Genomic DNA, 72089 nt, shown 5'->3' with positions numbered 1-72089 from the left:
ACCAAACTACAACTGTGCATGTAGAAAATAGAACTCCTTATGGCATGAAAGTGCTATTGATTTCTTTGTATGAGTAGGTCCAATGCTAGAAAGAAAATGAGATCTACTGTATTTAAAATCGGCTGAAATTTTAAAATTCCGGCTAGATTTTGAGCTCGATTTTGAGCTCGCCTTGAAGAAAACCGAGAAATTTATGAAAGTTTTAGTGTAAAAGTTGTGACTAAAAACCAAAAGAAACTCATGTTTTCCCTTCGATAGGCAAGATGTATTTTGCCAGTTCCTGAGTAGGTCTACTGGCAAGGGTTAGGTAAGTAGACATCGCATAGGCGGGGGCAAAGGGCAGACGCTATTGCGGGCTGGAGAAGGAGGCAACATGCATGGTAGTGGAAGTGGGTGAAGAGTAGAGTGAGGATCACGCAGAGAGGGTTAGGGTTTTCTCGATGCAAGGAGTGAGTGAGAGAGAGAGAGGGTGGAGAGAGAGAGAGAGAGAGAGAGAGAGAGAGAGAGAGAGAGAGAGAGAGAGAGAGAGAGAGAGAGAGAGAGAGAGAGAGAGAGAGAGAGATGTGGTTCTCTCTCATTTGTTCGGGCAAATAGTTTGAGGGTGCAAGGCTTCATTCGAATGTCGTCCAAAGAAAATTTCATGCAAGTCTTGGCATGTCTGCACACACATTGGAATGGGTCCTGCCAGATCTAGGGATCAACCAAGCTATCAACAGCGTGGAGGTCGTGCAAAATTAGATGAAAACATCCCTTACCCTTCTTCTAATGTGTAGGTGTTCAACCTCAAGACTAGTACGAGAGCCATATGTAAAAAATAGTAATGGCTTTTTCTACCTCGCCCCACATTTGCAGATAAAGCATATATGCAAAAAATGGTAATGGCTTGCACTACCTCTCCCCACTCCTGTAGATAATACTCTTCCTACGTGTGTTTCACCCTCGCACCTCTCCTGTGAATAGTAGTCCACCCCTCTTGTGGGTGCATTTAGGCTTCGTCCCCTCCCGTGGATAGTACCTCGCAGAGAGAGAGAGAGAGAGAGAGAGAGAGAGAGAGAGAGAGAGAGAGAGAGAGAGAGAGAGAGAGAGAGAGAGAGAGAGAGAGAGAGAGAGAGAGAGAGCAAGCGAAACCTTATGCAAGACCAAAGGTACACTTTAGATTTGAAATTCAAATTTCAAAATCTAAATGTCTCTTGGGCATTCACCTAACCATAAGTAAACGGAAAATTATCAGAATATCCCTCTAATTTGTGGAAAGTCCTAAACTACCCCTCAAAATCCAAAAATTTCCGATCTACCCCTCATATTTGACCAAAAGTTATCAAAATACCCTTCAATTTCTCCAAAACTCACCTCTTAAGAAAGAGTAAACATTAGTACAATCTCCTCTATAAAGAAACAACTAGAATTTGTTAAATCAAGAAACCCAAGAATCCCCCAAAAAGAACAAAATAGGTGCTCAAGGTTCCACATGTAAACTTGCTTGTAAAGATATCTAGTTGTCACTTCCTATCTACTCAACAAGTATTGATGAAATATTTTATTTTCAGATTATGCGATCCTTCCATAGATTATGATGTGACCGTTATTGACAACATGATAGATGTTTACAAAATTTCTCTTGATGTGATGAGAAATGGTAAATACATGTGAGAAGAAAGATTGACTATGTGTGGTGTGGGTTGTGAATGTTTAAAATACATGTGTTTGATCATATGCAAGATCTTGGATTTTCTACATTCAGCCAATGTTGATGGGCAAAAGAACAATGAAGTGGCCTCTCTTTTGTTTGTGGATTTTCCAACAAATTTTCAAGTTGAAATGTTTTTGGAGAACGAGGAATGCATTTTTCAAAACCTCAATGGGCACCTCTAGTCTATGATAGTTTTGGAACTTTAAATAAATTAACAATGCGTAATATGCAGGTCTCTCCATGGAATCAATTCTCTCAAAAATTGAGTAAGAGAGTGGCTACAATAGCTTCTAAGTATGTGGCAGACAATGGGTGGTACATCACCTTAAGCTCCATTGATCAATTTGGCATTGTGTCAGGCCATGCCATTGAGATAGGATTCAAAATTATGTACACCATCTTTATTTTGATCCCCGATGGCTATGTGAGAAAGACCATTGAGATTCAGAGAGTTAGTAAAGTTAGGTTGAAAAGCATGCTTGTAGTTTTCTTCAATTAGATCACATTCTAACTGTAGTTGGTAGGAGGAAACACTATTGCTAGGATTGTTTTATCATAAGGGTCAATGTTCTATCTATGATCAACGAGATGAGAGAGCGTGGACAACAGCTCTTTCGATGCCAAGTCTGAAATATTGGTGGAGAGTGCTAACGGCGGAGAGTTTCATTGTAGGATGTGCTCTTAGAGGTGCTGCCGAGCATAGCCTTGATTTTTTTCGGTAATAAGATATGCTTCCTACTATGTCTTGTTAGACTATGTTAAGTAAAGTAAAAATGCGCATGTTTCTTTTCTTTTTTCAATTGGCTCGTGCAGACATTTACCGCGGAACACACCTACATTGTCGATATCTTTTCTGGATGTGGTGGCTTGGGCTATGTTTGTGCTGAGTTGTTTAGACATTGCCTCTGCATAGATAGTGATCCACGGGTCTTTTAGCAACATATTTCACGCTTCAAGACTCCATGTGTAAGTGCTATTCCAGTAGTTGATGCAGATAGCGACGAGGAGAGCAACAATATGAGCCCAGATCACATTGCCCTTGATTGGATATCTACATTGGTATTGTCTATGTTGTTTATGGGACCGCGTATGACTATGGTGTTTGGGTGCCACTGCTTTGGTTTGATTAAAGACATGTTGTTGGTGTTGACTGTCTTTATCAATGCAATCATGATTTCATGTTTATTATGATAGAAAGAAGTTAGGTGAGAGCTTTGGATTTACAAAAATAATATACCAACACACATTTTTTTGTGTATGTAATTTCTTCTTCCCGTGAGCATTGGGCTGCTGCACGGAAGCAAGTATGGAATGGAGAATTTTTTTGTTTGCATTTTTACACTGTTATGCTACCAAAATTCTGATAGCTTGTCAATATAATCATGCTTTTTGGTGTTGATTATGTTTGGAAACGTATTCATGGTTTCAAGTATACAAGCTAAACAAAAGTTAGGCAAGCTTTGGATTGGTGTGCACAATCTTTATTGGAAGCTGAGCCAATCTCATCAATACCCTCTTCATTTATTTCAAGAACGTGCTCTAAAGTAAACAAGAATATGTTTCTCTCACAAACATAGTCTAAATAATATGAGCACTTTAACAGTTTTATACTTTTTATAATTGCCAAAAAATGACCTTTATATAAGTTTCCTTTGTCGCATGGGTAGGTGCATCAAATGTAATCTAGCCACAAACCATGATCTCTCGTCCATAGCGGATACATACACTCCTCAGAAGAGAGGTCCCTCCAACTTTCAACAACAACTGGCAATTTCTCCAACGAATTTTAATCGTAAAGTTGAATTAGCCCTCTACATAAATTGCATTTAACTTTCTTTGAGCTCATTTACCCAGTGACTCATTTATTAACAAATTCAAGTACAAAATAGAATATCACACTACAAGAAAAAAAGGTGCCTTCGACGCAGATTTCGACGCTAGACGTCGAAAAGTGAGTTGAAATATTCATCCCTGTGAAACCATCGAAATACGCATCGATATCTGTGTCGAAAGGCATTGTTTTTAATGCATATTTCGAAGTCCCTATCGACACGTATTTGGATGACCATATCAGAAAAAAAAAATATTGGGCAGAGAACAGGCAACCTGGCCTATGCACAGTGAAAAGATGGACACAGCCATAGCCAGACTGCCTGTCCTCTTCCCAAGAAAGCGAGCAACACCAAAATCAACCGTGCTGCTGCAAAAATTTCGGCAGAGTTCCCTTCGTTTTAACATACACTTTAAAAAAAAAACCATATGTATATGCCTCCTACATGATATCCATGTAGGATCTCACATGAGATTTAATGTAAATGAAAGAAATGAAACGAACTTTGTGCAAAACAATAACCAAATTAAAACCATAACCATAACGAACGTCATATATAACGAACTTTGTGCAAAACCATAACCAAATTAAAACCATAACCATAACCATATTGATCAAAACCATAATGATAACCATAACCATAAATAAAACAATAACCATAACCATAACCATAACCATAACCATAACCATAACCATAACCATAACCATAACCATAACCATAACCATAACCATAACCATAAAGTTAAACATAACCATAAACAAAACAATAACCATAACCATGTCTATACAAGAACAATAACCATAACCATGTCTATACAAAAAAGAGACACAGAGATGTGTTTGTGTCTCACAAAACATATATAGAAATCCACTGATGACTCCGCATCACAACCCTCACATAAAAGGACAAGTCATAAAATTAGTATTGATATTACTTCACATATATTTAATTAATGAAATCAACTCACACATATTAACGTCTCATCTCAATCCATCGGCGAGACTCTAAGGCCTCCGAGTCTATAGGCTCTCCTGTCGGCAGCAAGATCATTCAATACTTCATAAATGCCTCTCCGGTATCCATCTGTCTCCTCCTGGCGTGTCGGGGCTCGATACCTTGCAAGATTCTGCGTTTATACAAAAACCAAAGTAATTAAGAATACATGATTCATCATGTTTTTAAAAAAATGCCATAGCTAGGATTGGATTGGAAACTCACAAACTCATAGCGAAAGATGTCGAAGCCTCCACTGCCAAGATGAGATGTGCCCCTGGTCATCTGTCGTACCTCCGCGGCCTGATGCTAGTGTCTGAACTGCGTGTCCTCTATCTGCTCATCCTCCCTGATCTACTGCCATGTCTCGTGTGAGATGCCCGAAGGCTTCGGCGAGCCGGTCCTGAAAGCCCGACAAGCTGCTTCTCGACGATGTTTCACGGTGTCCCGTGAAACACCCTTGATCCACCTCCTTGAAAGCTCCTCTAAACCCAGAGTAGGCTGATACTCTCTCATGATGGTCTCCACCATATAATTGATTTTGGTGCGATCCTGATCAGGCCAAGGCGTCATAATGCTGGTCAAAAACTGCAGCTCCGCGAGTTGGCGAACCCGCTGTCTCATCTCAGTCCCGACTCTATCCATGTCAACAGAACCATCTGTCCGTATAGTATAGACCTTGGAGACACTAGGATCGTGTGCCCCCCAAGGTGTTCGAGGTGTCCTAAGAGGTATGTTGAGAGGTGTACCTAGGTAGGACGGGGGTCGTGAGCGAGGAGGGGCCGAAGCATATGTGGACCCTCCTCCACAACAACCACCACCTCCACCTTATGATCGTCGAGATCGACGAGTGCGCCTGTGTTGCGGAGATGATGACATGACCGCCTCTGCCATACCCTTAGGTCTCGAAGCGGCTGTGATGGGAGACCTCGAAGGCGTCGTACCCATAGCGTCCCCCCCTCCCCCCCCCCCCCCATCGGTGTCCCTCCCATAGGCATCGGTCCCTCGGGTGTGAAGCCGGGAGGCGTGGTACCCGTGCCTCTGGCTACCCAATACTGAGACGCATCTGCCATCTGACTGGGCGTTATCCGTGTGACGAAGCCCATAAATGCATCCGCACTCATAGAAGCGGGATCTGGATACTGGTCTGCCATAGTAAAGTCCTGCACAAAGAAAGTCAAAGAAAGCCTCAGAACGCCTTTATTTAAATTAATAAAGAGCTTAATTTTAAATCAACGTCTTCACACAAACACTTACAGGCCTTGACTAGTGAGGCATCATCAATAAGATTTTGCACCGTATCATCGTCTATCTCTACCTGCAGACATAACTCTGCCCCAACTCGTTCTGGCAGATTGTCTTCATCCATTGCATCTTCATCTACAAGTGTCATATCTGCCTCGTCTGCGTCATCCCTCGTATATCTGTCAGCTTTCTCTGCCATACCTTCGTCCATCTCATCTAATGTCACAGTAGTATCTGCGTCGTCTGGGCGACTTTCCTCCAGGAGTTCTTGCCCTTCAAATACTTGTTTATGGAGCAACTTGAACCACAAACCACCACTGTCGCTCTCGAGGGCTCGCTACAATGACCACTTGCTCGCAATGTTCGGGGAGAGCAAACGTGTCGCTTGCATCTGTCCAAACCTTTGTAGAATCTATCTACACAAGCTTGTTTCCATCTCTGCGTACCACTTCATTGGGACCAGAAGTAATCACCTTGAACCACTTCACATCCAACAAAAACATCTCAAACCGTCTGAAGCTGACTTTCACAATAATCCAGGTTGCTACTAAGTGCTCTCATTCATGTCTCTGGCACTAGCCTTGCTCTTTTGCATGAAACTAACCATTACCCCACTGTCAAACGTGTTTCTTCTGCTGTCAAATTGTTGTGTTCTAAAATGCTTTCCATGCGACCACATTGCCATGTATGTATGATACCTCCAATCACATCCAATAGCCAGCTCTTCCTCTTCTAGAGATATGGGTTCTCTGATTTGTCTTGCTACTCTCACTGTCTTGTCCAACCATGCCGTTGTAGGGAATTCAGGTAGAAGAGCGAAACAGTCTGGCAAGGGTAAGCCTCTAGTCGTTAGGCTTTGCCTAAAATCGTGTTGCTCCCTATTGCGTCTCTCTTTCTCTTCTTCGTACCTTTCAAGACATTTTTGCATCGGCTCTGAATTTAGTATACAGAACTTCATGATCTTTTCGCCCATGGCGTCATTCATTTTTTTTGGCACCCCTTGCCCCTGCAGCTCCTCTCCCACCAATCTTGCATCCTCCTCATTGCTCCATAGTCGAGGCATTTCTGGGTTAGAAAAGGATAGAAATTCGGTCGTCAAGATAAGAGACTCTTGCACTAGCCATCCTTCTTCCATGCTCCCCTCTAGACGTGCTTTTTGGCGAACAAAACCCTTAAGTGTTTTCATGAACCACTATCCAACGGTTGTGGACTGTACCTGCCACTGCAACCTCATCTACTACATGGACGAGCAAGGGCATTTGGATAGTTAGGCAGCTTGTGGGTAGATACTTCTCAATCATGCAAACTGCCTCAATGGAGTTAGCCCTTGAGACTGCAATGGATTCCTCTCGTATCTCCTTGGAAGAGATCCACCGCCCTAGCTCTGAAATCTTGTATATGCAGGACTGCACTTCCTCCATTAAACACCTCTTGATTGCAATTACAAGAATAAATTGCAAGAACTTATGCCAGTCATGCAATTTCAGTCCTGACAGTTGATCGTCACGGGTGAATGCTGTCTTGCGACATCGCATGCATCTTGTTGGCGTCTTGAAATCTGAAATCACCCTTTTGACTTGTCGTTCCTTGCTTTTTAGCAATACCCATGGCGCTCTTGGAAGCTTTGTTTGGCCCACTGCTTTGGTGAAAGGCCACATCTTTGGCATCTTTCCAACTGACTGCAAATCATCTCATGAAGCTTGATTGTCTTTCATTCCCATGATTGTCTTCCAGAGGAGCTCTCCCACATTCTTGAATATATGCATTGGGTCCAACAAATGGTTAATTAGTAGATCACCCCAGTACGACAACGTATGGAGAATGGACAAACGTTTCATTCCTGGAACGAGTTGCCCCTCATGTTGCTCCCATCGGTGACGCCACTCTTGTACATGCATAGGACGACATTCGACGCAACCAAGCTGACCTTCGCGCAAGTGATGGCCATCTGGAAGATAGCGATGGTGGCCTTGATAGACTGTCTTTCGAAGCGAGGCAGAATAGCGCACATCCAAAGACAGCCCACAAATTGGATACGCATTGTTTCCCAAAGTTGTAAGCCCTGCATATATTAAAGCATGATTCAGTACTACACAGAGTGCTTGCGAATAGCGAGAATTTTATAAATCAAGAATCATTACCAGAAGCTTCACCGTATCCTGGCCAATCATGCATAGTCCACATAAGAAGTCCATGGATCCTTGCATGTTGTTGTCCTGCTGGTTTACCGCATCTGCTATGTCGATCCCATGCCATAACTCCTGGAGTTTGTAAACTAGTGGTGCTAGATAAACATCCATGTTTTTGGATTTGAACTTACCAGGTACAATCAAGCCTAATATCAAATGACCCTTCTTGATGGCAAGCCATGGTGGGAGGTTGTAATTGACAAGGCACACAGGCCAAGTGCTCCATGACGAGCTTCTTAAGCCAAATGGATTGACTCCATCCATTGCCATGCCCAAACGCAAATTGCGTGGTTGCCTCCAAGCCATTGAATCAGCGGGCATCCTAAATGTTGCGTTAGTGGATCTATTTGTAGAATGCCACTGCATCAACTTTGCAATGGAACCACAACGAAACATGCTTTTTATCCTCGGAATAATAGGGAAGTGCCACAATACTTTAGCTGGCACTGACTTGCCAACCGCATCTTGTTTGTAGCGCATTTCTCCGCACTTAGGACATGACAGACAATCTGCGAATTCATTGAAAGAATGCAATCATTTGGATATGCATGAATCTTGTTGTAGTCCAAGCCAACTGAGGTCAATAGTCGCTTTGCGTTGATAGCCGTTTTTCGGCTCTCCGTAATTGCCATAGTGAGTTAACCCACCCTACCAAAATCATCCAAACACTGTGGCTATCCCTACCATTTCACTGTATATAGATGTGTGTGAGTTAGGGGACTTTTCCCATATCTTCTTAAAAACCCTTAATTAGCTAGTCACTGGGCTAGTTGAGCCAAAAAAATAAAAAATTGAAGTATATTATGGCCCATTTGTGTGTAAATATTTCATTGTATATAGGGCCTAAATAAAAGGATTTTTCATAATTATTTTGGTATTTATTTAAATATTTCTACCTATGGTGTGTTATTTATGCTATATACATTGACTCACCATTAACATATTTTTTCTTACCATTTTTCATACTCTTTATTCCATATAAAAATAATTTCATGCAAGCTTCTCTTATTTTTGGTGTAACTCCATCCCAACAAAAATCCAAAAAAATTAGTTTTATTTATGTGTATATTTTTTCACTATTGTGATTTTTCCTTTCTACATCTATTCTCTTTTACTCTCATAAATTAGAACACCAAAAATATTCATCTTTTTATGGTAGACTTATAATGAGAGAGATTTATTTTGACCCCTTTATATTTTTTCCACCTATATTATTTATATTTGACATGTACATATTTTTTTAGACCCCTAAATATTTGATTTTCTTAGTTGTACTATTCACTTATATCATGATCTCAACAATATCTTCAATTATAGACCTACCAAATAAGGTCAAGGGTATGTGGCATGCATGCATGCATCATGGGGAGCTCACTCTTGGAGGTATTCAAAAGAATCATCCAAAGAAGGACCTCACAAGGACCTTGTGCAATGGAAAAAACAGTCGGTTTTGCTGAATTTTAAAAGATCACATGCTCCCCGAATTTGAAAAGGTGATACAAATAAAAGTTGTAGCTCGTGAGCTGAACTTTCACCTCAAAGTTTTTCATATTTTTTTGAGCTACTAGCTGTGAGCTATGATTTTATTGGTGGACCCCAGTTTGCCCATGCTATGCAGCCACACTCCCTCTTCCACTTTATCATTTTCCTCTTTCACACACACTCCTCCCTCTCCTTCCCACTCCCAAACCTGCAACTCCCATGTCCTAATTCACCCTCTTCACCATTGCCACATCTCTCACATCTCCATAGCCTTCATCCTCCATTTCTACACCCTATGTGTCCCCCTTTCTCTCTACATATATGTCCATATTACCATACTCTCTTCAACTTTGTAAAGAACTTCAAAAAATGAGCAAAAAGCCAAGGATAACCTTTGCAAATGAAGGCTTTTATCATGAATTTTCCAAGGTTTGAAGATAACATAGCTTCATCGACACGTGCTACTTCGCCATGCTGACCGCTTCTTCTACCGGTGCTGTAAAGAGGTGAATGTCAACTTCTCCAAGCTTCAACCTTGCTTTACAAGCTCATCCCTTCTCTAACTTTTCTCATCATATATCTCACCATTTGGTGAATGATTTTGTAAATATTTTTTAGTGATAATTACTAACTACTAACCACTAACCTTATTGTAAAATGCACCCTCTACTAGAGTAGGCACTCCCAAATTATTCACTCAATCCTCTCTCCTATCATCCTCAATAATTCTCTTCCCTTGAGCCCACATCCATGTGACTCAAAGGACAAGAGAGACCCACCCTCATTAAAAATAAAAATAAAAATAAAAAATGCATAATCTTTTATTCCTTCAAATAAACTTGATTAGGCCTAATCCTAATCGGGGCTTCTAAAACCTATAAATAGAGCCCTTCTCTCCCTTGTAAATCATCACATGATCACACTACACCACACCATTCTCAACACATAACACACCACTCTTCAAGCCTAGTTGTGTAGAGTGTGTGCATCGTGAGTGCTCTATTCCATCATTACACATAGGTGCATGGAGAATCTTGAAGTTAGTTATGCCATCTGGAGGAGTGGAGTGTATGCCGTACTCTTCACCACACTTGTAGCCTACTCTTGTGCATAAATAAGATTTTTAGTTTTGGGTGCAATTGTATGCTGCAACTACGACTCTTCTCTCCAAATTGACTTGATAAGTTGGCTCATTAGGTGGTTGAAGGTATATTGTCCTTGAAGTTTGTTGTGCCATTTCATGCTTGGTGGTTTGAGGGCTTGTTGAATTGTTTGCCTAAAAGGTCAATTGTAAGAGGGTGCTCGGTGAGAGGGCTCCCGTGACCCTAAGACAATTTGTGTATTGGCAATAAGGTCAAGTTTTGTGTTGTCTCTGTATTTCTTATCAAGCTTTGTGTGCATCTAGTCTTTAAGGCTAAGACTGAGTTGCTCAAGTTGATTTGTGCTCTTTACCTCTCTCTGGCGTGGTGAATGTTTGTGTTTGGTGTGTGTTGGTATCTTGCGTTCCCCTCTCTTTGTGCGTTTGAGTACAAGGAGATATCACGTGCGTCCTAATTCGCATTTACAACTAGGTGGTGCCCCTTTTCTTGTTTGGTTTCTGGTTGTGGGTTGTTGTTGTCTCTGATTGTGTTTGCCCCAGCCCCAATTGAGCAGCACAGGAGCCTCGAAGGGTGTTTAGAGGCCGCTCTTCTTGTTGCCCGCCCCGGACCGCCCCAAATTGGTGCCCCCACGGAGGACGGCTGCTGTATTTTTGTGAAGGCTCAACCTTTAGCATAATCAAGTAGCTTGCATGAATGACGAGAATTTGTATGATCCCTTCATTCTCATTGCAAGGGAAAAGGTACACATAATTGTTAGTACTAAGTTGCAATTTCAACGTGTAATTCGTAGAATTTTAGGTCCTCTTAGGTTGGCAGAGATAAACGCATCAGTAAATCCTTTTATTTTGCCTTTTATTAGGTACGACCTTAGTTTGGACGTCTATATTTTTGTTTTGTTTTAAGAATTAGGTCATGCATAGACCATGGATAATGGCCCAAGAATAGAGGTTTTCCCCTTTCATTTCACTCCACACATTAGAATAAACATTGAAATTAGTAGAAAAATCCATTTTCAACAACGTATGGTGTTCATGTTTGGTACCCAAAGAGTAGGAGAAATTCTCGCATCACCAAACCCTGTCATCCTGCCTCTTATTGATTATCATAGGTCATTTGATGTGAATATTTTTATTTTGTTGTAGAATAGATTGCAATTTAGAAAACATTATTGTGTAAATTTTTTAAGAAAGAAAAACAAAAACGTGTTGTCACTTTGAAACCGATTCAATGGAGGCCCAACGCCAAATGTCCGGATATCCTCTTTTCTTTGGAGAGCCTGGAGAGGATGCAGAATTATTTTTAGCAAATTTCAAGATGTCTTGTCGTATCAAGAGGATAGTAACTAATCAAGAACGCGTAGAGATGTTTGAAGTGTTACTTAGGAAAGATGCTAGCACTTGGTTTGACTCGTTGCCTGAGGAAGTTAAAGGGAATTACACGAAAGTTGTGAATCATTTCAAGAGATACTTCTTTGATCCCCAAAACACTCATAAACTATGGCAAGACATTGTTTCTCATAAGCAAAAAGACTTAGATGACTACTACTTGTACAAGCAAGAGTTTATACGTCTTTGGGCTCTATGGATACGAAATGTTGCTAACCCTGGTGATGGTGCAGAGTTCCTAAAGAAGGAGAGGTTCATAGCCGGACTCTTTCCTGACCTTAAGATAAAAGTTGAGGCGGGTGCACCTGCTACCTTTAATGCACCTGAAACTAGGGCTGCTGAGAAATATAGAAAACTCAAGTGCCTAAGGGGGGAGGTTTCAATAGAAGGTCTTAGACCCAAAGGAAAGTCACAAGCATCGACATCTAGGGAGATTCCTGAGGTAACGGCGGAAGTGATTGAGAAGTTAAATGAATCTTTAAGCAGCATGTCAATTCACCTTGCACAAGCTGTAGGTCCAAAAGGACAAGCAAAGAAGTCTGAAGAGCGAGATCCACGACCTAGGAGAGTCTTACAATTTTGGAATTGCGGAGAGTCTGGACATGGGATGTATAATTGTCCTTGGCCCCGTGGGGAGCTAGGGAGACCTAACTTGAATTACCCAGTGATGAATGCAGGTGAAGGAACTGGTCAACAACCAAGGCTTCTACAAAGGCCAAATGGAGCAAGACCACCTCCACAAGCAGTGGAAGGAGTTCCACCTTACCAGACCCAAATGTGCATGTGGTAGAGGTGACAAACTCAAATGAGGTTGACATGGAAGCAAATGGCATTAAGCGTGGCCGAGGAAAAGGTAAAGAGAAAGAAGGTGTCACATCACAGAGTGACCATGGACGAGGCAAAAGGCAAAGGAGACCAAGGAAGCTAAGAGGACTCGACGTCGTATCAATCTCCAAGACTTCCCTCTTGGACATGGTATGGCTCCATACAACCTATTGGAAGACATGAGAGGTAAGGTCCTGATATCTCATGGCCTCAGTTTCTTGCATTATGCCCACAAGTTAGGAGGGATTTAACGAAGGCAGTTAGCACTAGGAGAAAGATAAAAGAGAGTGTTCCTGTTGTAAAAATTGCACATGCTGAAATGAATGAGGATATCATACCTGTGCTAGATTGTTACATCAAAGGAAGATTGGTTAGGAAAGGTCTAGTGGATGGGGGTGCACAAATTTTCATCATGACAGAAGGACTCATGCAAAGACTAGGCATGCACATCCATGAGACACCTGAAATTAAAGTCAAAATGGCAAACAATAGCAAGGCTAGGTGCGTAGGCATTTCTAAAAATGTCTCCGTGGAGGCCTTTGGCATTAAGAAGGCAGTGGATTTCTATGTGGCATGTCTACCAAAGGAAATGGTTACCCATTTATCCTAGGGAGACCATGGCTAATGAAAATGCGAGCTTTGCAGGATTGGGAGAGTGGAAAGCTAATTTGCAGGAATGACAATCATAAGAAGGTTTTCTTTGACATGAAGGAGCAACGCCAAGAGGAGCTCCATGAAGAATCATCTCAAAGTGAGACGGAGGAAGGCTGGACCGATAGCACTTCAGAAGGAGAAAGTAGCGGCAACATTACTGAAGAGGAGTCTTCCATCAAAGTCATGGGGGTAAGGTTTAATCCAAACAACCAAGAGAACTCTTGCCCAGGTTTGGAAGAGGTAGGTTCCCAAGAGAACCAAAATGTGCAAGATGAAGGAATGTTAGAAGGTATGTTGTCTACAACACTTACAAAGGACGAAAGAGAGGAGTTCAAATGTGTGCTAAGGAAATTTCCTAGGCTTTTTGCTAAAGACTACACCGATGTGCGTGAAATAGATGTTGTTCAACACAAAATTGAGTTGAAGCCAAAGGCCACACCTAAGGCATTAGAAGCTACGAAGGCTAGGAGTCATCAAGGAGCAGGCTTTACTCAAGGAGGTAAGAAAGCTTCTAGCAGCAGGTTTCATTTATCCAGTGGAGAATTCAGAGTGGGTCTCTCCCGTTGTTGTCACTCCTAAGAAAAATGGAAAGTGGAGGGTGTGTGTGGATTACCGTCCACTCAATGAGGCAACAAAAAGAGATCACTTTCCCCTCCCATTTGAGGATGAGATACTAAATGAGGTAGCTGGTCATGAGAAGTACACTGTGTGTGATGGATACTCGGGTTACTTTCAAATAGGTATCGCATTGGAAGATCAGTTGAAAACAACCTTCATCACTCCTTGGGGTTGTTATGCTTTTAGAGTCATGCCATTTGGACTGAAAAATGCTCCTGCAACTTTCCAACGCTTCATGAACATGGTGTTTCAAGCATTCTTTGGAAAGTCAATCAGGGTGTTCATTGATGATTTTTGCATTTATAGCTCAAAATCATTGCATCTACAAAAGGTAGAAGAAGGTTTAAAGAAGCTCTACGACATGGAAGGTCAACTCAACCCCGACAAGTGTCACATAGGTGAGGATGAAGTGATCTTGCTTGGTCACAAGGTTTCCTATAAAGGCATTGAGGTGGATCCTTCAAAGGCAAAGGCTCTTATTGAGCTCCCATCACCCAAGAATCTCAAAGAGGTAATCTCATTCATTCAAAAGGTGAAGTATATGTCACGCTTCATTCACTTGGCTTCGGAGTTGCTTCACCCTTTGAAAAAGTTGACACAACAAGTAGAATTTGCATGGTCTTATGAGCTTGAAGAGTACTTTTGTAACATTAAAGTCATTTTGTCACAGCTACCAACACTCATGCCTCCTTGTTGGGAGTACACATTCTTTGTTAGCTCTAGTGTTGGGAAAGAAACAATCGGTGCGGTTTTGCTACAACAAGATCCCCACAATACCAGAATGCGACCCATCTACTTTGCTAGTAGGGTCATGAATGCTTTGGAGAGAAGCTACACGGAGGCAGAACTCATGATGCTTTCTCTCATGTTTGCAGTGAGAAAGTTTAGATCCTACTTGCTACCAAAACCTTTTGTAATTCTCACTGCAGAAAATTTGTTTCCTTGGGTGTCATCTCAGATGAATCTTAGTACTAGGATCTCAAAGTGGATTATGGAATTGCAAGAGTTTCAATAATCTTTCAAGGTAGAAGATAGTGTGCGTGCACAATTGGCAGGGATCCTTACTTATAGGGTACATGAGAAGGAGATTAAGGTGCCTGAAGTAAAGACCCTACCATTGCCACCACCTAAAAGTATTCCTAATGCTTTTACCTTGTTCTTTGATGGAGCTTTTCGACGAGTCACAGGAAAAGCAGGAGGAGGGATAGTATTGCTCAACCCAAGTGGAGAGGTGGTCATGAAAGAGAAGGTCAATCTACTAGGTTCAACTAGCAACAATGAAGCAGAATACGACACACTACTTCATGGTTTAAAGATATGCATTTGCCAAGGTATACAACGTCTCATGGTAAAGGGAGATGCATTGCTCATTGTGAAGCAAATTTTAGGCATTTGGGCATGCAAGAATGAAAGCTTAAGGACAAAAGTTGATGCCATTCGTAGGATGTTTAATCAGTTTGAAGAAGTGCAACTATATCATATTCCTAAGAAACAAAATGAAGATGCCGATTTACTTGCACAACAAGCAGTTACATGTGTTGAGAAAAAAGTGCAGGTCATCATGGTGGGAGCAACTGTCAAGCAACCGAGATACCAGGGATTGGAGTCATTGACTCCCATTATTAGCTACATTTTGGAGGGTGAGTTTCCACAAGACTTCACGAAGGCTCAGAAGAGGAGACTCATGAAAAATGCAAGCGCGTATCTCTTTCTAGAAGGATCCCTCTATCAAAGAGGAAAGGATCAAGTGTGCAGAAGAGTACCAACTATCAAGGAAATTCCAGCCATTCTAAAAGGTTTGCATGAAGAGGCATGTGGTGGTCATTTTACCCAAGAGTTAACTGTGAAAAAGATTTTGCTTGCCGGATATGTTTGGCCAAGCTTGCACATTGATGTTCAACATTGGTGTAAAAGCTGTCACAATTGTCAGATTAATGGAAACAAGCGTTTGTTACATGGTCCACGTCGGTTAGTCCTTGCAAATGGTCCATTTGAAAAATGGGGCATTGATGCTATGGGTCCATTGCCTAGGACTAAAAATGGGAAATCGTATATCTTGGTGGCCATAGACTACATGACGAGATGGGTAGAAGCTCAAAGTGTGGCAAGAGTAAATGAGAGGACAGTGAGCAAATTTGTCTACACTAACATTTGTTGTAGATTTGGCAAACCTTTGGAGATTGTTTCTGATAATGGTCCAGGGTTTAGAAAGGGCTTGCTCACAGAAGTCTGTGAAGAACTTCACATTCTACATCGTCATAGTACACCCTACTATCCCCAATCAAATGGTTTGGTAGAAAAAGCTAATTGTGTCATTGCAGGCATCATTAGAAAGATGGTGAAAAACAAGACAAAGTTATTGGATGACTTCTTGGATGGTGCCTTGTGGGCGTATCGAACCACATATAGGGAAGCCATGGAGTTTACACCATTTCACTTGGTCTATGGTCAAGAAGCTTTGCAACCAATTGAGCTAAACATCCCAACAATACGGCTTCATGGCAGAGGTGCACAAAATGATCAAGAAGCATGGATGGATCGACTTCTTACCTTAGCTGAGATTGAGTCGAAAAGAGAAGCAGCATACGAGTGCTACAAGAGGAAATCCACACAGACGAAGGAAAAGCTTGACAAGAAACTAAAGGACAAAGGCATCAATGAAGGAGATCTTGTGCTAAGGTATGACAATCGACTCGATAATCGTTTTGATGCCAAATTTGAAACTAGATGGCAGGGGCCATACATAGTCAAAAAGGCTTTCAACTCAAGTTATTATCAGCTTACGGACTTGAATGGGAAAGAGCACTCCAGGAAGGTAAACGGGTATCGCTTGAAGCCTTATTTGAGTCGCCTTCTACCAAAGGATCTACCAAATATCTATCAAAAGGTAGCTATCTTATGTAGGTATTGTTGCGTGAAGCATGAGTGTAACTCAAACCAAAATTCTGAGGGGCCAAACAATGAAGACCTCGTCAAGGACTCTGAAGCACTCTCTTTGGAAAAGATGCTCTATGATGGTACATGAATATATCATCATCCTAGGGGAGGGCTAATGATAGCCGTTTTTCGGCTATCTGTAATTACCATAGTGAGTTAACCCACCCTACCAAAATCATCCAAACATTGTGGCTATCCCTACCATTTCACTGTATATAGGTGTGTGTGAGTTAGGGGACTTTTCCCATATCTTCTTAAAAACCCTTAATTAGCTAGTCACTGGGCTAGTTGAGCCAAAAAAATAAAAAATATAAAAAAATATAGGTATATTATGGCCCATTTGTGTGTAAATATTTCATTGTATATAGGGCCTAAATAAAAGGATTTTTCATAATTATTTTGGTATTTATTTAAATATTTCTACCTATGGTGTGTTATTTATGCTATGTACATTGACTCACCATTAACATATTTTTTCTTACCATTTTGCATACTCTTTATTCCATATAAAAATAATTTCATGCAAGCTTCTCTTATTTTTGGTGTAACTCCATCCCAACAAAAATAAAAAAAAACTAGTTTTATTTATGTGTATATTTTTTCACTATTGTGATTTTTCCTTCCTACATCTATTCTCTTTTACTCTCATAAATTAGAACACCAAAAATATTCATCTTTTTATGGTAGACTTATAATGAGAGAGATTTATTTTGACCGCTTTATATTTTTTCCACCTATATTATTTATATTTGACATGTACATATTTTTTAGACCCCTAAATATTTGATTTTCTTAGTTGTACTATTCACTTATATCATGATCTTAACAATATCTTCAATTATAGACCTACCAAATAAGGTCAAGGGTATGTGGCATGCATGCATGCACCATGGGGAGCTCACTCTTGGAGGTATTCAAAAGAATCATCCAAAGAAGGATCTCACAAGGACCTTGTGCAGTGGAAAAAACAGTCGGTTTTGCTGAATTTTTAAAGATCACATGCTCCCCGAATTTGGAAAGGTGATACAAACAAACGTTGTAGATCGTGAGCTGAAATTTCACCTCAAATTTTTTCATATTTTTTTGAGCTACTAGCTGTGAGCTATGATTTTATTGGTGGACCCCAGTTTGCCCATGCTATGCAGCCACACTCTCTCTTCCACTTTATCATTTTCCTCTTTCACACACACTCCTCCCTCTCCTTCCCACTCCCAAACCTGCAACTCCCATGTACTAATTCACCCTCTTCACCATTGCCACATCTCTCACACCTCCATTTCTACACCCTATTTGTCTCCCTTTCTCTCTACATATATGTCCATATTACCATACTCTCTTCAGCTTTGTAAAGAACTTCAAAAAATCAGCAAAAAGCCGAGGATAACCTCTGAAAATGAAGGATTTTATCATGAATTTTCCAAGGTTTGAAGATAACATAGCTTCATCGACACGTGCTACTTCGCCATACTGACCACTTCTTCTACCGATGCTGTAAAGAGGTGAATGTCAGCTTCTCCTCGCTTCAACCTTGCTTTACAAGCTCATCCCTGCTCTAACTTTTCTCATCATATATCTCACCATTTGGTGAATGATTTTGTAAATATTTTTTAGTGATAATTACTAACTACTAACCACTAACCTTATTGTAAAATGCACCCTCTACTAGAGTAGGCACTCCCAAATTATTCACTCAATCCTCTCTCCTATCATCCTCAATAATTCTCTTTCCTTGAGCCCACATCCATGTGACTCAAAGGACAAGAGAGACCCACCCTCATTAAAAATAAAAATAAAAAATGCATAATCTTTTATTCCTTCAAATAAACTTGATTAGGCCTAATCCTAATCGGGGCTTCTAAAACCTATAAATAGAGCCCTTCTCTCCCTTGTAAATCATCACATGATCACACTACACCACACCGTTCTCAACACATAACACACCACTCTTCAAGCCTAGTTGTGTAGAGTGTGTGCATCGTGAGTGCTCTATTCCATCATTACACATAGGTGCATGGAGAAGCTTGAAGTTAGTTATGCCATCTGGAGGAGTGGAGTGTATGCCATACTCTTCACCACACTTGTAGCCTACTCTTGTGCATAAATAAGATTTTTAGTTTTGGGTGCAATTGTATGCTGCAACTACGACTCTTCTCTCCAAATTGACTTGATAAGTTGGCTCATTAGGTGGTTGAAGGTATATTGTCCTTGAAGTTTGTTGTGCCATTTCATGCTTGGTGGTTTGAGGGCTTGTTGAATTGTTTGCCTAAAAGGTCAATTGTAAGAGGGTGCTCGGTGAGAGGGCTCCCGTGACCCTAAGACAATTTGTGTATTGGCAACAAGGTCAAGTTTTGTGTTGTCTCTGTATTTCTTATCAAGCTTTGTGTGCATCTAGTCTTTAAGGCTAAGACTGAGTTGCTCAAGTTGATTTGTGCTCTTTACCTCTCTCTGGCGTGGTGAATGTTTGTGTTTGGTGTGTGTTGGTATCTTGTGTTCCCCTCTCTTTGTTCGTTTGAGTACAAGGAGATGTCACGTGCGTCCTAATTCGCATTTACAACTAGGTGGTGCCCCTTTTCTTGTTTTGTTTCTGGCTGTGGGTTGTTGTTGTCTCTGATTGTGCTTGCCCCAACCCCAATTGAGCAGCACGGGAGCCTCGAAGGGTGTTTAGAGGACGCTCTTCTTGTTGCCCGCCCCGGACCGCCTCAGCGTCTGACCTGGAGAGGGGCATTTCATTGCGAGTCGGGAGAAGTTGCTCTAGCAACAACCTGTTTAATCCACATTAAATGAGAAGCTCCCCGAGCACGTCAACGTTGCAATCGAAAAATCTCTTTTGTAAGTTACGTACCTAAACAAAGCAGTGATGCTTGCATCTAACCACCCGTACATTGACTGCAGATTCAAAAACGACAGAAAAGTACGAAGCATAGATATTTTGGCGCCTTCCTAGATTGGTTGACGTGCCAACTTTCACAACATGTCTTCAGGAGATAGGTGCACGGCTTTCGGTGCTGCTTTGTTAGCGTTCTCCTCGCTTGTCTGGAAGAAGGCATCCAACATCTTTTCCATGCCATCGTCTTCTATGTGTAAGCCCTTTTCTGCTTCCATCCTTGACTCTATATTGGTCTCACCTTCACGCATAATCCTCTCTCTCTCTCTCTCTCTCTCTCTCTCTCTCTCTCTCTCTCTCTCTCTCTCTCTCTCTCTCTCTCTCTCTCTCTCTCTCTCTCAGATGTAGTGTTATGTCACGAAAATCAATGCCCGTTCTGTAGGAGTCGTATCGTAGATTCTGTACGATTTCTCTAGAAAACTCTCCATACTTGTGCACATGCTCATTACATATCCTACGCTTGCACAGGATTTGATACTTGCAGAGTGTGCACGAGCATGCAATCGTTTCCTCCATGTTAGTTGATGACATTGCCATCTACAATGATTATGAATATTGTTCTAATATATATACTCCTCACAATGTAAACTACCTCGCATTCTCTAGCCTTGCCTGATCTTCGCACACCTTGGTCCAGAGGTGTACGGAGATCAGGACCATCGGGTCAAAATCTCGTCTTTATTGGTCAAATCCTATATAGGTAGACACATACGTGCTCTCCCATTAGGGGAATTTTGAGGTCATTTTTGTGCCTTTTAGGGTGTAGAGAGAGAGTGGTCGCAACCAATGGTTGAAGAGCTTTCGTTACGGAACCTCTATTTTTGAAAACTCACAAAAAAGCAAATATTCTATCTTTATCGCAACTTTGAGCTGGTAAATAGCAATGTAAACAAGTAAAAGTGCAAAGGCATTCAATAGCTGTCGCTTTTAGAAAGACGTACTTCTCATATTATATTGTTTTCATTTTGCACGTCGTCATCATAAAACAACGTTTGGATTCTATCTCATGATCTTTTCCAGATTTGAACCGTTTTTTGCACATTCTGCTTATTCTTCTCTTGAACTCAGGCTAAACTTCTCTGCTCATTTCTTTTTTCACCATGGAATCTTCATCACGATCAAAACGACCAAGAACTTCCATTGAAGCCATTGCCACTTACAACACGACTGATCAAAATGGAGAATGGATTCCAATAACTATACACAAAGGAACGTGGATACTGATGCAACAGAACAAGAGAATAAAGTCTTCCACCAAAAACTCTTTCTTGGCGGATGGAAGGGTATTGTTAAAGATTTCAGCTTTGGCGACAACAAAAAATCAATCAAAGAGGTGTTGGTGCAGCATGTGTACATGCATAAAGATCTGCATATTGACTTAGAGAGTTCTGCTTTGCCATTACATAGACCAAACTGTAAGTCTCTTAACTTAAATCCTTATTTGTAATGCATGTTGTATAAGGTTATTTGTTGTACAGATTTGTATCCTTCAAACATTATGGAATGGCAGCCAGTAGAATGTGTTATAAATATTCTGGATGTGTGTCATGGATCAATTGGTGAAGAAATATACAAGGGAAGGACTAAGGGTTCACTGGCAGAGAATGGAATATTCTTCTTTGACCATTATTATGTTCCACCTAGAAGGACTGGAGAACTTGGAGCCACAACCAAGCTAGACTTGCCTGATTTCAAAAGTGGAGAATGGTCACTCCCTAGCTCAAATACAAGTGAGGGTTACAGGTGCAAACTATTTTGTGAGATTCAAAAGTGTTTGAAAGCAAACATAGCAAGCAAACAGAGTAGAATTTCTATATTCATGCCCATTACAGTTTTTGTAGACTTCTTCTCTAATGCTGAAGTCAGAAAATCTAGAACAATGTTTTCAGTGAAGACTTTAGACTCAGCAAATGTACTTGAATTTGTGGATGAGGGTTGGAACACCAAAATAGTGAATGGAATCACTTGTAATGGGCAAGCTGGCTCAATTGCTTGCAAATACATGATAGGGACACAAAACTTCATTATGTCATTTTATTATAGAAGATGGCACTATGTTGGTGGTCAGCTAACTCCACTTGATCAAGACATGGAGGACTTCATTGACAGCCCAATAGAAGACATTGATATATGGGTAAACAATGAGCATCTATCAATTGTAAAGATAAGAGGCATGTGTAGCTTACATCAATTGAGATTGGACCTGCAAAATGATGAAATTGAACTGCCCACAACATTCTGCTTTCCCTAAAAGTCTCTTGTTCTCTTATTGGTTCTTTATTTAACTTGGACTGTTTTTGTAGGTATCAAAAAGTAATGAAAAGAGGCTACAGTGCAAGGACATCTTGGATGGCATTGTACATTTGGTGCCTTAAACATCCTTCAAGGCAATTTTGTAACACATGACCTGCAAGGATCTTATTTTGTATCACATGACCTGCAAGGATCTTGTTTTGTATCACATGACCTGCAAGGATCTTATTGAAATAAAGATCTAAAAGGATCTTTATTTTGTTATTGAAATGCAACTTTTCCAAACATCAATGATTTTACTTCAATGATTTGATTTTGTAACAGAGTCTTAAAACAAGGTGATCAAAATGTATTCAATTTCAAATATTTGCAATTACATAGAATAGACAATTGGATACAAGTGGGCTATAGAATAGACAATTGGATATAAGTGGGCTATAGAATAGACAATTGGATACAAGTGGGAAGCTTGATACAAGTGGGCTACAATTAGAGTGGGCTACAAAAAGCTAGAATAGTTTTCCGCCAGGAGTTTTCCTGTCCCTAGGGGACTTCCTTAATGGGGTTGGTGCTTTTGCAGTGGGCTCTTTTGTCCTGGGAGATTTTCTTGTGGGCTCTTTGGCAGGAGGGCTTGAGGGCTACTTCCTCTTTCTCTTATCATCCATCTCTTCACTTGCATTTTCCTGCTCACCACTCTCTTCTTCCTCTTCACTTCCCTTTTCCTCTTCTAGTTTTTCTTTCCCCTTTGCCTTTTCTAGCTTTGCTTTCCCCTTCTCTTCAACATCATCATCTTTAAATACCTCTTGCAGTTGTCCATTTGCTTCAGTCATATACTTGATAATCTTTGCTCTTGTCAACCATACATGGTTCTCACTATAGCACTCTCTGTTGATCTATACAAGGCAATAGAAAGCAAGTTTTAGGAACAATAAAATGAGAAAAAATACAGCTGGCAAATATGAAATATGCTATACTTCTATATTCTGATTGTCATTGCAGTATATGAAGTCCAAGAGGAGCTTGGCATTTGTCACTACCCTCCACCCACATGAATGGCTTTCAGGCTGGATTGGAACCTGCAACTCATTACATGTATTTATGGGAAAAAATATTTGAGGATACTCCATTGAAGTGAACAAAGCATAAAGAATTCCAACCTTCACAACTGAAAATTGGATTTCACTCAGCATATTTGGTATGGGTGGACAATTCTCCAGTGTCTCTATAAATCTTGTAGCAGCACTATCCAAAATTCTTTATTAAAAGTATGTGCTTGAGGTTCTGCTTGTGGTTTACAAAATGTGTCTGCTACTATACTTACAATTTTGCTTGACCATGTACTCCAGCAAGAGAATTGACAAAGTAGTATTTTCTTTTCACAATATCAATTGCAATTAAACTCCAATGTGAGCTATAAAAACAAGCCTCAATTAGCCTTCTAACATGAATTAGTAAATTCTCTTCACAAGGTGTAGGTAGGAAACTTACCTCTCATGATAAGGAATCAAGAAAATTTCACAGATTTCCAAGTCCACATGAGCCAACCACTTTGTGAGCTCTCTAATATTTGTCTCTGTCTTGAGAAAGTGGGAGATAGAAGGGTCTAAAAACTCCACCTTTTGTTGAAGGTCTGGCTCATATGTATGCATCATTAACCTGGTACAAGATATTGTTATATAAAGAGTTCTTGCTATAAACAAAAATACAGAGGAAAACAAAAACAACCTGAGGCATGTGATAAGGAGTGGAGAATTCATCTCCTTGGTCCAGTCCTTGAGAATTTCCAAGGTCTCAGAGTCAAGTGAATTGTAATCCTCCCTAGGATCCTCCTCACTGAATAGAGCGACAACAAAACTAGTAGGATTGACACTCCTCAAGAGGGGCACTAGCTGAGGTTCCAACAGGTCAAGCTCCTTTCTCTGTGCAATTTCCTTGTCTTCCTTTGCTCTGTTTTTCCTTTCCTTTTCCTCTTCTTCAGTAATATCAACTACTCCTACTTCAGGCTCGTTGGGCTTCCTCCATGGAGGAATGTTGAGAATATTAAAGGCCTTAATATCATGCATAGGGACAGCCAACATTCTTGAAAACCTGTATCTCAGCCTCTTGAGAGTGATCATGTCTTTGTACATCAAAGTAACCCTATGGGCATGAGCTGCACAGATATAGGCATCTTGGAAAAGCTCAATCATAAAGTCCTCAGAAGCCTCCTGGATACATGCCAATGCAGTTCTAGTCCACCTCATGTCAATCTTGTACTCCTCTGCAACTTGTCTGCATAGTCTTTGGAAGGGCAGTTTGGGAATTGCAAGATTGATGGCCTTTATGGCCCTCCTTATCTCTCTTAGACATTTGACCCCCTGCTTGAACTTTCTCTTTGTAAGGAGAGGCTTAAGCTGCAGTGGCATGGAAGCTTTCCTCTGATGTGTAGTTTTTCTTTTGCTTGGTTGAGGGTCAGGTGTGCTTGGTTTAAGGTCCTTCCTCTGAGATGTGCTCTTCTTTGGTTTGGAAGTACCAGCTGAAGCTTTGCTAGGCTGAACTTCTTCTTCATCTTTGGATAGAGGCTTATCAACCTTCCTTGCAGTCTTCTTGGTCCTTGCCATCTTCAAAAGGGATAGGAATGATTGTTACACAACAAACATTAGTAAAAAAAGTAAACGATGTATATTTAATTTTTATCATTACTTTATCAAAGTAAACTCCTCCTTTTCGACATAGTGGCACACATTTCCATACATAGTGGAACACATTGCGGTGACATCCCGTACGCGAAATCACAAAGGGACCAATGTCCTCACACTTTCGATGATCGCGCACGGGGTGACGGAGTGCCAAGCGGTACAGAGAGGCACACATTGTATGCATGGTAAACTTCTCCTTGTGGACATAGTGGCACACATTCCGGTACACATCGTAACACATTGCGGTGACACTCCGTACGCGAAATGACAAAGGGAGCACAGTCCTCACACTAGTGGCACACATTGCGGTACACATCGTAAACATGATCACACTTGTGGACATAGTGGAACACATTGCTTTGATACTCCGTACGCGAAATGACAAAGAGGGCAAAGTCTTCACACTTACGAATATCAGGCACGGGGTGCCGGTCAAAGCGCTCGAAATTTTGGGTTGTCGAAGTGCGAGAACCGGGTAGAACCTCCTTCAACATGCGCTTAGTTTGGGCTCTGAGGAGGTTTATATAGGGTGCTTTGCGCAAGTCGCTAGGCGCATACTAGCCGTTGGACCACACTTCGAGGCGGCAACCGATTTGCACACCCCCCGAGGCGGCGTTTTTGGCCATAAAAAGAACCTACCCAACCCGTTTTTTCGCTTATTGTCATTTACAAGGCTTCGAAATTAAGCCTCCAACCCTCCAAGCGACACACTGCGACATCCCGTAAGCAATTTTGGGAGCCGTCGACCTCTTCCTAGCAATAGGAAATCGCGTACCAAGTGGTACTCCGTGCGCGTAGTTAGTGAGTGCCGAGTTTCTCTTAACCCCTCACAGTTCGCACAGCAAGTGACAAACTTAGCATGTGACAATTTTATGTAATTCTTTTTTGCTTGCGCTTAATTTGCTTGACAATTTTATGCTTTTAATTTGTTTGTAGACTTGATATAAAGAAGGGTGGTTAATGTCTTGATAGACTTCTCTTTTCTCTTTTTCAGCTGAGCATTTGTGGATTGTCATAATGGATACAGAGGATATACAAGAGACTGCTGATGACACGCTAATGTCTTTTTTATACAAAGTTAATGAACTTACAAGATTTCAAAGTGTTAAACAGATTTTTAATGCTGCCTTTGATCTTCAAGGACTTGTGGATGGCTTCTCTTCACAAATTAGTGACTTGAAAGAGATATATACAGAATTGATTAGAGATCACAGGCTTGACAATCTTGTTCATTTTGTTGATATATGCAAAGCAGGTAGCTTGTCAAGGACAGGTATTGCAAAGAAGTGGTCAAGCCTTCATCAGACTGGCAAAAGATCATAAAGCCTTGCAAATTTCATGGTAATATGCATTGCCAGTTGGTAGATTATGACCTTGGACTTATCATTTTCTTCAGTGTACTCCCAACACCAGAGGGCAAAGAGATTCCAAAGCATATTTCCCAGGCTGAGGAGGACCAGGAGAAAGAGGAGATAGAGATGGAGTTCCATGAAGAGGAAGAGAAGCTACAAAGCACTGAGATGCTGGACATTGAAAAATTTAAAGCAGAAAACATCACTAAAGTGGAGAATGTTGACATTGAGGATGAAGATGTTGATCCTTTGCATTGCACAACAACATTTCCCACATACAAAGTTAACAAAAAGAAATATGTTTTGCTGAATGACATTCAGCATCTTTTTGATCTAAGGGAAGATTATGCTTTGGCAGTTTTGGCTGAGTGGGGATCTAATGACATAGGATTTATTGATTACTCACCTTGCCCCTTAGCAGTCTTGGACACAAAGGCAGAAAATTTTATTGACAGCTCAAGTGTTGGAAAGCATGTGCATGACATTGTTCTGAGATATGAGCAACAGGGTGTACCTTTTGAAGAGGAGTTCAATGAGATCCAGAAAAGGCTTAAAATAGAGCATATGGGAGAGGAAAAGACCAGAGATTATGAAGTAAGGCCAACTAGATCCATTGATATATGGGAACCTGCCTTGTTTGAGGAGGATGAGTCTCCTAAGGTATGTTAATGACCATTTTGCCCTGTCTTATTAATGTGCTGAACAAGTAACCAAGACATATTTTTGCAGATTGAAATACTGGACACAAACAAATTCCTTGGCAGGGGGAAGGGTTCCAGACCCTTAAATTTAGGAAGGAACCAGAGCTTGGGACACTTTATTGGGAAGCTCAACAAAGAGACTGTCATTATATTCCATAACAAGTTTACAAGAGAACCATTGCTGCCAATGCTTGCAATTAAAGCACTTGCAAAGGTTGTTGGTTCATATCAGCTTCCTCCAGGGTTAGAGAAGTTAATATTGGTGGAAAAGGAGGAAGCCATCAGAATTTTTGGATTCTTCCCTAGCCTTACTGGTTCTAGAGCTGGTTATTTTGCAACAATGGCATCCTATGTGCTTGCCCAATCTGGGGACCTCAAGAGACAAATGATAGGCTACAATAAGCAGAATTTTTTGAAGTTTAGGGGTGAAGTTGATGTACCTTCATCAAAAGACTGACTTTGCTCAAACCTGTACTTTGGCCCACTTTCTACCTTGTCTCTCTCTTGTAGCTAGCCATTGTAAGAATTTTTCATTTGCACATGAACTATTATATGAATTTTGTCTTTTCTGCTTGTTCTTGTGTAAGGCATTTGCTAAATCTGAGTTCAATAGTGCTTTCTTTGTTATTTTTGATCTGGTTCTATGCCATATTTGTCTATAGAACCATTGGAAAACCTCAAGCAAGCTGTTTGCCTTCACTGCACCTCCTCCATGTCTTGTATGCTTGAAAAACTTGGTTCTTGCTTGATAATGGGATTTCTCCATGCCTTGTGTAGACCATATGGACAGGGAGCCCCATCTCTTTACAAACCAGGGAGTGTGATTGTAAATTATATGCTGGCAAAGTAAAAGTGTGTCAATAATTAGTAAGTATGAGATTAATCATATGCTTCCAAACTAAAAGTATGTACATATTAAAAAGGTCAGAAAATAAATAAAAAACATACCATGTAATGTGTGAATTCTTGATCCCAAGCATCTTTCATTGCACTGCTGAAGTTATTGAGCACTTTCTTGAAATTTGGCAGATCATTTTTGCCCCAGGATGTCTTATCACAGTAGGAAAATACTTTGTCTAGTGATTCCCATACCTCTGCCTTTTTGTTTCTTGATGTACCTTCAAGACCATGATCTTTGATGGCATTGTGGAGAGCTTTCCACTGGTTATACTTCACATTGGATGAACCCTTCTTGGCATTTACCTTTCCTAGTTTGCCATGAAACCCTAGGAAAGCTCTGGCCTTCACACCACAAACAGATACATTTCTAGGCACATTGTTTCCATTTGAAGACCTCTTCAGGTATGTTTCAATCTTAACCTTACCACTGTGAAGGCCAATTTCTGATAAAACCCACATACAGATGTACAATTTTCTCCACAATTCTGCAAAGAGCATGCAGAGTGCATATGTGGACATTAGCAAGTGGAATATCTAAAACTGCTTTGAAGTTTGGATCTTGAGTATGCCTATTGGGTGCTTTGTTCCAATTTGCAGGATTACATTCTTTTGCTAATGCCATACAATACAGACAAGGGCTCTTTGCCATAGCTCCTTTGGAGACATTGTACATACATTTAAGGGTTTTAAGGTCTCCTCCCATGTGCCATTCCACCCTGTAACTTCCAAACCCTTCAACCTCAAGCTCTTCCCCTAATTCTTGTGCATTAATGACTTCGGGTATTGTTGTTTGATGGAAAACCCAATCCAGAACATCAAAGTCTTCACTCTCTACTTCAAAAGCACCTAGTCACCAGACATTCTTCTCCGATTGCACGCTGAAGTACTTGGTATCCTTCGGTTTCAATGCTCTGTTCATTAAAGTTATGGAAATCCTCTCAATTTTTCTGTTCTTAACAATCTCACATTCATCAAACTTTATCACAAAACTGACAACACCATTTGCTTCTGTATGCTCCAGCTCATAGAATCTGATCATTTCCTTCTGAAGTGTCTTCAAGTCAAGGAAAATATTATTGAACTCGTCAAATTGAAGATCCCTCTTTTTACCATGATAGGTACCATGAATGTGGTGAGGCTCACGCAACATCTCCATTATCCTCTCATTGATCTTTTTCCTTGCCTGCTGCACAATGGATGGCTTTGGAAGCAAAGAGGACCTGACCTTACATTGCTTTAACCTTGACTTCATATTTCTGAACAGCTTGCTATAACCATCTCTGCTAATGCCTACCTTATCCATAGTATATTGCACATCCTCCTTGTCCAAGCAAGAGCTCTGCAAAAATCCCTCAATGCACTGCTCCTTTGCCTTTTTAAACTTCTTCTCTGTGAAAATCTTTTTGGCAACCTTGAGAAGTAAAACATCACAATAATGTTTAGCTGCCATTTCCATGTTTGATGCAGAGTTTGGTTGTAGTAAAGTCCTAAATCAAAAGGTACAAAATTAACTGATTATTGTCCAAATGACACCAACAAAATAAACAAACTAAATTAAAGTTAACTGAATATTAATCATTTAATAAAGAACAATAGCATAATAACAATAACATAAGCATAATAATGTGGAGCAGAATCATAATACAACTTAACAAAAAGATTAACAACCTAACATAAGCAGAATCATATAAAATAAGCATAAGCAGAATCATATAAAATAACAATACTTTGCTGCTCTGATTCTCCTGCTGCAACCTCCTCCACCACGTCTCAAGGCTTCAATGTTCTTTAACTTCTTTTCTCTTTGTCTGTTTCCTAACATTGTATTCTTGCTTCTAGCTTGTTTGAGCTGAGTTTGTAGCTTTTCGTTGCTCTCTTTACATTCCTCAAGTTGTTGTTTAAGAGTATTTATCATTTGTTTGGTCAAATGATCTTCTAACTTAAGAATATCTCTCTCTGCCGCAAGACTCTGTGTATAACCCAGCAACCCTCTTTGACCATCACCCACAAATTTATCAAAGATGAACAATTTGAGAATGGGGGAGTGCTCTTTGTCATTGGGTCCACTGGATACAATCTTCCATCAGTCCAGAGATCAATGTGATTTTTTTGATCTTGCCGCATTGCTTCAAATATGGACGAGGACACCTCTGCACATTTGTTTCTCTTGCGCACTGGACAATATTCTTCATTTAGCTCAATGTGTAAATGGTATAAGCTTCTTCTCTTCCTCATGGAAGTCTGTTAACAGTATTTGTCAGAGATAGTACTATAGGAAAAAGCTGTGCAGATACGAGGAAGAAGATGACACAGAAAAGGTTTGTTTCAGCTTTTGGAAATTTTGAATTTTGGGCCAGAACTGACGTTTTTGTTAGTTTTGGAGGGAGTATTTTTTAGAATACGAAAGATCCTAGAAAGATTTGACAATGACATGTTTCGGTGGAGGTAAAAAGGACGCAAACTCACCTTTTTACAAACATTTCACTATTTTTTAAATAAAGTATATATTCTCTCTCTACATATTCTTACAGGGCACAAAAGTGACCTCAAAATTCCCCTAATGCAGGTGTACATGACAATGCATGTAGCGGGCAAAACACCTTTGCCTCTTTTAGTTCCATAGTTTCTTCTAGAGGGAGAGAGAGAGATAGAGAGAGTTTCTGTCCTTTTCACACAATTGGTCACCCAAGCTAACTCTTTCACGCCGACTTTCTCTATCTACTACTATTGCTCTCTTTCTCTCTCTATCCATCTCTGTAGCTATCTCTAGTTATTTCTCTCTCTCTCTCTCTCTCTCTCTCTCTCTCTCTCTATATATATATATATATATATATATATAGATATATATATATCACTCTCTATCTCTCCATTTCTCTCTCTCTCTCTCTCTCTCTCTCTCTCTCTCTCTCTCTCTCTCTCTCTCTCTCTCTCTCTCTCGCTATCTCTCTTTCTCTTTCTCTCGATCTCGCTCTTGCTATCTCTCTCTCTCTCTCTCTCTCTCTCTCTCTCTCTCTCTCTCTCTCTCTCCAACTTTCTCCAAGTCAAGACACAAACAGCCTACATTCTCTTACTTCTTGAGTCCGGATCGCTTCCCATTGAGGTCTTGGGCATGTAAAGCGTTGTGGAGTACATGCGTAAGACACAACGTAGCCCTTTGCATCGACTTCCTAGAATCGCATTGATAGCTATTTTTCGGCTCTCCGTAATTGTCATAGTGAATTACCCCACCCTACCAAAATCATCCAAACACTGTGGCTATTCTTACATTTTCATTGTACATAGGTGTGTGTGAGTTAGGGGGCTTTTCCCATATCTTCTTAAAACCCTCAGCTAGCTAGTCACTGGGCTAGTTGAGCCAAAAAAATAAAAATAAATAAATAAAATAAAATATATTATGTCCTATTTTTGAGTAAATATTGCATTGTATATATGGACTAAATATAGGGATTTTTATAATTATTTTGATATTTTATTTAAATATTTATACTTAGGTGTGTGTTTTCTTAAACCTGTGTGTATGCCTTCTTTCATCCTCTTACACCATAAGTATATATTTGCCAATGTGTACATACTCTAACCTCATATTTTTCTTTTATACAAATCACCCCCACATTTTCACCCTCACCCTCGTAAAAACAAAAAAATGATTTCTACTCCCTTAGTCACGTTTATTATATTATTTACTTGCATACCTTTTCCTCTTTCACCCAAAATAATACAAAGAGGGACCATATCATATGATTCCAATATCTTTCCATATCCATAATTCTTCCATATTTTTTTATTATTTTTACTCATTATTCTAACACCATGTGCTCATTGAGCTAAAATCCGTGAATAGTCCATACACTAGTCCCACCATGTATATATTGCTTTATTCACCAATAATCCTCCTCCATGCATGTGTAAAGGGCAGCTTGGATGCTTTGTATTATGATATGACAAAAGAGGGGCTCACTCTTGGATGCATTGTACAAATTCAACAAGGAGGGGGCCACTAAAAGACTTTTGCAGGCATAAAAAACAGGCTTTTTGGTGAGATTTTTGGCACCCATCTTCACTCCGAATTTGGAGCGGTGGTCAAAAGAGAAAATGTGTAACAAGAGCTGAATAATCACCTCAAACATTTTGGTGATTTTTGGAGCAACCACCGGTGAGCTAGGATTTTTTGAGTGGACCCCAGTCTGCCCACTTTTCTCACAAGTAGCCCTTAGTCTTCTCTCACTTCTTTCCACACTTCTACACACACATACACACACACACTCATTCCTCTCAATCCCTCACTCAAACCTGCACCTTCAATGGTTTCTCTCACCTTCTTCACCATTAACCTCCCCTCTTACTCCCGTAGCTCTCATATGAGCTCTCCATGTACATACACCATCTCTATGCCTCTCTCTATTACTTCCAAAGTACAATTCCATCTTACCCCTTCTCTGTATACATAAAATTTAGCATGTCAACCATGCTTAACCTCTGCAAATCAAGAGATCTCATCAACCAAATTACCATTTTCATCGCGATAATCAACCTTGGCGGCGGTAGCGTAAATAAGAGAAGACAAAGAAGAAGATCGATAGTCATTTTGAGAACCTACACAAGTAAGTCAAAAACTTCTTCAAGCTTCACCATCACAAGGATTTCCTCACTTCATTCCACCATCCACCCCACTATACCCATTGTAAATATATCATTAACTTTCTAGTGATTACTAACACTAACCACTAAAATACTAACACAAAATAGCCATTGACCTAACCATAAAAGACACCTCACCTCAAGACATGTGCATAGTAACTCTCTCTCTCTCTCTCTCTCTCTCTCTCTCTCTCCTTTCTTAAAACTCTACTTTCACCTTATCTACCATCAATAATGCTCTCTTTTGAGCCCACATCCATGACTCAAGCAAACAAAGAAGGCCCGCAATGTTTTGATATTCAGAAAAAATCATAATCCTGATTTTTTAGCTTGTAAATTAGGATTTTCAATAATCTTAATTAGGGTCTCCAACCTATAAATAGGCCCCTCTCTTTCTTGTAAAACAACCTGCAATATCTCACATAGCACCCCAACACTCTATGCGTGAGGAGAGACTTAGGTGTAGCAACCACTTTGTGAGCTTCACTCTTGGTCTGAGAGAAGCTTTCAAGCTACACATTGCAAGTGAGAGAGCGTGAGTTCAATATCTCAAAACCACTATTGTATATGTTCCTCCATCATCAATAAATTGAGGTTTGGTGCATCAAAGGCGTGATTCGACGTTCAAATCTTCGTCCTTCCACTTGTGCGATACGGTTTAGTGAATTCAAGGTGACTTGTGAACTTTGAGCTTTATCGTTTATCTTGTTTTAGAAAGTGTTTTAGTGTGTTTTCATTTCCAATTTTGTGTCCATTGTAAGAGGGTATTGTGGTGAGAGGTCTCCCACACCCTAAAACAGTGTGTGTGTGTGTGTGTGTGTGTGTGTGTGTGTGTGTGTGTGTGTGTGTGTGTGTTGGCAATGTTTAGCATTCACTAAGCATTGAGTGAGTTTTGTACAAGCTCTACGATAGCAACATAACGAACCATCTCCATTTGCAAGTCACAAATAAGGTATTACGCAAGATCCATTCCTCTCTCTCTTCCCTTTGCTCTAGCTCTCTCTGGCCCATTTTATGTGAGTCTTGGTGTGAGGTTGCTTGTGTGTGTTTTGTGGCGCATCCTCTTGGTTGTGCCAAAATATCTCTTGCGGCCTAGTTCGCATACCATAACCAGGTGGTACCCCGTCATTTGTTTGGTTGTGGGTTTGTTGTTGTTGTTTCTTGCTTGTGGTTTCCCGAGCCCCAATTGAGTATCATGAGAACCTTGAGAGGTGTTTAGAGGTTGCCTCTCTTATTGCCCGCCCCGGACCGCCTCAGCATATGAAGCAAGTCAAAAGGTTCAAAAGACATGCAAGAGCAAAATACTAAGTTCGGGGTGGATGCTTGACATCAAGAAATGGTTTGGAAGATGAGATGCATGTCACTTGGTCAAGGATGCATCGATCGACTCCCAAGTTAATGAGGCCTTCTTACTACGCCAATGTATCATGGCTTGGGAGAAATCCGGAGGTTCTCGCTTCAGCCATTACACCACACACATTGCCCTAAACTACAAATCTCTCTTCTTCTCCGAACAAGGTAACCGAACCCATCCCTACATCCTTGAGCCCATCCCATTGAGTGTGATCCGTACCATTGCCTCCATTCATCTTAGCTCCCATTCTCTACGCTGCGAGACAGAACGTTGGGGCACAGGTGAGGAGTGTCATCGACTTTGCTCCTTATGCCCTCGCCAAGTGCGAGAGAGTGAGTACCCCACACTACTTGAGTGCTTAGATTTTGACCACATTAGGTCCTCTTTTCCCCATATATTCAGCCATGATATCTCCCTACATACCTTCCTCTCCCAACCACGATGTGGACTCTCTATTTCGACGCTCATGTCAGCCATTTTTGAGCATCGAGAGTCACTTATGACCTCCACTCACACCACGTTGTGGGTGGGATGGAAACACATAGAACGCCTCTATAATGACCCGACACACACTCTTGGAAGGATATTCACACACACTATGGGGCACCACTCGGCTTACACAACACACCTGGTTGAGACAGGGAACACACCTATGGAGTGAGAGGAGAGAAACTATCCGTTTGCCCACTCCACACAGAGACACACACACACACACACACACACACCCAAAAAACTCAGCTCAAATGAGGAGAACTTTTGATATTTAGATACAAATGAGCTTGGGCCAACACCAAGAGGGCAAACAGCTCGCACAATATGGGTAAAATAAGCCAGATACAATCACAAACTATAGTAGAAGCTTCGCTCATAGGAGAAACTTACACAACCAAAACAGAAAAAAAAACAGTGAGGGATTTGGCAAAATGGACAGTGCCATTGCGTCTAGAATGGCCCAAAACCCCAGTCTACAATGTCAAAGTGCTCAAATCCGACATCGGATGAGCAGTTTTTACGGCCAAAACAGGCTCCAAAATGAGCAAAAACGCAGTTGCGGCTGTTTTGCCTCTTCTCTCCATGTTTTTTCTGGTATTCTCTCTGTTTTTTCAGTTCTCACACTTAGCTTTATTAGCTGGGCACCCTTGGCCTTTTAGATGACCTCAAACGGACCCCGAACATGCCAAAAACTGACCTCGCAGTGCATAGTTGTCACCTTTTTGCATCATCCGCACACATGGCACTCAAATTTTTACAATAATGCATCCCGCCACCACCTAAAGTGGCCCCAAAAATTGGTCCTTATGATGACCTTTTTGCATAATTATCACAAGAAAACACCCACGTTGTGTCCGTATTTATCCACGTGCAACTATTGACCCCATTCGGCCTTCTTACGCCACTAGATGCCATCTGACGCACTTGCTTACCTCATGTCACCGGCCCGCGGATAGCTTCCTCGAGAAGTTTTACGTGTACCAACTCCTCATTATTATAGAAAACACACACCAGTACTAGTGACAGTGAAAATCGATGAACTATGTACATGCTGTCCTACCTGTACACATGTGGGCCCCACGTAACCACCTGGCTCTGGAAAATGGGCAATTCTTTATTTGATGCACCATGCATGTATATGTACATATGCGAAATACCTTGCTCCAAAAAACTCATGACAGAATTTGCCTATCCCCTAGCCTGCTAGATCATTCGATATGAGACTCGTCTCATCACAGGTCTCCTCATCCCTCACAGACATTACTTGCTCCACAGGAAGCTCATCTTGCTCCACCATCATTAACCTAGCATGATATAATTTAAGACGCAATCCATTGACCCTTGACTTATGCAAAATCCCATCCAGGTTAGCCAGCTGATATGTACCATTTGGAAAACACTCCACACCTTAAAAGGGCCTTCCCACTTAATCTGAAACTTCTTTTGGAAGGTGTTGTCTAGCTTATTGTTGTAGCGCAAAACCAAGTCATGCTTCTTGATACCCTTACTTTTGACCTTTTCATTTATCTTTGCCAAAGCCCTATCTTGCATCTGCCCATAATGCTCCAATGCGCTCATCCTATCCAACTGAACCTCTTGTAACTGCAAGAGCCTCTCTTTGAATGCATCACTAGGCGGCCCAAGCAACTTCTCTAACATCTTGACCGCAGGCTTCCTTTCCATACACCAAATGAAATGGAGTAAACCATGTACCTGTCTTCACCGAAGTACGGTAAGCCCATAATGCACTAGGCAATTCCAAATCCCAATTCTTTCCTTGGTGCTTTGTCACTTTCGAAAGGATTTGTACCAACTCACCATTGAATCTTTCATTTAAGCCATTACACTATGGGTAATAAGGAGTGATATGCTGGTGCCTAATCTTCATCTTTGCGCATAAAAAGTCTAGCAGTTTAGCTCTAAATCCTGGCCCCTTATCTGAAAGTAGCTCCAATGGCACCCCAAACTTGCAACATATTTCATCATACACAAATTTTGCCACATCTTTTGCAGTGATTTGTTTTATTGCTATAGCCTCTGCCCATCTAGAGAGATAGTCCACCGCAGTCAAAATATAGCTTTTGCCCATGCTTGTGATAGGTAACGGGCCTATTGCATCAATCCCCCACTTTTCAAACACATCAAAGGCCATAATGGTTTTTCATAGATCTGGCTTCAACACTCTTTTCCCAAATGCTTGACACCTATTGCAAGACCTACACCAATGGTGAACATCCTTGTGCAAACTAGGCCATACATACCCCTCTTGCAAGATCTTATGCAAGGTGATCTTTAGAGAAAAATGTCCACCACATGCACCTTTATGATTCTCTTCCAACACTCTATAAAGATCCTCCCACCAAGGTACACGTCTCAACACGAGATCAGCCCCTTTCATGTATAAGACATCACCAATCAATTTGTACCTGTATGCTCTACGCACAAAACCATACTTCTTAGACTTTTGAATCTCCTTTGGAATGATTCCTGTTAGCAAAAACTCCTCTTCTTGAGCCAAACTTTCCCGGCCATGATAAAGAGGTAAAGTGGTCCTCAACAAAAATAGCTCCCCAATCATGCTTTGAGCTGCTTCATGTGCCTTGCCATTTAGAGCACGTTCAATGTGTCTAATGCTCCATGCTTGAAACTCTTATAGCATGCCTTTAATTCTGAAACACATTTCCTTCAATGCGGTGTTCTTGCTCTTCCACACCCCCAACACTTGCTTCACAACTAACAAGGCATCACCTTTTATGCTCAACCTTCTAACCCCATGCTTCAAACAAATGTGTAATCCGGCTTCCAATGTAGCATATCCAGCCTCATTGTTACTATCCGCATCCAATTTAAACCCTCTCTTGCATACTAACTTCCCCTCTGGATCGTAAAGTGTTATACCCCCTGAAGCTACATCATGGTTGTTTCTGTATGAGCCATCAAGAACAAAACATGTTCATTGCTGATTTGTGGCACTTCTTCAACTACCCTTCTCACCACCTCTTCCTTAAAAATAAGGCGATTCTCCTTGTAAGTCAGCAAATTGTCTAGGGTAACCCTTGTACTATCTTCCACTAGAAAAGAGAACTCAAACTCTTGCAGCTCAAATACCCATTTCTTCACCACATTTGACATGTTAGTGCCATTAATTAATTGTGGCAAAAAAGCATAACTCGTCAAGAAAACAAAAGGTCGTGGTAGCAAGTAATGACGAAATCGTCGACAAGCAAATATTACACTGGCCATCACTAGCTCTACTTCCGATAATTTTCTCTCTGCTACCAACTTCACTCGGCTTGCACAATACACTGTCCTCATATAATGGCTGCCCTTCCCCTTTTGCAATAACATGGCTCCAATGGCATCATCCCCTACTGATGGATTTACATAAAACACTTGCCCCCAATCAGGAGCCTGCATGGCTGGTAACCTAGGGCCCCTAACACCTCTTTCACCTCTTGAAACACTTCTTCACACTTGTTATCCCATTGTAATGGATCATGCTTTGCCACTTGTTGTAATGGATAAAGAAGCTGTGAAGACAATGGAATAAACCATGCCATGTACTTCACTTTGTGTATAAAGGTTGCCAATTGCTTTGTACTCGTAGGTGATGGAAGAAGAATAATAGACTTAACCTTATTTGGATCAGCCTCAATGCAATTTTCTGACACCATATGGCCCAATAACTTCACCCTTGGCTGTGCTAAATGACATTTCTTTGGATTTAGTTGTCCTCCACATTCATCATATCGAGCCAATACCATCTGCAGCTTCTCATGGTGCTCAGCCCTACTGCTATAGACACAGAAGTCGTCCATAAAAGCTTTAACACAATTACCAATGAAAGGTTCCAATACCCAATTTGCTCTCTCTTGATAGAAAGATGGTCCATTTGACAACCCAAATGGCAATACCATGTAGCAATAGCAACCCCATGGCATAATAAAAGTTGTCTTTGTGCGGTCTTTAAGAGCAATCTTCAATTGAAAATAGCCTGAAAAACCATCACACACTGTACCTCTCATAACCTGCCACACTGAATCCAAGATTTGATCAATGAATGGAAGAGGATATGGGTTCTTCTTAGTGGATGCGTTTAAGGGTTTAAAATCTACACAAATCCTCCACTTCCCATCCTTCTTTAGACTGACTACTACTGGACTCACCCATTCTGTGGTCTCCACAGGGACTATGAACCCTGCCTTCAATAACTTGTCCACCTCTTCTCGCAAGGCTTCCATTTGCTCTTGACCCATCCTTCTTAGCCTTTGCCACACTAGCTTAGCACCTTCTTTCAGCTCTATATGCATCTCTTCGCCCTTGAACCCTCTGATCTATTCATATGAAGTAATGAACAAATCAAGAAAACTAGCCAACATGTGCAAATATATCTCCTTCTCCATAGCTGAGAGGTCTCCACTGATCATTTGTGTCATCAATTCCTACTTCTTTGACAATTCAATCTTGGTTTGCATCGGCCCTTCAATCACTTCATAAGGCCCTTCACTTTCATCTTCAACCTCATTTGCAAATGCAACTAAATCAGACTCCTGGATTTCTTTTTCCATCAAAAGAAATGCAACATTAGCATCCTCATCACTTCTGGTAGTACTATCACTGTCCTTTTCAGTCAAACACTGTGGAAGAGTCTTCATCACTAGACTCTTCATAAAGATCCTCCAATCGTTTCCTTGTGTCCATATTGTATAGCTTCTTGGCACTAGTCTTTCCATAGAGGCTAATTGTACCACGTCTCCAATCTTGAACTGCTCCCACTGCACGTAACCATGGCCTGCCCAATATAATAGAATATGCTCCCAACCCTGCTGCTGGCATCACATGAAAATCAACCACCTCTTTTGCATCATACGCCTCCACTTCTAAGCTCTTTACAACACCCAAACATTTTACTTTTTGATGGTTTGCCAATTTAATCCGAAAGCCTGACACCCTAGTCATTGTAAGACCCATCTTCTCAACGCATGAGTGTGTTATGACACATATTTGGGCTCCACCATCCACATAACCTTGTCCCATATTTTTTCTTTTGTGCCACACATCTACTATTGGGAAAATGTCGGGTAGCTCATCCATTGCCAATACCTTCACTGAACCTTTCTCTGGCTCTTTCTCCATTGGGTTAACCATCCTCTTCCATTGTCGCTTTAGCTTAGGCACCATCTCTATAATCTGCCCAAAAGTAACATCTGCCTTCCTGCTTGGCATATCCTTCTTCAATTCATAGCTTAATTGCCCATCCTCTAGTGGAAAATCTGACACATGAAACTTGCGACGAGCCCTTCTTTTCCTCTTGGCCTTGACATCCTCGCCTTCATGGCTCTTTCCCTTCTTCTTACTAGGACCTGGGGCACTTCTTCCTTCCTTGTCCTCTGTGGTCCTCTTCCCAATAGGCATCACTAATGTATCCTCTAGCTTTGATGCCTTCTCCAAGGTAACCACACTTAACACTTTTGTCTTTCCCTTTTCCTCCTGGGTTAATCCACTGGTTCCTTCATCTCCCTTAATTTCAATGCCATAATCATTTGACCTAGTTAGCACCTGTCTTGGCAATGGATACATGTCTCCACCCATCCTTGGTGGCTTCTCACATTGCGGGCTGATATGTCCCAACACTCCACAATTATAACATGTGGGCATCTGCCTCCAGAACCTACCATTACTTTGTCCATCACTATTCCTAGGTCTTTCTTCACCTCCTGGCTGATTTGCAAACCTCCCTCGACCTCGATTATTTCCCACTTGACCTAGCATGTTTAGGCTAAGATTCTTCATTAAATCTACCACTTGCCTCGTGTCTTGCCTTAGCCCATCATCTTGCACTGTTGTAGTGACCACTGCTGGCATAACTTGAGGAGTAACAGGAACCACTGGTTCATGATGAACCCCTGGCATGCGACCTTGTAAAGAGTCCATAGGTTGAAATTCAGACCTCATGGGCAAAGACTCTACTCCTAGCCGACTCATTTTCCTCAGCTTCCACTCTTTGTTCCTTGCTACCTCTAGTGCATCTTCATATGTCCTAGGATTCTTTAGCTCCACTCTCCAACGTATATTCTCCCAAAGACCAGCCAAGAACCTGTCCTTCTTCATCATGTCAGGTGGGGGCCCCTGTGGTGCTAAGGCCTTGCACATCCGCTCCCATGCCAATGCGAACTTGCGTATGTACGCATCTACTGGCTCACCTTCCCTTGCACCAAACTCTGTACTTCCTGCCACACTTTGTCAGGATCTTCTGTCTTCACAAACTCCACTTCCAATCCATGTCGTAGATTGTCCCAACTCAATCTTACAGGTGGATCAGCTACATGCAACTCCTCTTCAAATGCTTTGGACCAAACTCATGCATCACTCTTCAAACAGATTTGGAGAAGACATAACATCTGTGCCGGGTCATGAATCTGGTTACTAATGCAGGCAGCCTCCATCTTTTTCAAAAACTATTCCACATCTTCATCACTTCTTCCATGAAACTCCGGATAAGAGAAAGCCATGGCCACCCAAGTTACAATGCTTTGAGAAGCCCTTCGAACACACGTACAAGAACCCAAACTTTTTACTGACCCCAATCCCTAAAAAATTCAATGGAGCTCAACTTTAGATAAGGACAAACACATGCACATCAAATGAGTTTTCATAGTTGATCATCGAAACTACAACAGGCAAAGAGCATTCCAGTATCTGTCTTAATCTTCTTGGCCCGAACATAAAGACTATGCGCTGCTGGAAAAAAATCTTCCTGGACACATGAACATTTATCTGGATTCTCTCACTTAAATGAAAAGGAGTGAATTGAGGTCCATTTTGATCATCCATTAAAGTCAACCATGAAGCTTCCAAGAAGGCACACCTGACTTATCCTCTGATTTTGACAGAATTTCAGCAGCATAACAGCATAAATGGCTCAAAAGACCAAAAAACCAGCCATCATAACTTGGAAAAATTTTGACAGAGTTTCCCTAGAAGTAGAGCAGTAAGAACCCAAAATATAGACTATATATTTATGCATAAACTGCCAACAATAGAACCCGAGCATCAAATAGGAATCACTAATATATAGCCTATGGCGAGGTCACAAAAAGGGTGCTCCAGCTACCTATATCACCGAAAGGATCTCCACATTTGAGAATCCCCCAGCTCAATAAAACCTCATGCTATCGACCCTCTCACGAAGGCTAATACAAATCGCGTATAGTCAAGTCTCAGAAATGACTATCTTCCAGACCAAGTCTCAGAAATGGCTGGAAATGCCAAATAAACCAAATATGGCTCCACAAAGGCGTACAATGGCAGTTTCCACAAGTAACGTACAATTCAACAGACAATGCGCTCAAACAGGCTCCAAATGATGCATACCCACAACAACTGCAAGTGACACCACTGCTAGTATATCACTGTACTCCAACTATCTGTACCTGTGTGAATCACCTATACCTGTCCCTGTAACCTGTAACCTGTAATATGTAATCCCGAATCTTGAATCTTGAAGCTCGAAGCAGAAGGTACTCGAAGAAGATCCTCCGTGGGGGCTCCAAAAGAATGTGGGCGGGATGGAAACACACCAAACGCCTCTAAAATGACCCGACACACACTCTTGGAAAGATATACACACACACTATGGGGCACCACTCGGCTTACACAACACACCTGGCCGAGACAGGGAACACACCTATGGAGTGAGAGGAGAGAGACTATCTGTTTGCCCACTCCACACACAGAGAGAGAGACACACACACACACTTAAAAAACTCAGCTCAAAAGAGGAGAACTTATGATATTTAGATACAAATGAGGTTGGGCCAACACCAAGGGGGAAAACCGCTCACACAGTATAAGTAAAATAAGCCAGATACAATCACAAACTGGAGTAGAAGCTTCGCACATAAGAGAAACTTACACAACCAAAAAAACAAAAAAAAAGTGAGGAATTTAGCAAAATGGACAGTGCCATCGCGTTTAAAATGGCCCAAAACCCCAGTCTACTATGTCAAAGTGCTCAAATCCGACATCGGATGAGCAGTTTATGGCCAAAACTGGCTCCAAAATGAGCAAAAACACAGTTGCGGCTGTTTCTCCTCTTCTCTCCACGTTTTTTATGGTCTTCTCTCTGTTTTTTCAGTTCCCACACTTAGCTTTATTATTTGGGCACCCTTCCTTTTAGATAACCTCAAACGGACCCCGAACATGCCAAAAACTGACCTCGCAGTGCATAGTTGTCACCTTTTTGCATCATCCGCACACATGGCACTCAACTTTTTACAATAATGCATCCCACCACCACGTAAAGTGGCCCCAAAAAGTGGGCCTCATGATGACATTTTTGCATAATTATCACAAGAAAACACCCACGTTGTGTCTGTACTTATCCACGTGCAACTATTGACCCCATTCGGCCTCCTGACGCCACTAGATGCCATCTGACGCACTTGCTTACCTCATGTCTCCGGCCTGCAGATAGCTTCCTTGAGAAGTTTTACGTGCTACCAACTCCTCATTATTATAGAAAAAACACACCGGTACTAGTGACAGTGAAAATCGATGCACTATGTACATGTTGTCCTACCTGTACACATGTGGGCCCCACGTAACCACATGGCTCTGAAAAATGGGCAATTCTTTATTTGATGCACCATGCATGTGTATGTACATATGCGCAATCCCTTGCTCCAAAAAACTCCTGACAACGTGACATGTTCATTTGGTCCCATAGGTCATATTTGACTTTCGAGGACGATAATAAAACTATCTATCTATCTATCTCTCTCTCTCTCTCTCTCTCTCTCTCTCTCGCTCTCTCTCTCTCTCTCTCTCTCTCTCTCTCTCTCTCTCTCTCTCTCTCTATATATATATATATATATATATATATATATATATATATATATATCGCTATTGCCCTCTCTCTCTCTCTATTTCCCTCTCTCTCTCTCTCTATTTCTCCTCTCTCTCTCTCCTTGTTAAGTATGATAGAGCATCAATAGAGCCCAACATTAGAATGCAAGTGGAAAGTTTTCAAAGAAGTAATTTTCTCTTGTGCGAAGGAATTCTTTTCAGTGAAACACGTGTCTTGCAAAAGGTCTAAGAATGTGGCAAGTTCTGGCAAAATCTAAAAGGCAAGCGTGTTGAGAGCTTTGGTGACTTGACTCTTGAGGATCTGTATATGCATTGCAAGAACCTCTATGAGCAACCCAATGTTGATAAGATGGAGTGTTGTAGCTCCCTTCCGTTTATGTCTCCCTTCTTTACCATTCAAGATGTATGCCGCGCGCTTGAGAAACTTGCTACTCACAAGGCAAGTGACATTCAAGGTATCAAGACTGAAATGATTAAATGGACAAGCAAGAAAACACGATATTGGATATGCGATATGTTTAACCTTGCACTTTAGTATGGCATGCCTCATGATTGGAGTGCAAATTGGATCAAACCTTTGCACAAAGGAGGAGATGTAAACAATGTGAACAACTATCGCACTATAATGGTTGGTTCTTTGATGGCAAAGTTATTTGGATGTATCATGGACATGAAGATAAGTGAATGGGCTGAAAAGAATGGCAATCGTGCACTTGGCCAAGCAGGTTTTCGAAAGCATCATAGCACTATTGATCACCTTGTAACTCTTCGAGTTCTTATGGAAGCGTCTCGATTGAAAGGAAAAAAGTTGTATTGTTGCTTTGTGGATTTCAAGAAAGCTTTTGACATGGTACCGCGAGGAAATCTTTGGAGACGTATGCAAAGCCTTCAAGTGCCGAGAGAATTTATGCATGTAGTCTTTTGCATCTACCAAAAAGTGATATGTCGATTACGTATGGGAGATGGAATTTCAGAATTTTTTGCAAGCACCATTGGTGTCAAATAAGGATGCCCACTTTCCCTAACCATCTTTGGTCTACTCATTGATGAATTGGAATGCATGGTTCTTGATTTTATGCAGCAAGAAGGCATAGAAGAGGTTAAGATTGAAAATGCGGTGATCATGCTTTTGCTATGCCGATGATGTAGTGCTCTTGGCACATACCTTAAAAGATGCACAAAATCTTATGAGTGTCTTGGAACGCTTTTGCCTACATAGCGGGCTGATCGTGAATGGATCCAAAACCAAGGTTATGCTTGTAAAGACCCTCAATGATGAAATCCATGCATTGTATACAACAATGAGCAACTTGAAGTGGTAGATCACTTCAAGTACCTTGGCCTTGAGGTTCCATCCAATCATAAATGGAAGGATTGTGCAATGCGTCGCTTGGAAGCCGGAAAGAGGGCTTATTATGCATTTGAGAACATGTGCAATGCTGGAGAGATCAAGTGTTGGGCTCTCAAAAAGTACCTCTTTGAAACATTGGTGACACCGGTGCTTCTTTATGGAGTGGAAGTGTGGGGTGGAAGCATCGTGAAGTCTACTTGGAAAGAGTTTGAGAATGTCCAAAAGCGTTTTCTCACCAACTTTCACCAAGTCAAGACACAAACACCCTACATGCTCTTACTTATTGAGTCCGGATCGCTTCCCATTGAGGTCTTAGGAATGCAAAGGGTTGTGGAGTACATGCGTAAGACATAACGTAGCTCTTTGCATCGACTTCCTAGAATCGCATATGAAGCAAGTCAAAAGGTTCAAAAGATTTGCAAGAGCAAAATACTAAGTTCTGGGTGGATGCTTGACATCAAGAAATGGTTTGGAAGATGGGATGCATGTCACTTGGTCAAGGATGCATCGATTGACTCCCAAGATAATGAGGTCTTCTTACAACGCCAATGTATCACAGGCTTGGGAGAAATCCGGAGGTTCTCACTTCAGCCAGTACACCACACACATTGCCCCAAACTACAAATCTCTCTTCTTCTCCGAACGAGGTAACCTAACCCATCCCTACATCCTTGAGCCCATCCCGTTGAGTGTGATCTGCACCATTGCCTCCATTCGTCTTAGCTCCCATTCTCTACGCTGCGAGACAGGACGTTGGGGCATTGGCGAGGAGTGTCATCAACTTTGCACATTATGCCCTCGTCAAGTGCGGGAGAGTGAGTGCCACACACTACTTGAGTGCTTAGCTTTTGACCACATTAGGTCCTCTTTTCCCCATATATTCAGACATGAGCTCTCCCTACATACCTTCCTCTCCCAACCACGATGTGGACTCTCTATAGCGACGCTCATTTCAGCCATTTTTTAGCATTGAGAGTCACTTATGACCTCCACTCACACCACGTGACATGTTCATTTGATCCCATAGGTCATATTTGACCTCCGATGACAATAATAGAACTATCTATCCCTCTCTCTCTCTCTCTCTCTCTCTCTCTCTCTATATATATATATATATATATATATATATATATCACTCTTTCTCTCTCTCTCTCTCTCTCTCTCTCTCTCTCTTTTTAATTTCCTACGCATACATTTCTCTCTCTCTCTCTCTCTTTAATTTCCTACACACACACACACACACACATCTCTCTCTCTCTCTCTCTCTCTCTCTCTCTCTCTCTCTCTCTCTCTTTTTAGTTTCTTACACACACACACACACATTTCTCTCTCTTCTTTCTCTCTTTAATTTCCTACACACACACACACGCACACACACATCTCTCTCTCTCTCTCTCTCTCTCTCTCTCTCTCTCTCTCTTTCCTACACACACACACACACATACACACACACACACACACACACGATGTAGCTTGTGAGAGAGAGAGAGAGAGAGAGAGAGGGGGGGGGGGGTTGGGGGGAAGAGATCAATAATACATGCGCTACAGGTTTCCAAGGGCAGATCTGTGCACGCGTTTGCAGGCGAAAATGATCGCTTGCACGCGGATTTGGTTTTTTTCCCCCAAATTTTTGCCGTCAATATATGCGTCAAAATACGCGTGGAAATATGTGTGGAAACACTTACCTTTCGAGAGGCATTCCCACATGCATTTTCACGCCTCTATTGACGCGTATATCGATGAGAAGCATGCCCGTCGAAAGGCGCGTGGAAAGGTACGGCGCGTCAAAATGTGGTGCGCCGAAAGCTGGGTATTATGTTGTAGTGTCAACCAGAAAGATATCAATTGTATTACCTGTATAATACTCTGCTCGAAGACTCCATGATCTCTTGAAAATTTTCATCCGACTCTTTTGTGTTGAGCTTACTCCAAAGCTCCATAAAAGCTTTATCAATGTGCTTCCTCAACCGATGATGAAACCATGCTTCAAAGCCCTCCAGCAGTTCATCAACCATTTTCCCTTTGATCCTTAAGCATTGCTTCAAGATACTTACCCAATACCATTCTTTACGCAAGTACATTCTAAATTTCATGGCACTAATAAAACGCTCAGAAGTAACATCATCTACACCGCAATGCATCAAAGAGTGCAATGTTTCCTTTTTCCTATAGAGAAAACAACAAACAAACCATAAATCCATTGATTCATTTGATGATTTCACGTGCATTTTTGGGCCAAGGATTATGACCTCTCCGATGATATTTTAGAAGTTGCCAAAGAGTGGACCTTGTCACTTGTAAGGCCCACCTACTCCTTTTCTCATACCCAATTGAGGTTAAATAACAAAGAGAAGAACCCTTGGCCATTGTCGGAGTTGGCAATGGCCAACATCTATGTTGCATTTGCACCAAATAAAATCCAAACAATTTTGTAAACTTACAATCTTGTAATCCAATCAATCCAATCCAAATGAAATGTCAACTTATAATTTTCTAGAAATTCAAACATGAATGGCGAGAAGAGAAAGTGTTTACCTTATAATCCCTTTCTTTGAATATTTTTTCTACTCTTTCTCGAGCAACCATTTTGTTTTTTGGCACTAAAGTCAATGGATCATTGATCTCTTGCATTTATTTGATAATAAACATGTCAAACTCTTCCTTTTGTAGAGCAAGTAGAAAAAAAAGTAAGACTTTACAAAAATTATACCTACGTTTAGAAATTACAACAAAAGTTAATGTAAGGTAAAAAAGTATACCTTCCATATGAAAATTGACAATAATAGAGTAGGAGCGTTGTACCAACTCCCTTTAGATGTCTTCTTCTCGCAAGGAAGCTCTACCTCTATCCATCGAATCTAATCTTGGGGAAAGTCTTTCATTAGAGAATCTTTTCTTGCCACGGCTAGTTTTTGGAACAAGAAGATCTCTTGACCAAAATTTGTTCTCACAGTGGTTCTACCAATCCTAAACCACAATATCTTAAATTAGATAGCAAGAGAATACATTGACATAGTAATAGCAATATCATAAATATCAACAAATGAGCTTACTCATTTTGGGAATGCAGAACTAGCATAAGCTCTCCCTCTGCACTTCTATCAACATGGAAAAATTGACATTTGACAAAACAATGTCTCCAACTTATCATTGAAAATTCTACAACAACAAAGGGCAAATTAGATCGCATAGAGTAATACAAGACAACCTTATATTAAACAAAAAACAAATCAGTTACATGTTTTTATCATGGGCATCCAAGTTTTCAAGGGATGATTGCCATCCCAAACAATATTTTTTCCCCCCCTTAAGTCTTTCCACTCAAGAGAAAGGGATTATCAAAATCATCACTAATTTCTCGCCAAATAGGCCCCATTCATCTTTTTCTAAGTTGGAAACATAATGTTGATCATGGCCAGGCTTCTTAAATGACACAAGAAATGGAGCTCCAAGCACACTGTATCCAGACATCTCAAACCTTTTCACTAAGCCCTTAGTGCCTGGACCCACCACTCTAATGGCTTCATTTTCCATCAATCTGCAGAGAGGAATGCAAATACGAGAACACTTTGACATATGTATAGCAAGTGTATTTATGTTTTTGTGTGTATGTAAATGCATGATTGCAAGTGTGTTTGCGTGTGAGTATGCATTATTGTATTTGCGTCATGTGTTACTGTGTGTTTGTGTGTGTCAATGCAAGTGTGTATATGTGTGTGTGTGTGTGTGTGTATGTATGTATGTATGCATTTTTGCCATAGGAGCTTCCAATGGAGCTCCAAATGGAGCTCCTCCATGCCTTGAAAGGCATGTTGAGAAGGCAGCGTGTGCGCTGCCCTCTCACCATGCCTTTCAAGTCATGTGGAAGCTCCAATGGAGCCCCAATGGATCTCTTCCATGCCTTGAAAGGCATGGTAAGGGGGCAATGGAGCTACATTGGGGCTCCATTGGAAGCTCCTATGGTGGACCTACATGCGCACACACACACACACACACACACACACACACACACACACACACACACACACACACACACACACACACACACACACACACACACACACGGAAATATATGTTTGATGCAAGACTTTACACACACACACACACACACATACCCTGAGTACCTTCTCTTCTTCTTCTTCTTCTTCTCACAGTAAAGCAGGCCTCTTCACTTTCACTTCACTTCACTCCACTTTACATGTATTATATTTATAAAATATATACATTAAATCACTTAACATGTATTACATTTTATAAAATATATACATTAAATCACTAAACAAGTATATAATCAAACAAAATAAACACATAAAGATTATATATTTCAAGTATAAAACTCTTGGTTTTTGCATCCTTCTGGTTTTGTTAACCGGCTTATATAACCGATATAGCGGTATCATGCAGAATAGAAGTATCAATATCAATGCTACCAGCACCAATACTAGCACTAGAAGTCTTTTGATTAGTACCAGTATAGCAAAATAGCAATTTCAATACCAGTTCTAGCACTAAAAGTTGGGAGACTAGTACTTGTATCACTACCAGTATACCAAACGAGTACCAGTATACAAGGATTTCAAGATAGCAGTACCAATACTGGCATTGAAAATTTGAGACTGGTACCAGTACCAGTACCAGTACTAGTACTAGTACCAATATATCAGATTGCAAAAAGTTTGTTTAAAATGATGTAATTGTCTACCAAAGTCTCTTGAAATTTCGCTTTCAATTATAAGGTTATTTACACAAAAAGGTGTACCTATGTGAAATGGATAACAACTAGTGTACCAATTTACCAAGATATCAGGATAGCAGTACCAGTACTAGCACTGAAAATTTGAGACGGGTACCAGTACCAGTACCAGTACCAATGCTAAGTATGCCAATAAACTTATACCTATGTCCTATATGCTTATGGAATTACCTATCTTCTATATAAGACTGCTAATTTATACACCTTTTTGGTATTCTTGACATAAACAATGTTTGGAACCCAGTTTGCCAATAAACTAGTATAACATTTTAACAATATAGATATATAGCAGTATCAATACTAGTACTACCAGTCATTAAAAAAATTTTGAACTCATTTTTGGGCCTTTTAAGAGTGCCACATCATCAAAGTTGTACATAAGAAAGCAACCCGGTAGACCCCTCTAAATATTGCTTAGAACCCCATGATACGACCTATCATTGGAAAGTTCTTGAAAAGTGGATTCTAAAGAGCCAAGGTCCGAAAAGTTTGGATGACTTCTATGAAAGTTATGCCATTTTTTTTCAATCAGCCAGGTTTTGTTACCGTTACGGTAATCTAAAATCATATTTTTTCTAGATCTACATGAAGGCAATGTCCGATACATGCATGCTATATATCAATAGATAGTATTTGAAGAGTAGATTCTAAATATCAAACCTCCGACAAGTTTGGATCTTATTTGCAAAAAATTTACCGATCCCCACTTTTTGAAAGCTATGCCACATCAACAATTCTTACAAGGCCCATTTTTTAGTCCAAACTTTTCCTAATGACCAATATGAGCACTAATAGTCTAAGACTAGTACTATACTAGTATACCAGTTGACCAAGATAGCAGTACGCATACTATCAGTACCAGTATTGGCACTAAAAATCTGAGACTGGTACCAGTACCAGTATCAGTGTATCAGGCTGTAAAAAGTTTTTTTTTAATGATGTAATTGGCTATTCAAGTCTCTAGAAATTTTGCTTTCAATTATAAGGTTACTTACACAAAAAGGTGTATCTATGTGAAATGGATAACAGGTAGTGTATCCATTTACCAAGATAGCAGGATAGAAATACGAGTACTATCGGTAGCAGTACTGGCATTAAAAATCTAAGACTGGTGCCTGTACCAGTACTAGTACCAATACTAAGTATGCTAGTTGGTATACGAGTTTAGAAGTGATTTGAGTACCAGTACTAACAGTGCTGGTACTAACAGTACTAGTACTATAGCTGACTGATACCAGTATGAGTACGAGTACAAGTATACCAGACCTGTATCAATACCAGTATACTGGCTCTTTGCAAGTATAAGACCACTAGTTTATACACCTTTTTGGTATTCCCGACATAGACAATGTTTGGAAACCAGTATAACATTATAACAATATAGACGTGTATCAGTATCAATATCAGTACTGTCAATTTGAGTACTAGCATTGAGAGTCTGAGACCAGTACTAGTATACCAATTGACCAAGATGGCAGTACCACTACTGGCATTGAAAATCTGAGACTGGTACCAGTACTAATAACAGTGTATCAGACTGTAAAAAGTTTGTTTAAAATGATGTAATTGGATACTAAAGTCTCTTGAAATTTGGTTTTCAATTATAAGGTTACTTACACAAAAAGATGTACCTATGTGAAATGGATAACAGCTACTGTACCAATTTACCAAAGTGGCAAGATAGTAGTACCAGTACTGGCACTGAGAATCTAAGACTGGTACGAATACCAATACCAATACCAATACTAAGTATGCCAGTTGGTATACCAGTTAGAAGTAATTTAAGTACCCGTACTAACAGTACTAGTATTAGCATTGATTGATACGAGTACTAGTACAAGTATACTAGACCTGTATTAGTACCAGTATACTGGCTCTTTGCAAGACTTATGGAGCTACCTATCTCCTATACAAGACTACTACTTTATACACCTTTTTGGTAATTTCAACATAAACAATGTTTGGAAACCAGTTTGCCAATAAACCAGTATAGCATTATCAATACCAGCACTTCGAGTACCAGTACTAGCACTAAAAGTATGAGACTAGTACCAATACTAGTATACTAGTTGATTAGGATTGCAAGATAGCAGTACCAGTACTACCAGTACTGAAAATTTGAAATTGGTACCAGTACTAGTACCAGTGTATCAGACTGTAAAAAGTTTGTCTAAAATGATGTAATTGGCTACCAACATCTCTTGAAATTTTTCTTTCAATTATAAGGTTACTTACACAAAAAGGTGTACCTATGTGAAATGGATAACACCTAGTGTACCAAATTACCAGAATAGCAGGATAACAGTACCAGTACTACCAATACTAGTACTAGCACTGAAAATTTGAGACTGGTACAGATACCAGTACCAGTACCAGTATATCAGGCTATTAAAAGTTTGTTTATAATGGTTTAATTGACTACCAAAGTTTCTTGACATGGATAACAACTAGGATGCCCATGCATCAACTGCATATAGAGCAAATGCTAAAAAAGTGAGGGCTACTCTCTTTGGTTCAGTTTTTTTGGTGCTTTACTATTTGGAAGATTGGCAGCAGGTTTGAAGTTTGTGAAGGAGATTCTTCCTTTTGGATGGGGTCTTGTACCAACGTGATGTTATTCATTTGTACAAAATCAGTATCTAGGTTTGTTTTGTATTATAAACCTTGTATTTATCTTGTCTTTGACATGTATATGTTCGTCTGTGAGTAATATAAGTAAATAACTAAAACACATACACACACACACACACACACACACACACACACACACACACACACACACACACCCACACCCATGAATACCTTCTCTTCTTCTTCTACTCCTTCTTCTTCTTCATGACAACACAGGCTCCTTCACTTTCACTTCACTTCATTCCACTTTCATTTCACTTTACATGTATTATATTTATAAAATATATACAATAAACACTTATAACGAGTATATATTGAAACAAACTGAACACATAACAATTATATATTTCAAATAACTAAACACTTATAGAACAAGATATATATCAAACACTTAAAAATATATATATAAACACTTATAAAAAAAGATATATTAAACACTTACAGAAAAAGATATATATTAAACACTTCTATCAACATATCACTTGTGTTCACACACACACACACACACACACACTCACACACACACACACACACACACACACACACACACACACACACACACACACACACACCAGCTGGAGGCACTACTAGAATGCATTAAATGCAGTCCTTGAACCACCATTTAGAAATTAAAAGGCCTTCCAAATTTGATGCCAAATTCAACTGGCAGCACAAAATTATAGTTTGTACATATTTAAAAATTATAATTTACTAGTTTTAATACACATACATTCACAACTGTCATACATTAAATGACATACTAGCCTGTTTAAATGCACTTCTTCATTATTCTTTGAGCCATCTGAGTTAATGCACAATATCTTATGCAACTATCTTATACACAAAATCCATGGGTCTTTATGTTTACCTACCAATCTGTTTAAGCAATGATTAAAAGTAAACTCCATCTTTCACCTTCATTAACCTTCACCACCTTGACTTAACGTCTTGCTCTAAGTTGATCTAATATAAATACAAACTCTATCTTTAAGCCCCACCATAGCTTTCTCGCGTCTCCACCCTATAATCTTTTGCTTAAGATAATATGTCCAACATGAAAGCAACCATAACTTGGAAGGTTGGTGATCAGATAGTCAACCACGACATTCAGTTGAGGGTAACCTCTTTGTTGCTTAGTGCTTACTATTTCCAAAGATTGCTACCTCCATCTTGCCATTTTCAATCACTATTCTGTTCTTATTGAAAGTGGCTGTGGCCTAACAAAAGTCTTATTGCAACCACAGTGGTATGTTGAAGGTCATCAACATTTCTTGATAGATGGATCTTTGTTGAGCTTGTTTGAGTTGCTTCATTCAAACACATTTATACAAGTATCTGATAGTGAGAAAGAAAATGATAAATAAATATCTGAAGAGGTTTTAAGTATTGTGCATCTTGAAAATATTGGTGACGAAATAGGACAGCTCAAAACTCAGCCAATCGTCATTTGGATTCAACAAAATCCAGGGGCAAAAGAGTTAAAGGATCTATTAGCATTATGTGGAGCTCCTTTTCAAGTTGCTGAACTTCCACAACATTATGATGGAAATTTGTGCTTTGAGTTGCTTGCAACTTAGGATAATACAAGACAAATGTCAGGGATGGAACAATGCTTTGATGAGGTCACTTGCAGACTTGCCCATCTTTTACAACCATTGCAATAGCATGCACAGTTTGTCTAAGCCATTGTTTGGGATACATGCAATGCAATTATTCAACATGTAACTATATTGATGAATAAGAATTTAAAGGTATAGATTTTCATGGGTATTTGGACAGACAAGTCAAGACGGACTACCTTACAATGGAAGAGAAGACAACAATAACTTGTCATTATTGTTAGAAGGTTTTTTACTTGTGTTGCTGCTTGTCCCTGCAAAATCTATTATGTTTTTCCTTGAGATAGTGCAATGTCACAATTAGCAATACATGTTGGTAAACATTGTCATAACGTTAAGGTAGGAACCTCCAGGGCTGCCATTTCAAGAGTACAAAAACTGGTAGGTGTAGTACTAAAAATTGAAAAGGGTGGTCCAAGAAAAATTCAAATGTTGGTGGCGCCTTGATTGGTGAGGAAGATGAAGTTACATGCGATGGACAATTCATTGATTTTTTGGAAAGGGTATGAGAAACTAAGTTTTCTTCCTTGAATATGTAATATTTTAACTATTATTGATTTAACTTTTTTGGTATGCATCATGTAGATTTTCTTCAATTGTTTCAAAGGAGAGGAAGACTCTAGGTGTTGTTATTGGGGATGGATATGATGATATTTTATTGCTTCAAAAAAAGTGCATGTTTCCTTTTTTCAATGGGAGTAGATTTCCTGAACAGGGCGAAGAGGATGACAAGTTCTTCGTATTTAAAATGTCCACTAAGGGACCATGTTCTGGGATTGATCTAGTAAATCGGATTAAAAAAACTGGAACAGGTGACTTAAGAAATGTGTGGGTGCATTTTGACTTTACCCAGAGAATAGATGGTTGGGCAACAATGTCATGCTCACTTTATGATTCAAGGTAATCTTGAAGTATTTACAATATTTTTCATCATTAAATATGAGATGATATGTGTAAAATTATTTATGTTGAATATCTTGCAACATTTGATCACTGCAGATAATTGCTATATGTGAAACTAAAGAGGAGGATGCAAAGACTCAAGTTTTGCTGGGAGAACCTTAATTCAATAATGGAAAAGTACGAACATGGTGCAACTGATTTTGTAGGTTTTATGTCTGATGAGGCTGGTGAAAATTGGAATGCTATTTGAATAGTCTTCAATGGAGGGCCATATAATACTATGGAGGGGCATGAACGGTCATGCCTATTTCATTTGGGAGCAGAGTCTACACAAATATGTTAAAAAGTGGATACCTCAAAATTTAACAAATCAACACATTGATAAGTGTGAGGAATGGAGAGCTAGTAAAACCATTGAGCTTGCATCGCAAAAGGTGCATTCAATTAAAAAATGGTGGAGACAATATCTAACTACAGAGAGCATCACTAGAGTGAGTAGATGATTTAAATGGTGGGAGCATCAAATTTCTCACTGGGGAGTAATTGGTACAGATGTAAGTACCTTTTTGAAGATTTATATTTTTAGCAAAATTTATAAATTTTGCATACATGAAATTTATAAATTTTAACGCATGTTTGTTTGAGTTTCATAGACTGATTTAAGTTCGTGATTACGGTCACAAATTCCCAATGTTAATTTATCAAAAAGAGTGCATGCCAGTTGGTTAGCGGGTGAACGTGGAAAGAGAAACAATTCCTTGTATGATTCATGTGTAGCATATGTTATATCATATATTCAATGTGAAAAGCGTTTGGGATATATTATTGGGTGTTAAATAGGAATAGGTCCCACAATGGAGGCCTTGCTTTCTCGAGTTGAATCTCAACACACTCCAACTTCGACCAACGTGGCCCATCTACTACACAAGGTTGTTGCAGGGACTCCAATGTATGTGCTACCAATTTTGCATGGAGACAAAGAAACAGTACAATGCAAAAAGAGGGTTAGAACAAGAACAAGTAGCTCCCATCGCCTGGAATATGTCATGGAATCTAGGCAGCAAAACCATCACAGTCGGCCCAAAAAAAATCAGGTTTGATACCCAAGGACCTGGCATTTCTAGCATTCCACTGCAAATAAGTGACAGTGATGATGATATTGGCTCTAAAAAAGAAACAACCACACCTTTGTCATCTCAAAGAAATAGTGTGTTAGATAGTGATGTGCCACGCACTCAGTGGGCCCTAAGGAGAATGCCAATTCAAAGTCAAAGAAAGTGTTTTGGAATAGTGGGGAGAAAAAATTGTGACAATCTCTTGCATAGTCGCTCTATTGGTCTTGTTGCTCCATGTATATGGTCCAAAAGAATCTTCAAGGGTAAAACAATTGAGCAATGATTATGGTTTTGTAATCATGATATTTTGCATACTCAATCAAGCAAAAAGAAAGTCAAATATTTACCTCTTGCTCCGAATGTTTGCCTAGTAGCAAGATGGCCAGATATCTCCACACAGGAACGTGCAGCACTACATGAGAGTGGATTTAGGACAAAGAATGCAATGGTAAATGCTCAACCTCTGGCTAGCGATTTCCAAGAAGATGGTGGCAACTCACGGAAAAAAAAGTGGAGGCATGGAATTTCTGAAGATTCCATGAAGAAATTGGAAGCATGTAATAATATGACAACTTTATTTTTGGATGAAGTGAAAAAGTCTCAAGAGCATGTAGTTTTTCGAGTGCTCACTGAAAACATTTATGAGATTCATATAAAAGGAGTCCAGCATGCACGTGATTTTCAAAAGCACTAGAAGACAAAGAAATCCTTTTCGGCATGCAAACATATGTACTATGTGTACATGAAAGTGCTCGGACTTGAACCTAAGGAGCACATGATTACCCATCAACCAACCCTCTCACCAATAGATATGACCTTTATTCTCGAACAACCAAGGAGGATTTCTTCCCCCATTTAATTTCTGATGGTTTGGTATGTATCCTTCACTTAACTAGATAATTGCTCTATGATACTAAAATGTCTTTCTGCATTTATTTTAGTTTATTCCACTTGTGATCATCTATATTAGAAAAAAATTGTTTATGCAGCCCGCCGCAGGATTTCAAATTTCAAACACAAGACAGAAGCAACTTGCAAGCTATTTGGTAGAAAATTACTTACCTTTTGGAGTGACCATTACATTTATGAAATTTATGTCTTTTTTGTACTCTAATTTTGGTCCTATCCTGTAGTAGACTAGTGAATGTACTTACATCCGTAAAGTTACTTTGATTCAAAAAGCTCAAGCTTGGGGAAAATGGTATCATCTCTAGTTGGCATGATTTTGACTTTATTGCATGCATATGCTGTGGACTTATTTGAATCTGATGGCATGCATTGCGAACATATTTGACTTTGATGGCATGAGTTGTGGAATGGGGAATTTTTTTGTTTGCATTTTCACATCGTTATGCTGCCAAAATTTTGATAGTATACCAATGTAGTCAAGGTTTAGGGTTTATTTGGCTAGTCAAAAGTTATATAAGCTTTGAATTGGTGTGCATAGTGATATACAAATCTAGAATTTTACTTTGTCTCTCTAAAGATTTTAGAAGAGAAGTCACTCTCTCTCTCTCTCTAGGGTTTATAATCTCTTCTTCCAATGGTAACACGCATACATACTATCTCTTTAGAATTTATACTATCTCTCTATCAACCACACATATATGGAGTCTTATGATGATTGAAAATTACATTAAATAGATACTTTATGCTATGACACATGTTTGGTTAAAAAAACTCAAAAGTTTAATGAAATTGTCAAAAAAACTTGAAATGAAAAACTCTCAAATGTTAAATCCCCATTGACTAAGGTGCTTGAGGTGCTTGTCGTGTTTGTTGACTAAGGTTCTTGAGGTGCTTTATGACTAAGGTGCTTAAGGTACTCCATGACTAAGATTCTTGAAGAGCTTAAGGTGTTCCAAAAATCAACCAACATCCCTACTCATGGGAGGTCGAGCCCTGATTGTAGGGACATGAGAGAGAACACACACACCCTCACACAAGGCAAGCCTAGTCTAAAGAAGCAACAAGGACACATGTCAAGTTCCTCTCCATGTTTCCCTCATAAGGTGCCTAAAGCCTATTGGTTGGCCTCTAAAGGGATCCAATGATAATTTAGCTAATTAAATTAATTGTTTATGAATTTATCAAGTCCTCTCTCTCAAAGGGGAAAAGGGGACACCTGTCCTAATGCTAGCATGGTTGCTTGATATATAATATGCATGTGATTGGCTAGCTTGTACGAGTCCAATCAATTTCCAACATAATATACAAGGGGGGGTCGACCAATGCAAGCTGGGGGCGTGCTTGGGGGGCTCTCTCACATACACTCACATGCTCATTCGCACTTGGACAAAGTGCAAGAGCTCCATCTCCTTCTCCAAGATTGTTGAGAAGTGGAGAGACTACACCAACACTCTTGGCTATGGAATGCAAATCTAACCAAGAGCCATGCTTCACTGCTTAATCTTCCCATCTTCTTCATAATCATTATTATGCTATTATGCTATGATATGCAAGAAGAGTGATGATAAGTGAGAAACTATCTCAAGGCTTGCCTTTGGCCTAACCATTATTGAGCTACGAGCAAGCTCAATAGGAACCATAATCAACCGAGCAATGTTAGACCCTCTCCACTAGTCTTTGCAATCAATAGTGTCTAAACCACAAGTGTGGCTGCTTGAGAACTAATTTTCAAAGGTAAAGAAGAGTAGCAACTGAGGTTTTTGAGGGTACTAAAGCGCAAAGTAATTCTAAACATAAGTTTAGTTAGCATGGATGACAATAAACAAGAGAGTAGAATGAACATTGAAAACTTTGATTTTGCACATGAAGGTGCTAATGATAATGTCCCCATGTTTGTGTATTATCATGTTACTTAGTTGCAACAAGCTATGGGAAACCTTACTTTGCAAGCCGAAGCTACTCAACAACTTCGTGCTTATGGGATTTTCCTTCCTCTCCAAGAGGAGAGAGAGCTTAGGAGGCCTCTTGATGAGACTCCCAGAAGAAGACTCTCTTCCATAAGAGAGGAGAAATCCAAAGAACGAGAAACTAAGTTCCTTTGAAGATGTGGCTCCATGAAGACGGAGGTCTAGACGATCACCAACTCCTCCCAAGGGGAAACGGCCAACCCATAGTCCTTCTCCTTGTCATTCTGAAAGGTAAGAGAGGAAACAAAGAAAGAAAAAGGCAAGAAAGAGGTCACCCTCTTCTCCTTCTTCTTCACCTTCCTCCTCTTCTTATGAAAGCAACAACTATTCTCCTAGAAAATACAAGAGGAGAGGACATTGCAAATCCTACCCTGCATGGAGAGGGTCCCAAAAGCTCAAGAAGGTCAAAGAGGGAGGAAAGAGCATCTCTTTCCTTACCTATGATGGCACCTTTGGTGCTACCGACAAAGTATTGGGCTTCATCCAGCAATTTGATGCGGCCTTTGGAGACGAGGGCTTCACAGAGTCCTCTAAGCTACATCATGTAGCTATGCACTTCCAAAAATCTGCTCGTCAATGGTGGGCTAGCCTTCATGGCAACGGCAAATCCCCAAAGAGATGGAAAAGTCTACAAGTTTCCATCATGAAGCAATTCCTTGCAAGTGATGCAAAGGACAAAGTGCTTACCAAATGGCGGAGTTTGAAGTTTCTCTCCAACGAGTCTATCCACAAATATGTGGACAAGTTTTTGGATTTACATCTCAAGGCTACTATTTTTCAAAAGATAGACTTTGTCGAGCAAAAGACACAATTGTGTGTAGGATTACCTGAAGAAATGGTCGAGTATGTCAACTCCCAACGGTGTGGTTCTATCACCAAAGTAATCCACAACACTATGGTTGCTTCACACATAAATTTCCAACAAGGGGCTAAAAGGAATGCCAAGCCCATGGAAAACAAAGATCAAAATGATACAAAGGGGAAGAACAATGCCCAAAACTCTTTCCAAGGCAACTCCAACAACAACAATCACAACAATCGGTCCAAGGAGAAGGGAGTTTACAAACGTAAAAATAAACTCTCTCTTGAAGAGTTAGAAATTTTTTGTAAGGACCACAAATGCTTCAAGTGTGGGGAGCAAGGACATGGCTACCGCTTTTGCCCCAAAAGAAATGCCCGCAATGAGACTCCTAGAGCTTCCACAATCAAAGCTCCAAAAGAGGATGTTCATTGCAAAGGATAAACTCTCTCCTATGCTTAGGGAAAGGTAAGGGAGCATCATGCCTTCATCCTATTTGACCCTGGCTCTACTCACAATTTCATATCCACAAATTTGGCCACCAAGTTAGGCATTCAAGCTCAAGAGATGGGAGATGTAATTGTAGCGGATGGATCCTTCAAGGGGCAAGAAGCCGCAATCACTCCTTTGATTGGAAAATTGAAGCTTCATGTCCAAGGCTATGTTGACAATGAAGATTTCTTCATCTATCCTCTCAAGCATAAAGATGTTGACCATCTTAGGGACACCATGGTTTGACCATATGGCTGTTAGTGTAAAGTTCCCTAAAAGAAGGTTGTATTTCAAGTATAGGAAAAAGAACATGTACATTAGTCCTCATGATGTAGTGCATGCAAATAGCATTGAGGAGGTTGATACAATCAAGTTTGTGCAGATTTCATCAGCATTTGGATGTCTCATGTACGACCTACTAGTGTCTAAACCCAACTTAGCATCCACAATGCATTTGTATCTGAGATTGTCAGTTGTACAATGACTAACACTACCATGATGCATTGTGGAGCTATGTAGACCATATAGAGATGTTTGTAGGATTTGTGTGCACACTCTATCATAGATATGCACGCTCGTCTATCACTAGCCGATACGATTGCATGTAGATGGAGTGAGGGAGACAATCGGTGTAGTCTTAAGAGAGTGTCTCACCAATTTTCTTGTACATACTAGTGATTTAGCTAGTAGGATCCACTTCTCGGCACATTTGTTCTTACTAAGTGTGAGGTTGTTGGGGTAAATAAGGGTGGTATGTACCTTGCTTGAGGATGAGTGTCTAATGTCTCCCGCCCATTGACCTCACTAACCCACTTATTTATTCTTTATATACATAATAGAATAAGAAGTGAGTGGTGTTTCTCTCTACTTTGCTTCACCTCACTCTGTGCTCGCTCTCTCTCTCTCTCTCTCTCTCTCTCTCTCCCCCCCCCCCCAGGAAATAGTTAATGCTAAAGGGAAACACAATTGTGTATATGCTAGTTATGTGTAGGACCTAACGTATTAAGTTTATCATGTTTGAACAACATGTAACGCCTCTTAGAAGAACAAAATGATTTATAAGATAGTTGGCACATTTTTATATTCACATGATTGTAAAAGCTAAAAATTCTTTGTATTTGAGTACCTTAAGCTCTGATCTTGTCCCTTCAATGATTGAACAAATCACAAATTGATTCATTCATATTGGACATAGTGAAAATTGTTATTTAGTAAAAGGTTATTAGAATCTCTCATAAAAGAAAACTAGTATGTGACCCGCGCGTTGCTGCGGCCAAGAAAAGCATGGCAATTGGATCTCTCTCTCTCTCTCTCTCTCTCTCTCTCTCTCTCTCTCTCTCTCGGACGGGCCACACACTTGTAAAATGTAATTTGAAGATTAGAACACCCACAACATTGCAAAAAAAACATAGGTTTAGTGTAATTCCACCTACAAATTTCAAGACTTATCTCTACTTTTAAATTTTTTTGTTTTCAGTAGCACTTACTCAACGATGCTAAATTAGAAACATAAAAAATACAACATCCCTATGGTCCAATTGAGCCATGGATGCAAAAAGAATGACACTTAACATCACAACCTTAACTTTTAAATCGAAAGATCACCTCCAAAGTTCAAAAAACCCAAATCAAAATTTAGAGAATCTACATACAAAGTGCAAAGAAGTTTAGTGCAAAAGCTTTCACATTTTATAGTAAATTTTTCTCTAATTTTTTTTGGGAAAAATCATAGTATAAACAAATGCTCGGAAAAATCTAGATCTAGTGTAATTTCACCTACGGATTTAGAAGATTATCTCTATATATACAAAGTATTAAAAAATTGAATGTAAAAGACTTAAGATATAATAAAGTTACCTCTAAAATTTCTCATATCTAAGTTTTTCATGTTTTTGAGAAAAAACATTGCGCCTCAACTCGATTTAGTGTAACCCCTTTTACAAATTTTTATGATTTGCTTCAAAAATTCTAATTTGCTTTTAAGCGGTTGAAAAAATCTAGGCTATGTGTAATCCCACCTACAAATTTTGAGATTTACTTTTAAATTCTAAGTCAACCCAAAGGAAACCACAAAGCTCACAAAAATGTAGTGTAAAACCTTCAAAAATATCAAAGAGTTGTTGGAGTTGCCTCCCATTGTCCGCCTTTGCCATCTGTTGAGGTCCGCTCCTGCCTTGGGTATGCACGCTTTCTGCTTTGGATTCATTGGATCAAACTTTTTTTTATTACGTCGATTCTCGATTCTGTAGATTTCAATTGTCAATTCTCGATTCTCGATTGCAAATTTCATCGATTGTTGATGTAAGATAAGTGTTTATTCTCCCTTCTCTTTGACTCTAGTTCCGGTGTGAGAGCCCTCTCTCTCTCTCTCTCTCTCTCTCTCTCTCTCTCTCTCACACACACACACACACACACTCACACACACACACACACACACACACACACACACACAGAGCATGATTCGCATGGACCATTCTCTATTTCTCAGCACACTCATCCACACATAAAAGTATAGAATGGTTCTCTTTCTCTCTCTCTCTCTCTCTCTCTCTCTCTCTCTCTCTCTCTCACACACACACACACACACACACACACACACACGCACATGTACACACACAATGTGTCTAAGACATCCACAACAAATTATTAGACTCCCATGGATGAATTGTCGAACTCATTGCACTTCATTAATGCAATGCAAATGTGGAAGACCTCCGCAACGCTCCAATACCACAACAAATGGCATGCCAACTCTATCTCTCATACATACACCTACAACGGGTCTCTCTCTCTCTCTTTCTCACACACACACACACACACACACACACACACTAACACGGATGTGCCAAGATCGAAGATCATTTACCGCATGGAAGGTTCATTGTGAAAGTGTGTTGAGAGAGGTTCATTGTGCAAGCATATTGAGAGAGGTTAATTGGTCGACACGTAGAGGGGAGTTCTTCATGGCCTTCAAAATGCAAAATAGAGCTACTCTTCAAATGGCTTTCAGAAAAGAAGTAGTCAGTGGTCACCCTTGACATTTGAGGACAGAAGTGAAACTTCATGGCCTTCCCAAGAACTATAAATAATATAAATGTAGATAGAGTACTACTTTTTTGACTTTGAATTACCAAGACTAAGTTTTAATCTTTTGACTTTACATTGTCACCAATCAATCAAATAAGCCGTGCCAATTTTGAAAAACAGGTGAATTAACAAGAATATAAGAAGATTCTCACATAAGCATGAGGAGGAAAAAAGGAGTGTAAGGTACATGGAAGAGAGAGAGAGAGAGAGAGAGAAAGAGGAACACGCCGTGCGTCGATGTTTGTAGAGATTGGTTGAGAGAGAGATTTTTCTTTTATTGGGATGAGGCAGTAGAGAGTGAAAGTTTAGCTTTGTGCGTGCGCGCACGCTTAGCAACTTGAAAGCATGGGAAGTGTGTGCATTTGAGAATCAATTAGAAAGTCTTTCCATTTTTTACCATCTAAGTACTTAACTCTTCACTTTTGCATTTCAAATGAAATGTTTCCATAAGATTTTCTTTGAAATGAATGGAGTGTGACACTTGGAGGCTCTCTCCTTCCTTCAAAATTTAAGTTGCATTATAAAGAGTACAGATATAGAAGATGGAGAGCTGCTGTAACAAGTGCCTTATTGTATTCAAGTAATTGTCAAAACTAAGAGATAAAAAAATTTAGTCTCAAAATTATGTTCAGCATTCCCACGGAGAGGATGAACCCATTCCCACGGAGAGGATGGTTCATGAGGTTGTTGTAACAAGTACCTTATTCTATTCAACCCGTTGTAAAACTAAGAGATTGAAATTTTCAATGCCTTCAAATTATGTTCAATAGTCCTTGCAATGTTTCTACTCATCCTTGTGGCCCATGTAGAAAGTTTAGCGTAGTAAAACAACTGTTAGGGCTTCTTAGCAAATAGCAAAGCAAAAAAAATTGCAAGAATGGTCCCATGACAATTCATCAGCTATATTTTCTTGTGATTGCCACAAGCTAGGGAAAACTTTAATTGAGTACCTTAAGCTTCAATTATCCAATCCTTCAATGTATATAAAGAAATGGAATATCAATAGTATCATAACAAGGTGACCGATCACCAGAGCCTACCAATGGAAGGGTTTGCGAAATACTTTCTCTTTTGAGGTTGACAGCGTTTTCGAAATCGAAAATGGCATGGTATTAAGTTGAGACACATTTTTGCCTAACACTACCTGTAGCGAAGCGCGTGAGGTTGACAAGATTCTCATGAAGCAAAGAGCTTGCAGGATGGCATTGGGTAGTCGACAGGAGCCTCAACATTGTCGAGCAATATTCGGGGAAAATGTGTCTTAACTTAACATCGTACCGTTTTCAATTTCAACAAGGTGGGGAATCACCCCCCCCCCCCCCCCCCCCCTTTCTCTCTCTCTCTCCCTCTCCCTACATGCCAGCCAACTTCGCCACGGCAGCCGGTTCCATTCCCATTGTATCCATCATTTCTTTAATAAATTAACCTCCATTGAAATGGTGTTGGGATTTTTTCCATTTTATCTAATATAGAGAGTCACCCATGAACTCTGCATGCCTAGCTAGCTTTGCCTAAAGAAACGCCCCCCCCCCCCCCCCCCCCAAAACCACCCCATGCCGCCGCACTGGTCATAATGTTGCCCTAGCATGCAAGCTCTCTCTCTCTCTCTCTCTCTCTCTCTCTCTCTCTCTCTCTCTCTCTCTTCTCGAAGTCTTGAGTTCAAGCTTTGCCGAGAAATTTGCATGTTCCTTTGGATAGTTTCTACACCATAGTAAATATTCTTCTCTCCATATATATCTATATGTTGAGATATATAGATAAAGATACACACATACATATATATACATGTGTGTGTATGTATGTATATTTATTTATTTATATATGTATGTGTGTGTGTGTATACACACACACATATACATATATGTATGTATATGCATATGTGTGTGTGTGCCTGCGCGCGCCCGAGAGAGAGAGAGAGAGAGAGAGAGAGAGAGAGAGAGAGAGTATATGTGATCATGTGACTTGTCGACTTCAAGCTTTTGTTGAATATACTCTCTCTCTCTCTCTCTCTCATGACACAAAAGCGGAATGAGGCCTTCGGAATGAAAGAACCCATTTCCAACACAAATATAAAGCATACAAAAGTATGTTTTGCATTTTGCCATCTCCTCCAAGGCAAGGCATGCTTTAGCATGCTAATGATGAATTTAGTGATCCTAAGATTGATAACTTTGGTTATCCACCAATAAATTTTTTTTTAAAAATGTTAGTTCTTTCGCAAAATTTTACTGAAGCCATTTAAAAAGGATTTCATTCAATCCCTTCATTCCCCACCTCACTGCACCCTTCTCTCCCCCCACCCCACCCCAACCACCCCTCCCCTCCCCTCCCTGAGCGCAGCTGCTCTCTTTATTTGTATCACCCTTCGTCTTCAACCCTGGCCATCATTTCAGAAGGCTTGCAATGGGCAGCGTCACAATCAGTATCCCCCTTGTTCTATACCTGTGCCTATTGATTCCGATGCCTGCGTACGCACACCAACGACCCCATAGAGTGAGAGTTATAGACAGACAGAAATGTATGCACGCACAGAGAGAGAGAGAGAGAGAGAGAGAGAGAGAGAGAGAGAGAGACGTGTGGACAGAAAAAGAAAAATTTATTTATCTTATTATCGTGTATCTCCTTAGAATAGAAACGGACCCATTCGTGCGATGCAGTCTGAATGGAGCCTTAGGCTCGCTCCAGACGAACCCATTGGTGCCAGTTTGTCGCTGCCTCGTCTGAGAGAGGTTGAGAGGCTCACTTCAGACTAAGCCGGAGGAAGAAAAGCTTATAAGTGCAAGTCAATCGTCGCCTTGTTTGAAGGGTGTTGGAGGAGGAAGAGCAAAATACAGAGAGAGGTAAACTAGAGAGGCCAACAACCCTTTTTTAATTTTTTTGGGTTGGGTTGGGGGCCGGGGGAGGCACAACCTCAGCCGCAGCATTCAACCTCCGGGTCATTCACTAGTGAACGGGTGTTCATTGGCTGTACACTTGCGCACATGCAAAGCGTTCATTGAAGCTTGCTGCATATTAGTAATGCAGATTGACGACAGGTTCATGATGCTCTATGCCACTTCCCTTGCAGCTCTTACAAGTCTGCAAGGCACCCACATTTCTTCCTGCCTCACGAACGTAGGAGAATGTTTGACAACGTGATGACGGGGAGGTCTTCCATTACGATGCAATCGTTCAGGACCCAATGTTTGGAGGACACTTTTTGGCTGCATGCAGGGTTGAACGATGCCATGTGTGCACCATAAGGGCTTTTTCACCCCACCCCAGTCCACAATTTCCACCAGCTTATCTGAACCGGGCCTTAAAATAATTCCCTCATTGAGCCCAAAGGGATCTACAACGATTCTCCTTGGAAACCCCAAATCCCACGAGTATTAGACCTATACTAGCTCGAGCGACCCGCCTACGTTAGGTTTCGCTCGTTCTTACGAACAATACAACGATAAGACTTTTGGTGGTGCTTAGGCATGCCAACACTGTCTACATAAGTCCTGCATATATATATATATATATATATATATATATATATATATATAGAGATAGAGAGAGAGAGAGAGAGAGAGAGAGAGAGAGAGAGAGAGAGAGAGAGAGAGATGTGCTTGACGTTTTTCTCTCTTGCCCATAGACAATGGCGTTTTTTCTCCTTGTCTATCTATTTGATTTGTAACCCAATTCAATACACAAACTTCTATTCCGCACTAATTTTCTCTCTTTCATGAATAATAATTGTGTGTGTGTGTGTGTGTGTGTGTGTGTCCATATTTATCCCATTTTGTATCCTCTCCCTCCCCCCCTCTCTCTCTCTCTCTCTCTCTCTCTCTCTCTTATTTAAAGCCCATTCAACATACAAATGCTACCCAAAAAGTGTTGCTAGGAGAGAGAGAGTGGAAAATCTTTGGACACAGTGGCATCTCACAGTGACTGCAAGCAACGAATGCACATTGGTCATTGGCACCTCATCTGACATATATGTCAACCAAGGGAGTGTCAAGCAAGATTTTTTCTTTCAATAACCCTTGATTGACAACATCATCTTTTGCCCATATAAGCATCTTGTGTAATGCCACATGCCTTCAAGAAACCTAAGCCGGGCATACACCAGAAACATCTAGAGAGACACCCTCGCGTCGCATCTGCCAAAAACAACCCAGAGCTTCTTGGCCCTACCTAAGTTGGTCTTATCCCGCAATCAATGTGTGAATGGGTTTTCTAACCTCACTCTTATCTTATTACAGACATAGTGAGAACCATGAACATTTTGTCAATCCATGGGACGAAGCTGACTCGACTAGTGTATGGAGGCTACAAGAGGGTGTCAAACTCTTGGAAAACAACAAACAACTCACATCTAACTCAAGCTACACTCAAATGACCTAAGTCATCAAAAGTTAGTCGCTAATCGGCAAGCAAACCATGATCGTTACAGCATTAAACGACATACAAATGCTATGAAACTTTTAGGAAACGTATATAGGACCTAAGCACACATGCTTATGGTCTCAAGTCTCACTTTCAATGAGTGGAAAAAAATGCGATTATTAACAGTAGTGAGATTTTGACCTAGTCATTTCTGGCCCCAAATGCATCTAAATGCTTAGCAATGATGCTTCAATATCTCACCTATACTTACTTTGTGATTTCCTAGCTTAAATTTCTATTTATGATAACATTTAGGCCGTGGATCGTCGACGTCATATGCTACGATTAATCATGATATGTTTCAGTCAATGCATAGAGCTCTTCCTTGTGGTTACAATGCAAGAGACTGCACTGCAATGTGACAACCAACAAGGGAGATAGAAGCATGAGAAGGAGAGAAGAGAGCGTCGTAAGCTCACGCGGTGTATTTCTTACCCAAAAACTTAATAATAGCTTTACATACTTGGCTTTTATACTTTAGCCAAGGGTTTTTACGTCAAAAACTAATCATCTAGTGTTAGGTTTATGTTGGCCATGTCCGGCCGCCCATCTAATTGCTACTAACCCAAGTGTATAGTTATACACACTTGAGCTACTTATTATATATGTGCATAATAATAATTGGGGGCTAATGATCTTTTGGCTCTCCAACACCATTTTAGATAATTTGGAAAAATCCGTTTCCCAAATTCTAAATGTGTATGCTAGGATTGTGTTATTTAATGATTTCTAAGCTCTAGTTGTTTTTAATTTAGATAAATTATCATGATTTTATGAGTCTATTTTAATTTCTCTACTATAAAATTTAAGAATAAACCTCCAATATAGTTTTTGGAAAGAGGATTTGTATGACATCAGTGCTTTTCAAAATTCAACAAATGCTTCTAGAAGTAGCTTCTCAAAAAATGAGGTGTCAAAAAAACCAATTGATATGATTTTAAAGCAGCATATAGATTGATTACAGCAATTAAAAAAGATAATATGTAAAGGCAAATACTATTAACACTCTTGTCATAATTTGGTGACCTTAATCCATGTATAACAAAATACTTGGTAATGGTTTTGTATCATGCTATCAAGTTTTAAATACACGATAATTTAAACAACATTCAAACTAATATTTCACACTTAAAACGTCAAAACAATACTATATAGTATCCTATGGCTATAAGACCATGAGATGCCATCTATTGCACCTATGGCCTTAAGGCCATATGGCGCTCTTTGTAGACATTTCTATGACTTTAATATGTCTATTTATGACCTCAAGGCCACAGGGTTAGGATTGTTAGCTGGTCCCAACATACAAAGAGGTCCAGTCCTTCAAAGCCATATGGGACTTTATTTATGTGCCACCCTATGTCCCTAAGGATGTAGGTTGTCTTAGGACCACAAGATGTTGTTTATGCCAATAAGAAACCCTTCTATGCTCTATGTTGGCACACTATGTCCCCAGGCGCACAAGGTGTGCCTCGTATGCTAGTTAGAAACCCTTTATTCTATATGTTGTCACCAAATGGCCTTAGACCATAGGGTGCCCTCTGTGCTAGTAAGAAATCCTCTATACTCTGTGTTTGCACCTTATGGACCTAGGGCCACAAGGTACCCTCTATGCTAGTAAGAAATCCTCTACGCTCAATATTGAGACCATGTGGCCCCAAAGCCATAGGATATCGATACTCTATGGTAGTGAGAAAAACCCTCTATGATCTATGTTCACAAACAATTAAAAAATATAAACAATACTATAGAGTATCCTATGGCCCTAAGACCATAAGATGTCATCTATTGCACCTATAATTCCATTTGGTATTTTATTTAACTATACAAAGTTAGATGAGACACTTACTTAGATAAACTATCATAATTCTAACTTTGAAATTATTTCTTAACATAAAACTACAATATAAAAACTCCTAATATAAGTTTGTGCCAAAGAATCAATGTTAAGATGAAGATTTTTTACATCAAGTACATGCTTTAAAACTTCACTCAAAGGTTTTAGAGATGGTGTCTCAAAAAAAGGAGGTGTTTAAAAACACCATTTGATGTGAATAATACGCATTGTATACATTGATTATGTCAAAATAGTATAAAGTATAAACATAAAGATTACCACCAACTTGACAGTTTCATAAAAATGATGGTCTTCATCGCATATACAATAAAAGACTAACTAGAAACAGTATGATATCTCCAAGATCAGGGTGTTCAAAAAACACCGTTTTGTAACACTACCAAATGTCAAGAAATTTTGATTGTTTGGATCACTTAATAAAGACAATTAATAAGAAGAAAAAGTTAACAATACCATAGAAGCATCAAACAATGAAACCAAAGAACTTGAATGAGAGAAGTCTCGTGACAATAGGATGCACTTCATTAAAAAAATAGCTTAAAGATGTTTAAAGATATCCCACAACATTCCATCAAGTTTAAATTTTGAAAAGTACACATTGCCAAATACTTGGTAGATGCTATTTAGAATACTTAACTAGTACACTTAAAATGGCCTTCTTCTCTTAAGATTTTGAGTCCTTTGAGACATATAACATTGCATTACATAGTGAGTCTCAGGATCAGGATGGAACATTACAAAATTTCTTATGGTATAGTCTCTCTTGTCTTTAGTATACAACCCTCCACATAACCATGGAACAATTTCATCTTTTAAAAAACTTTGAAGCAATTGAGTAGGTTGGTTCCAAAACTTTGGAAAAATCATATAAGTTCCTTGCATATTCCACATCACTCGATATGGACTATCATCAAATATTATAGTGTTGCCCCCATCTAAATAATCAAATAGCTTCAATATGGTTGAAAGATTTTTGTGATAGGCTCTTTTGTAACCGATCATGAAATTTGAATTTTGGCAGCACCGGTTATCCATAATCATCTTGAATTTGTGACTTTGTGTAGGAAAACAGGTCTTGATTATGTGTTGATCTTTTTGTAAACGATGGCAGTTCCAAATCCAAACCTCAAAGAACTCAAAGCAAAATCTTAAGAAATACTCTGCATCTGGACGCACCGCATACACCTCATTGTTATCTTCTACAATGCACATGTACTTGGTCCAAGTTGGCCTTGATTGAAGCTCAAATGTTGTAAGAAGCACACCCTTTAAATCCAAGATAATCATTCTTTTGTCCTGTTTGAAAGATGTTGGTAGATAATGAAACCATTGCTCTTGGTTTGAATGTGATATTTGATGTAATATGAAAGGGAGCTCCTCTATTTTGTGATCATCTAATAACAAAACATTTTTTCTTGGAAGCCCTGAAATGATTACAAAAAAAAGTTAATATAGAGATCTTAAGTGTGTTGAAGACCTTAGGGACATAGGGTGCTAATTTGTGGTTACACTTAGTAAGTCCTATGCAAGAACACATGCCAAACTATGACCCTATGGCCTTAGATTCATAGGGTGTTGAGACCATAAAGTGAAATTCCCCCAAGGACATATAGGGTGAGATTTGACCTTATGAGCATGTAGATTGTCCTTGATGGCACAGTGAACTCAAATTTCAAAGCAAACAACTATAAAAGCTTTTAAAAAAAAGAGCATTTGGCACATGAAACTCAGAAGTTACTTATAGTATTGAAAGACAATTTAAAAAACTATTAATCATTTACATCTTCATATATCTTGAAACCCGAAGCACTCTAACAAAGTCTCTGAGTACATAAAGATCTTTGTAAATGACAAAATGTTACAAAACATTGCTCCATCATTTCTTGATATAGGGCTATTTGAGATCATACTAAATTTTTAGATGCTTTATATAATTCCTGGCTTCATGTACTTTGATCACAGGCTCCTTGTATCCCAATTTTTGGGCAAGCATGATTTCTTCTGTACCTTTCAAGACTGATAATGATTTGATATTCTTTAAGACCCTTACTTTTTCTTGATCACGTGCTGAAAGTTTCTTGTCTTGACTTCGAGTGGACATTCCACTAGTGCTAGATGTTGTAACTTTCTCATCGTGAAGAGGACGAGAAACTTATGGTAGTCTTCCCGTGGAGTAGGTTTTTCCTAGAAAAATTAGATTTCTCTCCTCCCACTCTGCAACAACCTTGTGTATATAGTTATAAAGCTCATGACCTTGAGCAATGGGTGCTTGTCCATGTAAATGAGACCCTGTAACTATGCGAATGTCATTAACATGATTGAGAGCTTTGATATATGGTAGCAGCTCCCCAAGGAGGATATTATCCTCCTCATCATCAACATTAAATGATGGTGAAAAAATAAAATTCAATGCAAGATTCACACATCCCTTTAATGGTTCATCATCTACAAGAAGCAATCTTCTTGCATCAAGCCCAAATTTTGATGATGCAATAGCCAGCGGTTTGAAAAGTGCTTCTACTCTTGGATTATCTAAGCGAGTGATCCTTGATTCTACGCATGGTTGACATTGGATTTGCCCCCAGGTCATAAAGAATGGAAATTTTTCTTTAGCTTCCTTTTCTAAAATCTTGATGATGTCCACAACATGCATGTCATTAGCAGCTGACCATATCCCTACATTGAAATTGCTAAATAGAGCCTTTAAAAACTCATCAATGCATCTTGGACGAAGAACAATATGCTCATGTCCAAACTTTAAGCTCTTCATTTTCTTGGACTTTTGCCAGCATCTCCTCAAGAACAATCCACACAAGCTCACTACTATAGTCAGCATTGGTTTGTTGGTGGATGGAAGGTCTGACTCACCATGCACTTCGATTTCCAAATCCTGGGGTGCTAAAATATTTGTGTTGGATTCTCCTTTTGGCGTTGCACATGTTCTACAACTTCCATTGCCTTCTACTTCCATTGTGGTGTCATGCAATCCAATTCCCAACTCTTGGGCTATCAGAATATTTTCATTGGATTCTTCTTCTTCCCTTGCACATGTTCTGGAACTTTCACTGTCTTCTTCCATTGGATTACTCTTTAAATTTATCTCCAGTCGTTGTAGCAGT

Source organism: Adiantum capillus-veneris, chromosome 29 (genome assembly GCF_014529385.1).
Source record: "Adiantum capillus-veneris isolate H3 chromosome 29, ASM1452938v2, whole genome shotgun sequence".
In the NCBI taxonomy this organism is placed as follows: domain Eukaryota; kingdom Viridiplantae; phylum Streptophyta; class Polypodiopsida; order Polypodiales; family Pteridaceae; genus Adiantum; species Adiantum capillus-veneris.
The sequence above is the reverse complement of the archived record's forward strand: the minus strand, read 5'-3'. Positions refer to the sequence as shown.